The sequence below is a fragment of the Tauraco erythrolophus genome, chromosome 5 (genome assembly GCF_009769465.1).
Source record: "Tauraco erythrolophus isolate bTauEry1 chromosome 5, bTauEry1.pri, whole genome shotgun sequence".
NCBI lineage: Eukaryota > Metazoa > Chordata > Aves > Musophagiformes > Musophagidae > Tauraco > Tauraco erythrolophus.
In genome coordinates, this window is record NC_141469.1 from 9,270,523 (window position 1) to 9,341,993 (window position 71,471).

At 40.9% G+C, this 71,471-nt stretch overlaps 2 protein-coding genes across 5 annotated transcripts; one reads left to right on the forward strand and one right to left on the reverse strand.

Annotated features, from left to right (window-relative positions):
• Window positions 1-3,987: 3,987 nt before the first annotated feature.
• Window positions 3,988-39,281, forward strand: LARP1B (La ribonucleoprotein 1B). 4 transcript variants are annotated; one of them, XM_086611353.1, is made up of 19 exons: window positions 3,988-4,270; window positions 12,071-12,132; window positions 13,224-13,283; window positions 16,988-17,156; window positions 18,575-18,718; window positions 21,178-21,333; window positions 21,574-21,742; window positions 25,511-25,655; window positions 25,877-26,051; window positions 26,864-27,036; window positions 27,559-27,930; window positions 29,664-29,787; window positions 30,664-30,875; window positions 31,261-31,367; window positions 31,897-32,057; window positions 32,312-32,456; window positions 33,721-33,830; window positions 34,051-34,178; window positions 34,958-39,281. In XM_086611353.1, exons 1-19 carry the CDS (start codon window positions 3,988-3,990, stop codon window positions 35,189-35,191), a joined length of 3,129 nt encoding a protein of 1,042 aa, XP_086467479.1. In that variant the 3' UTR covers window positions 35,192-39,281. The 4 variants fall into 4 exon arrangements, with proteins under 4 accessions (XP_086467479.1, XP_086467478.1, XP_086467480.1 ...); XM_086611352.1 differs by having other exon boundaries at window positions 21,178-21,321; XM_086611354.1 differs by having other exon boundaries at window positions 21,178-21,321; window positions 30,670-30,875.
• Window positions 39,282-40,853: 1,572 nt separating this feature from the next.
• Window positions 40,854-54,795, reverse strand: PGRMC2 (progesterone receptor membrane component 2). The gene is made up of 3 exons (XM_086611357.1): window positions 54,426-54,795; window positions 44,145-44,300; window positions 40,854-43,388 (listed from the first exon to the last, which is right to left on the reverse strand). The coding sequence occupies exons 1-3, from the start codon at window positions 54,793-54,795 to the stop codon at window positions 43,291-43,293; spliced, it is 624 nt and encodes a 207-aa protein (XP_086467483.1). The 3' UTR covers window positions 40,854-43,290.
• Between the last annotated feature and the right edge of the window lie 16,676 nt (window positions 54,796-71,471).

Here is a 71,471-nt window from a genome sequence, read left to right on the forward strand (position 1 = left end):
CAAGACACAATCAGTTATATTTTGGTGCTCAGTTACGCTGTTTGAAAAGGGAAGGCTGTAGTAACACCTCTGCGTAGTAATACCAAGAGTGACACAAGATGAGGAGGACAAATGGACAAATGGAGAGGGTAGTGGGTTTTGTCTGCATTTGAAAGGGAAGGGGTTTTTAGTATTTTATTTACATCTTTCTCTCCTGGTGCCTAAGCACTGATCTAGAGCAGAACTCATCTAATCATTGTCAAAGGGAGCTTTCTGTGATATTTTGTTTTTTTTCCCCAAGTTTGAAAACCACCCTCCTCAAAAGTGACTGCTCAGCAATTTTTTTAAGCAAGGATAGATCACTTGTGTCGTATTACTCCAGAAAGACTGCAAAAGGTACCATTATATGAAGAAATGGAGTCTTGTTGCTTTTTCTTACTGGAATGTCATATGCACATATATAGATGCTCTTTAAACAGCAGATTAGAAAGTGAAAATCCCTGGATCCTCAAAATGTTGTTTTTGCTTGGTAGCTGCTAACGTTTTGAGACAGCTGTTTTTTTTTTTATTTTATCTTACTTGTTTCTGTCTTGTGTCACTTTTTAAAAAATGTTGATCTTAATTACGGTTGGTTGGGCAGGGAAGTTTCTTTATCTTAAACTGTCAGGTTCTCTGTCAGCTCGGCTGTAACGATAAGTTACACAGTATTGAAAGGAGGTGCGTATAGTCTGTAGGCATGTAATTCCCTCTGCAAAACTATTACATGAGTAAAATGCTAACGTATTATGCAATCCTATAATTTGCAGTGTTCCCTGGTACATTTGGATGCTTCCACACAAACATAAGCTTTAAAATGTAAAGTAGCTTGTAATGATTGCTATTCTCGAGGTTTCAGTAGTATAAATCAGCTTCTTTTTCAAATACAAATATTTTAAATAGTCTTAAAGGAAAAAAGAGTGAGATTTGCCAAGGAAGTCTGCCCTGCCCTGCTAGAAAGTAACGAGGGATGTTACAAAGGGGACAAAGAGTTAAGGATGAGTCTTACTCTAAAAGCTTTTTATATACTCTTCAGGCCCGTTAGAAGGTACACAGTGAGACTTCTACTACCACCACGCAGTTAGCAAAACAGGTATGTACAAAAACTTCTCAAGCTGCCACGTTAATGGTCATCTTCACTTTTTTGCCTCCACATGGCTAACTCTTAATCAGTTTCCTGCTTTTTTTCCTGGTCTGTTCAGGTTCCTGCACTGCAGTATTGCAGTGTTCCTGAAGTCCTGGCTCGCCTACACATCTGCTTCCTTATCTTCTAACACTTGGACGAGAAAAAGAGGAAACAGGAGGTTAATCCCCTTCTTACCAGTGACTTAGGTAGGGCCTCTTTACTTTCATAGCACTCGAACCTCTGCTTAACTTCTGAGTTCAGGAAACCAAATAAAAGATTTGAAAATTGTTTTGAACAGGCAGTGTGACTGATACTCCTGTTTTCAGGAATGTAGATGTAAACATACACAGATATTGGCTTTCCCAGTCAAAATTATTCACTAAGAATGCTTTCCTCCATTTCAAATAAATTCGTCACTGCAATATGCAATTGGCACGTCCTTGATAAGTAAATTTATTGCATCCAAAAAAATAAAGTTCTTAGTTGCAAAGAAAAATGCTTCTAAGAGTTTGAAGATTTGCTTTAATTTTCATCATTCTGCCTTTTTTCTCGACATAAATTTAAAAGGAAGAAAGAACACCTGTCACGTTTTGTACAAAAGTGCTTAGAAGCAATAGTAATTTCTTTTTCTATTTATGAAAACAGAGACTCCTCCCTTATTACCAATGTTTGGAGCTTTAATCTGCAGTTACAGAAACATACGTTGCAGTATCTGTGTGGTTTGCTTATAGTAGCACACAAATTAAGGTAGATGTTTTCATTTCACGCCTTTACCACAAAAGGTCATTAATTTCCTAACATCTTCAACAAAGCAGCAAGCACCTGGAGTTTTCTTCTTTGAGGTAGACCTGGGCCTCCACCAGCTGATCTGATCTCATCACACCTGATGATGACTAAATGACTCTTGGCTTGGGAAGGAGATTTCCGTGAGCCACTTCTGCTCCTAGGGACAGTCGAAGTGCTTGGTGTGGCAGAAGATGGCCTCTGTTCTTTGGAGCTGCTAATGTACCCACAGTTCCAGAACAGTGCTAAAAATGTCTCAGTGCCTGAGGAAGTGTGAGCTGTGGTGGGGTTTTGTGGAGTTTTTGGTGGATTTGTGGGTTTTTTCTGATGAAGATAAAGCTGCGTACAATCTCATTAAAGCAGAGGATAACGTTACCCCAGATAGAACTTACTTTGCTGCTGCAAAACCCTGGAAATTTAGTTACTTGTGACACTACTTCAAAAATATTTGACTGGCTTTATAAAAGCCTATTTAAGAATTTGATTAGTTCATTAAAGAGATGTTGGCATGTTTTGGGAAGACCTTATATAAGAAAGGGAGTAAAACAGGGCCAAGAGACTGAATGCAAGAAATGGGAGAGGAACGGGTGTCTTAAGGTGTAACCAAGAAGAATTATGGGCGCACTGGGAGATTGCAAAGCGGGAAAGGGGTGATTAATTCCATGCTGCAGTGGCTTTCCTCATTCTGTGACCACAGTGCTTCTGGGACAACGCAGTGGCAGAAGTGTGGGTACAACCTCATGAATCCAGCCAGCATGGCACGAGTACACGCGTGCTATCGCAAGATGATTTCTGGGGGATTTTTGGCCGAAGGTGGAGGAGACATTATGTGATAGCAAATGTCCCTCTGCTGCAGTGCTTAAATGGAGCGTGATTCCGTCGCTACCTGGACCTAGGTATGTTCTCCCGTGCCCGTTGAACGTGTTCTCCAGGCTGTGCTACTGGAAGTGCTGAACCGCCCAAGTCCACTTTGCTCCAGCGAAACGGGTTCATGGTCCTACTGCATTCTGAGACGCCCGTGGTACTGTACAAGTATGGAAAAGGCCTGGGAAGCCCATGTGTCCGGAAAGTGTTTCCCGAGAGCTTCAGCCATCTTTAGCGGAGCGTGTCTGTAACGGAGCAGGATCGCAGCAGCCGCTGCACCTGGAGCCGCCGTGTTGGCGTTGCTGCCGCGCGCTCCGGTGCTTCGCTTCGGCCGCCGCCGAGCAGCGTTTCGAAGTAGGCTCGGTACTAAAAACCGAAAAAAAAGGCCACTGATTCCAGCGAGGTTTTCCAAAGCGAGTCCTGCCCCCGCTTTGAAGCAGCTGTTGGCTCATTTATTTGTTGTGTTTTTTGGCAGCCGCGAGGAGCGCCGCGTTGCTCCGTTTGTGTTTCGGGGGGTGGGGAGCGCGCGCCGGCTCGGCTCGGGGCGCCGCGAGGACACCGAAGAGAACTTTTCATTTTCTGTAATTAATGCGCGCTCATTAGCGCGGTACGTCACTGACGAAGGCGCTTACACACCTCAAATCAACTACCAAGTTTTTAGCAGGGCACGCCCGCGGCCGCGCGCGGAGCACCGCTCACGCCGCCGCTTCCGCGAGCGCGGGCGGGGCTGGCGCCGCCGTGACGTCATAACGCACAGCAGTGCCCCTCGCGCGCCGCTCCTCCTCTCCCCTCCGCCTGCTCGCTGCGGCCGCCGCCGCCCGCGCACCCCTCCCCTCTGAGCGGGCAGGGCCGGGCAGGCCGAGCCGAGCCGGGGCGGCCGGGGCGCAGCGAGGCCGGGAGCGCCCTCCCGTCCCTCCGGAGGCGGCGTCGGGTCGGGTCGTCCTCCCTCCTTCGCTTCTCCCGTCACCCCTCGCGTCAGCCTGAGGAAGGGGTCGCGCTGTGGGAGGCGCTCGCTGAATGAGCGGCTGAGGGGAAGGAGGGAGCGAGCGGCGTTCCGGCCCGGCCGGGGCAGCCGACGGGGGATCTCCCGGACCCCCGGCCGGCGGGGCGGGGCGGCGGCGCGGGGAGGAGGCGGGTTCCCCGCCTTGGCTGCCCCGCGGCCGCCCCGGCTGGCGGCCCCTCGCGGCGGGCGGCGGGGCATGTCCGCGGCGCAGGTGGCGGCGGCGCCCGCCGAGCGGCGAGGCTGGGGCGCTGAGGGCGAAGGCGGCGGCCCGGCGGTCGGACGGCCCCAGGAGTCGGAGGAGCCCCGGCAACCGGAGCCCGGCTCGCCCCGCGGGGAGGAGGCCGCGGAGGAGGGCGGCCGGCGGCGGCCGGCCTTGGAAGCGCCGCCGCCCAAGGAGAACCCGTGGACGAGGCGCAGGCCCGCGTGGGACAGCCCTTCCCCACCCGCGGCGGACGGGCAGCTGGTCGCGCAGGACGCAGGTGCGGCGGCCCGGCTGGGACCGGGGCCGGTGGGGGGTGGCGGTGGGCCGAGTGCTGGCTGGCACGTGGTGGTGGCGTTCTGGGTTTGGTTTGGTTCGGGTTGGGTTTTTTTGTTTGTTTATTTAGAATAGAAACGCGCGTGTTTCTCCCCAGTCGGCGGGCGGGCAGCGCGCCGCCGGAGCGGGGCCCGGGTGCGGGTCGGCCGGCGGTGCAGCTCCCGGAGAGCCGGGCCGGGCGCTCTGGCTTTTGACATACATGGGCAGAGAGGGAAGCGAGCGAGGGGAGGTGGGGTCCGGCCGCCGCCTTCGCCCGGCCCGGCTTGGGTGGAGGGGGGGGTGGGACGGACGGGGCGGTCGACGTGGTGTGGGGCACAACGATGGGATTGGGGTGGGCGAGCCGCTGTGCCGGCTGCGGGCTCCCGGGGACTGCGAATGGTCACCCCTGGCCTGGGGGTGTGTGGCCTCCGGCGAGCCCCGCATGGCGCTAGGCTCTGGTTCTGGCAAACAGGGCTGGTAAGCGGCTTGTTTCGCTTTGCTTTTCTTTCGAAATATTGGTACATCCCGTTTGCTTTACCGCAGGTCTTTTTTGTCTAATTATATAGTAAGGGCCTCTGTACGATCCGTTACTTGGTTTTGCTTTCCAGAAGACTTATTTGGATTGCGGAGGCTTTAAATGTTAACAAAAGTAGTCAGTTGGCTTGCTTTCAGGGTTCACACTGTTTATGTGGAAAGAGCTGGAGTGAGAGTAGCCATGGTAGAATTTTCTGGCCTTTAATCACTACACGTGAGATAAAACTACTTTATAGGCTCCCTGCCGACTAGAGAGGCAGATGGCTTTGCAAGGTTGGGCACTGAAGACCTGGCTTGAAATTGCCAGGCTTTAAGCTTAGGCTAGCAAAGCATTTTAGAAGTTAGCAGCTTCTTGAAGTGTTATTCTTGACTGGAAGTAAACTGCTGATCTCAAAATATGTATTTCTTTCTGTTTCCTGAGAATTTCAATCTCAACACTTGCTCCTGAAGGCACCTGACAAACCTTTTTGTGATCTGATAGTCACTTTTATGCTTGAATTAAATACGTACTTCCTTCACAAAGAGAAGTATATAATTTATGGTTTCAAGTATACAGGTCATGCAGGCAGAGGAAAGAGTTCTCCAGACCACAAAATCTCTACTTAGCTGACGATCAAACCTTTTGGCAACGTATATAGTCATCTTTATCATCTCGGCTGTTTCGTTTGTGTGTACTGACGCGCTTATAAATACCTATTTATGCATAGCTTCTACAATCCGGCTTGCTGGGCAGCAGCTTGTGGTCTTGTCCGTACATGAAAGAGAACTTGTCACTCGTTTGGCTTGCTGTGGCAATCATAATAATGGCACATCAGAAGCATTAAGAAAACTTCTTTTGTTGCATTAGCACCTTGTGCTTCACCCTCTGTGAAGTTTACTTTTCCACTTAAGATAAAACACACAAATAGCTGTTGAAGGAAGAAGAAAGGAGGCAGTGAGTTCATACGCTGTGCGCATTATGTGCTTAATTTGATGATTTCAGAGAACTTTATTTTTCTTCTGTATAAAAGTTATGCTTACCCTTTATCAAACTAACATTAAACTGAGGAGTTGCACTGGCACATCTGTATATCGTTTATATACAAGTGTATAATTTAGCAAATGTGGCAGTCAGTGTTGCTGGTGGCACTGGTGAAGAACACATACCAGGGTGCGTGTTTTGGTTTGGCCACCACCGAAAGCACTGTGAAGAAGCCACTGCTCTTTCCGCTGTAAAAGACAAAGCAGCTGATTTTTCCTGATTGTTTGAAGGAAGAAATTGTCATGTGCCTCCATCTGCAACAAGGGATGTATTTTAGAGTAACTAACTGCATGTTGACAAAGCAAAATCAAGTCACACTAGGCCCTTATGAATGTAGTAGTATGGAAATTAGTCATGTGAAATAATAAGTAGATGAGCAGAAATACTACTGGGATGGAATGTATCTGTAAAGAGGATAATAAAACGTAAAAGAATCTCACATCAAAGTAGTGACTGAATCCTGTTCAACTTGTTGATCCTGGCTTAATTTGTTGAAAGTTTCCCGAGACATGCAAGCATGGTATGTTCAGTGATAGTTACACACTTGAGAAAATTGACCCCAGTCTGTAATCTTTTGACTTTCAAATTAGCGTGGTGTTAGTGTGTAATAGAGGTAAACCTGACTTTTGTTGCTGAAATACATTAACATCACCTGACATTAGAAGGAAAAAAAGTAATGTAAAAGGCTTGAGATTCTTGGCCAAAGAATCCAGTCAAAGCGTTGTTACCATGACCTATTATATTTTTGTCTCAGATACGTTAGTAGGTTTTAATCATGTTATAGTAAACCAAACACCTAGTGTAAACATATTTGAATTTTTCATAGTGTGTTTGCTACCACAGTTTAGTGTTTCTGACTAAGCCTTTTATTAAACTTCTCTTTTAAACAGAATAATGTAAGAATTACACTGCTACTTTCACATCCTAATCTGCTTTTAACTCATGGAGAAGGACTTGTAGCAGTACAAAATTACTGGTGAATTTAATAGGCTTCTGTCCAATCCCAGTGATGGTGAACACGGAGGTCGCTTTAACATAGGCTGTCAAGTGATGAAGGCTGCTTCTGTGGTGTGTCTTCCTCCCTTCGTAGTGTCCAGCCAGTACATTGCAGTAATTCTTCAGTTCTTCGAGTTGGAGCTGTATGAGTAAGAGGAGAGGAACGGTTGCAAGGAATAAGTCCTATATAATCTTGTAGATAATTTTTTTATGAGGTAACAAGGGAAGGTTTTTTTTAAATTGAGCCAACAAGTTGTGTCTGTACAGAAGCTACAGACCAACCCAGCACTAGTCCTGTATTCTTTGTTGTTCCTCCGAGTGTTGCTTTTCCTCAGCTACCCCTCAGAGCTGAGCTTTCATAGAATAGGCTATTTACCTTGCCTTCTTATAAATAATTTGCCCAGGAAAGAGGAGTTGAAATAATTTTATTACTAAAGTTCTCCCACCTCTTTATTTGATGAAACCTAAAGTGCTGCCCTTTTTGTAAGCTTGCAAAAGGGAATCTGAATGGCAAGTTCTTTAGTCTTCATGTGATTTGTATAGCTGATGAGGGTCTCTAATGATTCATTAGATAATTATTGAAAAATTGTTCATGGAATTTGTGGAAGTATTAATTGAAGCAAAATACCTGTGCTGCTCTAGGATATTGAAGTGGGTTTGCTTCCTAGTGTGCTTGAATCATGTAGTTAATTAAAATAACTGCACACTTCACTCTTTTGTATTGTGCTCAGTTTGTCTTTCTTCATTATGTTTATTTCTGGGCATCAGAGAACACCTTTTATCTGATTGATATTTTGGTAGCAGAACCAGTTCACTGTAGTGCTATTGTATAAATTAATTTGCTTTAGTCTGTTAGCAAAGCAGGTTGTAAAAGTACAGTTTAGTAAAGGTATACTGTGTTGCTAGGAATAGCAAGCTTTTGATAAGTGAATTTGTAAATGATCTAATTATCTTTTTTTATGTGTTTATCTAAAGCAAATACTATCTTTAGTTCTTATGAATTCACTGAGTGTTTAATAGTAGCTTTTAAACATTATTTTAAGAATTATCAGAAGGTACAACATTGACAATTACCCCAACCCTGAGATTAAAAACATTATCTTACAAATCTGCTGTCTGTATTTTAGTTGTATATAACAGCATATGTAATTTTTTATGGTACTTTTTTTGTTGTTTCAAAACGGGAGATCTGGTACAGAGAGAAATCCATCCTGTCGCCTTGAGTGTAAGACACAGTGCTGGCTCGCTGTGCTCTGGCACGTGCTCCCTTCAGAACCATGAAAGCTTTCGTAGAAATTTGAGTCAGAGGTTGCAGCTTTCTATGAAGAAGCTGAGAAAGATACAAAATGAGAAATGAAACACAAGGAAAATCGTATCATGATTAATCAAATCATGTATTGGAGTTTTTTTTTCTCTGTTGCTTGTTGTATTGAAATACTGACTGTTTTTTAATGTAAATAGGTGGAAGGATGCAGGTGTCACAACACACTGCCTTGGTTAGTTGTTCACAGTGTGAAGAAGGTCTATCCAATGTTGTTTTGCTATAAAATGTTAGAACTATTGTAGGAAAGGGTGTTAGTGTAGTTTCTGGTTTGGGTTTGGTTTTTTTTTTTTAATTTCCCAGAGTCTTGGATCTAAATCCACGCTCTAGATTTACATTTTGATATACTCCAAGGGATTGTTTGGTCACATTTGCAAGACTTTCACATTTATCTGTTAAAACAATAGGTTTAAGTATGGCTTACCTTGTTTAAAAATGGATTACTCTGTGAAATTTCAAACTGAGTATTGAAAGGAAAATGTTGTCCAAGTTCAACAAACGTGTTCCACTGAAGTTTTGAAGAGCTGTTCTGCTGGGTGATTTCAGCCACCTCCTGAAGTACTCCTGGTATTTATGGGATGTTGCTCGTTCACTGAAGGAAATACATATCCAGTCCAAGTGAAAATGAAACTGGAGTATTGCCTAGAAATCCTTACAGCATAAACTGTGTTTGTGTCAAAAATGGAATGTGTTCCACCTTTTGTTAGTAGACTTTGCTTTCAGAAGAAATTGGCAATGTCATCCCTCCCATGCTATCAGAAGAAATTACTTTGAGTAGTTATTTGCAGAACCTCAAACCATCCATTCTGAAGTACTACTACTAAAAACATTTTTCTTGTAATCAATGGTACTTTGGTGATACATCTTTATGTGCAAATTTTGCTTCTCTTAATCTCGGCACAGCATCCAGTCTGCTTTTGCTTTTCTGATGCCGTTGTCCCAGATAGTAGCCGCTGCTTTAGTGGTTCCAAAATTCATCTTTCATTTTTCAGAACTATCAACCCATGTATTTTGACATAGGGCACTTGGCATGTTTGCACATTCACGTCTTTCGCAGAAAGTATCTTGTGTTAGGATGTGATGTGTTAAGAGATTAGGAAGAACCATAATAAAAATGGCTTTGAAGGCTGATCACTATTTTCATGTGGATGACATCTTTACTGGATGGAGTTCAGTGATTGAAAGATGATCATTGGCAGTTAAACTTCCCCATCCTTGATTTTGTTTTTTTTTTTTTCCCCTACCATCTCAAAACTCAGCTGAAACCCAGCAAGTAAAGTAATTGAAGATAACTGAGTTCTTCTATCAATGCAGTATGCCTTTACTAAACAGTTTCCCTTGTAGCACATGACCAAATAAACCATTTTAATACAGTTAGGTTGAAATTAACAGTAAGTGAAATAATTTATCTGCAAGGGCTGGTTGGGTTCTGCTGGAGCAATATAGTAGAACAGATGTGACCTGTGTAAAACTTTTAAGTGATCTGATGTTTTGTTGTTTTGTTCTTTTACTCTCCCATCCTCTTTTTTTTTTCTTTTCTTCCCCTTTATTTTCCCTTTCATGCTTCACACTGAAAATCCGACTCTCACATGATAAGCCCCAGAAAGCTGGTCAGGACAGATCAGTTAAATTTGGTTTTGAGCATGACTCTCTTGGGAGGGCCGGAAACTCCATGGAGGTGTTTTCAGGTAGCTAAGTAGGGAGCACAGAGAGATCTCAGGCCTTTGAGTTCAGAAAGGGCATCATCAACTAGGCGGTGCGTTGCTTAATATTAATTTTATTTCGTGTGCAAATGCATCTTCCAAGTCTTGGATTACTACATACAGATAAGAGAGATTGTGTAAAACGAGTTGGGTCTCATTCTGCTCGATTCAGATAGCCTCTCCTGCCGCCTGGAATAATGTCCCATGACTAAGTGCAGCGACATTGAGTCTTTTATTTTTGAATCCCTTGCTACGCCCTGGTGACACACGGAGTAGAAGTTCTGGCAGAGCAGTCCTGCAGCAGCAATTTAAGTAAAAGTGCTGTGAGGTGGAAAAAGGACTTCAGTAAGGTAATTGAACAGCTAGAGAGAGAGGGGTTTTTACAGACTACTGGAGGACAAAGCTGTGGCCAGTTTACCTTTACAGATAATTGACGGTTTTGTTGGAGAAAATTACTAATTTGTTTGCTGCTCCACCTCTACAGCTGTTTGTCTTGTTTCGTAAAGTGCAATTAGTTTGCTGTTGAATGACAAGTGAAAATTAGGATTACACAGTCACTGTGTGTGTGTTTCCGAAAGCTCTCAGTCTGAAGTTAATTGAGGCTGAATAACAAGAAAGAGACGGTTTGGAGGGGAGTGTGTTTTGCCTTTGTTTTAAAAAGCAGATCTGTCGGAGAGGGGAAAAAACCTCCTGGGAAATGGTGTGTCAAAAGTCACAGGCTGATCAGGATTCATGTCTTGTGTGATGTGCAAGTTGTATGTAGCAGTATGAACATAATTGACGGTGGAATATGGACTAAACATTAGTTTGTTCTTCTAGCGTTCAGAGTGCATTCCGGGAAGCAGACAGAGAGTTTTGGGAGTCACTGGGGCATGAGGGTGGGGCTCCCAGTGTGAAGCTGCGATAAGAAAGATTAGTCACTGGATGTGAAAGAGATAAGGGTTGAGGAGGTGATGTTATCCCTGTGTGAAATAATAATCCACTAGTGATTTCAGTCGTGTTCAATGTTTGAAGCTCGTCTTACAATAAAATGCTGAAAGAGAAGTTTCAAGGAAAGGTTGTGACCACTTCTCTATGGGAAGATACACATTGGCAGAACAGAACCAGGGCTTAACAGAAGTTAAGAGGTAATTTCCTCTGTCTCAATTCTAATCTCCAAGAAAAATTGCCCAGTACTAGTGTTTTTTTTTCCCCCTGGATTCCCAGTGCAAGAAGTAGAACACAATTGAGATCGGTATGGAAAAATGGCACAGAATAAGAAAATGGAATTCATCTACAGAAGAGTAATGGCATGTGCATTAGAAGACGTTGTGAGCTTAAATAGACTTTTTTTTTAATGCAGGTTATTGATCCTAGATTGTTAGGCCCAATAATGTTGCCATATATGAGACAGTGAGCTGTTTTCCAAGCATTATATTCATTCCTGGGAAATATTACTAGTAGAATAATAATGGACTCTTGCTCAGGAGATCAGATGGGATCGTTATTATAAAATTTAGGTCTTGACTCAGAATGGTTCTGAAAATGCACAAGTGTCAGCTTTGTTGCAGGTGCTCGTATTTATCATACTCATTGGCGAATTTGGACATTAAAATTTATTAATCTTAATGTAGTTTTTATAGTTATTTTCTCTTTTCACCTTTGCTTTTTTTTATTGTTTTGGCTTGATTATGAGCATTATGGCTAAATTTTATTTGGCATTTGAGTAACTGTGTATAAAAGACAGTTACTAGGAATTTGCGAATATGTAATTGCTTCTATGTTTTTTTCATGCTTGCATAATGATAGATTTCTTAAATTAATTCTGTCTTATAAATATACCTTCTAATAGGATAACTTTTTAAATGTGGTTCAGGGGCTCATTTTCTTAACTAGTTCTCAGGTTAAAGTAGCAGTGTTTTGAGATAGTCTTGACCTTATAGCTGAGCAAAAGCCTAAATACTGTGTTATATGGTATCCTGTACACCTGGTTTTCAAGATTATTTGCACTCATTATGAGTGTGATTTTTTTCATTGTCATGTACCATTAGTTACTTTACAGAAATGTTCATTGACTTTGATACTAAGGCCTCAAAAAAAAATTTGGTGTAGTATGATAGGCAGTTTAACAGAGTTGTTGAAGTATAGCTTCCTTACACATTTAAAGTGCAGTCTAATTCTTCACTTGAAAATATTTTTCTTCCATTTCAGAACTACAGAATTCCACTAAAGTTATAAAAGCAGCGAAACCCAGGACAAGGAAATGCAGCAAGGTTTGTATTTTCCGGAAGGACATTTAGCTATGAGTTACTGGACTGATTGTGTTAGAAGTCCTGGTTAATCTAACCTGTTAATCTGAACTGGCATTTAGCTCAGCTGATAATATGGAAGGAAAATGAAATAATTTCAAGGGAGTATTCCTGGCTGTAAATATTCGATATGGTAAATAGCTGATATTACTAAAACGGAAAGGTAGCAAGATATTTTTAAGTTAGAACCAGAAATGTTATGTTCTGCCTTAGTAATGGTTAATTTTGCAGATAGAAAAGTAAAAATGGAAGGGAAATTTAAAATTAGAAGGGATGCTAAAGTGGTGTATGTGTGAGGGATAAGGAAAGGCACTTTTATATAATCGCATTGTATTTTTTAAACAAAACTGTGCTCGAGTGGTGTTTCTTTGCAGACCCTTCACAAGTGGTACTATATTGGTTTTGGAAATCCTTTTTGCATGTTATGTGATGTGTGTGCTTTAATAATTTATTGTCATAAAATTATCATTATGACAATAGGAGACACTGAATCCTTTTATTGAAAAATTAAGTTTCTAAAATTTTGTATAGCCACTCCTTTTCGGGTTGAATAATACCTGTGCTCAAAGGTCTTTCCAAAAGCTAAAAGACCCCTAAGCAGTAGATACCTTTAAATCACATGGGAAGCTATGTATAAGACACCATTTAATCTGACAGTTCTTTTAGGTGTGCTCGAAAGTCGTAAGCCCTCCTAGTTTGCTTTATAATAGAATGCAGAAAGTTTTGCTTTCTCACTATCTTTTTTTTGGCTGTGCCCACTTAAAATATTCTTTGTGAAAGCATTCTTTAGACAGTTCTACTAATGACAAGCTAAGGTGTATTGGACATTGATTTGGATGTAACTGCAATGAATAGTTTTTTCTACAATCGATCATATTTCGTTTTCAAAGGTTGCGTGTTTGTTTTCTGTTGTATTTCTCAGATTTTAACAATTGCTACTTCTAACAGTTCTGCTTAAAGGGGTAGCCTGGCCATCTGAGTCACGACTGACATCTTCCATATATTAAAAAGGACTAAATCTAGGAAGTAATATAGACTGTTTGTCGTCTTTGCAGGCTGGTGATTTTGGTGATATCACAAACTGGCCGACACCAAGCGAAATAGCAAACAATGAAGTAAGTATCCTTTGTTATCCTCAGTGTTATTTTTTAAAAAAAAAAGACATGTTGACTGCTTAATACCACTGCCCCTGGAATGCGCTTTGAGTGTGGTAGGGTTTCAGCAGAAATTTTGTCAATAATTCAGGATACGGGTCTGTGCTTGACTGTCCGCACTAGTACTGGAATTTCTGAACCCTTCACAAGCCCACACACATACGCTCCGTTTATCATTAGTCTTGTGCCATGGAGATATGTAGGTAAAACTGTGCCATGTTTACTCCGTGATTTTAAAACTTGTATTTCCCTTTTCTACTCATTGGGAAGTTTAGGCACAGATGAGAACGCCTTTCGGGTTGTGAACATGCTGCCCTCCCTTGTGGCTCAGAATGCTTTGTGCAGGTTGCCTTAGGATGACTTGCTTATCCTTGCCCTTTTCTTCTAATATATTTTCAGCATCTTTAGTTAAAATCTGTTCCATCGAATTATCTTCCTTTTGCTTTGTCTCAAGTGATAAGTGCATAATGTATCTTACAACTCTTTTACGTTAGTTAAAACAAGAACAGAGCACAGATTATTGCAAGATATGAGGTGCCATTTCACTCTTTGCTGTAGTTCTGTAGCACCTCAGTGATGCTTTTAATGTTTTCTTGATGAGGGAAACCAGCAGATTTGGGTTCAACAGTGTGCACTGTATAATTGAGTGTCCAAATGAAAACTGAAAAAAAATCAAGGTAGTTTGGCATGAATCGTTTCTCTTGCGGGCTCAAGCTCTAACACCCTCCTTTCTCCCTCAACCGATTGTCTCCCTCAACCTTTGTTGGTCTACATAGCAACAAAACATTTTTGGGTGTCTAACTAGGCTTTTAGCATTGTAGGTCAAAATTACAGATGACTGTAGATTTGACACAACATTATGTTTACTGCTAGATAGAATTTGCCTTCTCTGGTAGCTTGTTCTACAGGATCTCAAAGGAAGTATTTGGGATTGATAGAAGAATCTTTAAAACCTGGATAGATTATGTTTCAGTAGATTAATGCTTGTTCAGTTGCTCACATACCAGTTAGAGTACTTTAGTGTGTACATTCATCCCGTCATGGTTTAGGATTTATACAAGGTCCTTGATTTGACTTTTTTTAAAAAAAACACATTTAGAAGCTTCTCCTTCATCAGTATTCCTGTCAGTCACTGAGATGTTGTGAACGGAAGAGACTACCACTTCAGGAGGAGACAGTAATGATACGTTTAATGATATCATGAAGGATGCATGACTTGCATCCTAAAGCTCCCGATTTATCTGGTGGTGTTAGAGTTCTATAACTCTCAGCTGTGCATCAGACTCCTTCCTTAGTTACTCATAAGATTAGAAATCGTTTCACCTGTTCTTTTTGTACCTCAGATGCACAGCCTCTTCCTTTGCTACTCTCTAATAAAATGCTGTTCTTGAAGATTGTGTAGTCAGTTCCGCTATGTGATATTTTTTGTTCCTAACTTTTCAGAGACTACTATTTTAACACATGAGATATAGTGCAGAGAAACTCTGTAACTGTGTCCAAAAATAATGATATTTTTCTATCATGTTCTGGTGCTCAGAAAGGAGAGGGTCTGCTGAGCTTAGACCAGAGAGATGGAATAGTATTGAAAGAATTAAATTTTATATACCTTAAATAATATTTGTAAATGCTAATGTTGATTTGTGACGAGGTCTAGAATATAATATTTTAGCATCTTTTTTTGGGGTTTTTTTGAAATACTGATTTTTAGTGGCTTAAGAAAACATGCACCCTTATCTTTTGCATTCTGTTTAGTACTGCAGGTCTTTAGTATCTGCCTGGTTATTATGTCAAGTTTCGACATGCTTCATAATGTCTGTGCAGTACTAATCAGAATGGCTGAGAGATATATATGTAGTGTTTCATAAGAATACATACATTTGGTGTTTTCTGTATGAAATAGTCTGCGTTAAGAGTATTTTTTAAAAGATTTTTTTGTTTACCAAATGGTCTAAATTGTATTGCACAGATGTTAGTTAACATTTTGCTGATTTAAGTATGTGAGAATTTTAGTACACAAATTCACTTAGTGTCTGTTAAACCAAATAACGTTTAGCTTGTATTTAATCTCAATTGATTTGTCTAAGGGAAGGATTTGTATTTGAATTAATTACAGGGTAGTACTGCAGTATCTACTGTAGGTACTCCAGCAGGTTCAAAGCTGTCTCGACAACATAGGAGTATTCTTTCTGTTTGGCAGAAATGTCTACGAAGCTTAATTTTGCAGGTGGATATTATATCTGATGATAGAATGGTTTGGGTTGGAAGAGACCTTTAAAGATCATCTAGTCCAACCCCCCTGCAATGAGAAGAGACATCTTGAACTACATCAGGTTGCTCAGAGCCCCATCCGGCTTGACCTTCAGTGTTTCCAGGGATGGAGTGTCTACCACCTCTCTGGGCAACCTGTTCCAGTGTTTTGTCACCCTCATAGTGAAAAATTTCTTCCTTATATCTAGTCTAAATCTACCCTCTTTTATTTTAAAACCATTGCCCCTTGTCCTGTTGCAACAGGCCCTGCTAAAAAGCCTGTCCCCGTCTTTCTTATAAGCCCCCTTTAAGTATTGAAAGGCTGCAGTAAGGTCTCCCCGGAGCCTTCTCTTCTCTGGGCTGAACAACCCCAACTCTATCAGCCTGTCTTCATAGCAGAGGTGCTCCAGCCCTTGGATCATCTTCGTGGCCCTTCTCTGGACCTGCTCCAACAGCTCCATGTCCTTCTTGTGTTGGGGACTCCAGAGCTGAACGCAGTATTCCAGGTGGGGTCTCACGAGAGCAGAGTGGAGCAGCAGAATCACTTCCCTCGACCTGCTGGACACCCTTCTTGTGCAGCCCAGGATACAGTTGACTTTCTGGGCTGTGAGTGCACATTGTTGGCTCATGTCGAGCTTTTTGTCCACAAGTATCCCCAAGTTCTTTTCCTCACGGCTGCTCGCAATCCCTACATCCCTCAGCCTATATTGGTACCGGGGAAAAAAAATGAAGCCTTTCACTACTAGCTAAAATGCTGTTCATTTTGCCTTCTTCGAAACCTGTTATTCGGTGGGTTTTCCAAGAAGTGATGATCTGCAGGATGCTGGCACTACTCAAAGTTCCCAGTAAATGCCATATTCGAACGTGGGAAAAAATAAATCTGTAATCATACACCTCCGCATCCGCTGATCTTTGGTTCATGTTCTGATTTAGTGGAACAGAATTGCCAGAGTTAAGACCTGTGGCTCCTTATGATTTACATGAACATTTGGCATGATGTTGAGACTGTACAGCATCATGGGAGTTTCTGATTTTTTTTCACTATTCGGTAAGCACAGCTTTTTAAAGATAATCAGTCTGAACAGTAAGTACTGGTGAGTGATATTTCTTTCTTTTGTATAAAGTAAATTTCAGTTCAGAAGTACTGAAACATGATGGTTGTGCATTTTGCAACCCTACGTTTTCAGTTAAACAAACCAAACTTTTTTAGTCTAAAAATTCCTTTTATAGTCTTGCCAAGTTAGCAGAAAATAGAACTATTTGGAATGAGACTTTAAAAAAAACCAGTTCTTAAAACTCACCCTACTAAAGAGATTGAGAACAGGTAATAATAAAGGAATTTTATTAGGTAAAGGAAATTTATACCTTTTGCTATCAGCAGCTGTACTGTCAGAAATAATTACCGGTATCTCTTGCAGTGTAAGACTGTAAGTCACAGTAAGAAGCCAACAAACAGGAGAGAAAAGGAGGAGAAATCTGATCAAAAAAGCAATAATGGAATCAAGGACAACCCGGAGGCGAAGCCAGATGGTCCAGGAGATAATATTAGTGAAGACGAAGCTCAAACTAATAACCAAAGGAAAAAAGGTCAGTCTAGACACTATGTATAACGCAGTAAGTCACCATTGATCCAGCTACATCAATTCCAGTTGTATGACTTGATGAAACTTTTTGTCTTGCATTTTCTTGGTGCTAACAGGATATATTACTTTCTGCTAGGGAGCTTAAAACAGGCTTCCTTTCTCAGGTTTTGGAGTGTTCTGTTTAATCAAATAGGAGTTCTGGGGAAAAAGCAGCTTGTGTCCTACTGATGGTCTGTGGAGCTCTGACAATTTCTGGAAAATTTTGGCATGGCTATACAAACCATTACTGTCTCTCATATGTTTTTTTCCCTAAATAGGTAGCACTGTGTTAATTTGACTTCATGTATATGTGTGTGTGTGTCACTATATATACCAACACTTTAATTGTAATATTTTACTATTGCCTTATACCTTGAAGTGATCACTTGAAAACTAAACCAGGCTATTCATTTCCTTTTGGTCCGATCTGTTACCTTAAAAATGAGAAGCAAATCTGTATCTCAGTCTGTGGACTAGAGTAGGCTGGAGAAACAGCTGAGAGAGTCTTAAGATACTGCTGCTTTTTTTTTTTCCCTTGCTTCCCTGCTGGTTGTACTTCAGATTCTAAACACCTTTGTTGTTTAGATTCGTTAATCTTCCTATGTGTATTTTAAAAACCAAATCCTGTATTGCTTTTAATTTTTTCGGTCTAAGTGAAAATCTAGAGCAAAGCATTCTGCAGGTACAATCTTTTTTCCCCCCCTCCACAGTGTGGATAACGCATTTTATGTATTTGTGTTATTTACGCATTCTTGGCTAGAAAGGTATGAAACCCACAATACCAATCAATTACAGAACAGCAAATATTATACTTAAATAAATGGTTAGTGGATATTTTAGGCCAGCCTACAAGAAAATGCAGTTTTACTAATAATTTTTGATGCACATGAACGAACTTAATCTGACTATCTCAAGGTAAAAATACAATACCACAACTAAATTCTCAGGAAAATGTTTTTGGTTTGTGATTGAAATCTTTATTTTAGCGCTTAGCTTGGTATGTTGTTTTTTTACCTTCAGTTTTCATAGTTTTCAAGTTGTGAAATTATATAGTAATGAATTTACTGTATATATTTAACTCTTACGTAGCTATAAATGCTTGGTAATGGAGCTTACATCTGAAAATTAATTAATTAAAAAAGCTCACCTTCATTTCATATATTTAAAGCTTAGGTAAAGTTACCTTTCAGTTTGAGAAATTCCTGTTTACTGCATTTATTGTTTAGTCATTTGTCGTATCTTAAAATTTCAATGTTAAGCTGCTGTTTTTTAAACTTTGAAATTAACTGTTACTAGTTCTACAAGAAAAATTCTATAGAATCTTGAGGTTCCAGCTCCTGAAAAGTAGTGCTGTAATCAAGAGTAATATATTAACTTTCCAAGGCAACAAGCAGAAATGGGTGCCGCTCCACTTGGATGACGTACGGTCAGACAGTCAAGACAGACCAGGCTCTCGAACTAGCTCGAGGTTTCTGCTGGAAACAAACAAGTTAATACCTCATAACAACAGACGGAATGAGACAAGACGTAAGTAGTTTTCAATCTCTTGGTCTTTCTATTTGTGGCAAATAAAGTGTAATACCACGTGAGCAGGCATTAGATTGGCAGTTTATGTTGAAACTTGACTTCGCCTATTCAAAGTAAAACCTAGTGTTAATATTTGCCAATAACTAGCAAAAAAAAAAAAATTGTACTGTAGTTTAATTCTGAATTGGAAAGTTCTGTTTGAAAGCTTACTGTCAGATTTATTTTCTTTTAACCTCTTCACAAATTGATCAGAGTTGTAATGTCTCAGTCGCTGACTCTGCTGAGTAGCTGAATTTGGAAACAGTCTATTTTTACAGCGTGTGCTGGTGCTCTGAATCGGAGCAGCCTATGTTTTTTTTCTTCACGGCTCCCTACAGAGTTTTTTGGACCACAGCTTTACGATGCGGGAAGTTTGGAAATAGTCTTATAAGGTGGCTGCTCTGTCCTGCTCTACTGCTATTCCCACAACTTGTTGCTACCAGAGCAATTGCTTGTGGACCTACACTTTGAACTCTGCTTTGGCAATTTGACTGATGTTGTGTTTTCCTTTTAAGTTGGATCAATTCCCTCAGTTCCCTGACCTATTTCTCAACATGGCTGTGCAAAAAGTTGTACTAGCACAACAGAGAGAGAAATGCATCACAGCTGGTACTGCTTCTGGTCCCCAGGTGTTCTGAATACAGCTTGTCAGACAGCAGAAATCTCAAGGCTGAGATTTATGTGTTTGTGTTTAAGTTTTAAAATTGCAGTATTCATTAACAATTTATATGTTGACTCATTATAATAAGTGCTGAGTGCTACTGAGATGGGATTTATTTATGAAGTCATTTTAGGGACATGAATGTAAGGGTTTGATCTGGATGCCTGAGGGATGGAGGGGGGGCAGGGGGAGGATTTTTACTTAGGGTGTCACTTGCTTCAGCAATTATTCCTTATGATGGTCAAATGACCAGAAACTTGTGGCATGAACTCTACCTCAAGGCTCTGCTGATTCAAGACCAGTTTCAGTGTGAGAGAACATAAAACATCTCTTGCTCTTCAGGAGCATTGGCTGTTTAAAGTAAGCTTGAAACAAGTTTTTTTTAGTACAACAGTAGCTCATGAAGGTGTTACATGTAGGATTTTTGCATGTGTCTGAGCCACATATATTCTCAGAGTGCAAAAATGAAAATGATTTGGGGAAATAGTTCACATAGTGTGTACGCATTTAGAATCGCTAAGGTTGAGAGTAGTAAGTGTGAAGGCTAAGATCCAAATTCCCAGTGGGACACACGCATACAGATGGATATTCATAAACTCAGAGTCTTATTTGACAGAAAATAAAGAACAGGAACTTGAATGTATGAGCATACATATTTTGTTGTGGAGTTCATTAAAAATAGTTGCTTGTAAAACAAGATTTCTAATACGAACAAAGAATAATATGTTTAGTCAGACCTTAGTTAAATTTGGCAGCTCTTAATTTGGCTAAGTAGGGGCTGTGTCCCCCAGGTACTCCTCTGACAAAGAGGTCCCCTGGCATCTGAAGACTATCTAATTACAACTTAAGCTTTAAGCAAGGGTGACTGACTGAAGATGAGAATCTCCGAAAGTATTAGGAAAAGAGAAAGAAACGGTGTGTGAGAGAGGGCTTCATTTTCTGTCACGAGTAAAGTGAGATTTACACCTGTGCTTTAAGTTTTGTGGTGAGTGGAGCCAATGTCTCTGGGGTCTGGTTTGGACCTGCTTGCTTTCCTTTCTTCTGCTTCTCTCTTGCTCTCTTTTGTTGTGTGCGGAGCCCATATTTATGTGAAAACCTTACATAGATTCTTACAGAGTTGTTTTTGATTTCAATGTGTTAGCGAAAAGAGATTCTTACCTTAAAAGCTCAGTTTGGGTCACGACCTGCAGAGAATAAAGGATTGCTGTTAAATGGGCAGAGTCAGGGGAGCAGCAGACTGCTGCTTCTGGGAACAAAAGGGAGGCTTCAGAGAGCCATTGCTGTGAAAATCCCACCCCAAGCAGGATCATCAAGAGCTAGCAGCTCTTCATAGCTCTCTCTAGGTGCTGGGAGTCCTCCACAGAAGGAGACTGTATTATGCCTGGAGGGAGAATTGCATGATCGTTCCTTCCTGTCTGTCCTGGTTTCGGCTGGGACAGAATTAGTGTTCAGATACCATGATCCCTGAGCTGGCACCAGAGTGTCCAGTTGCTTCAGAAGCATTTGAGATTGACTGCCAGTCAAGCCCATTGACTCTTCTTTATTGCTAACAGCTTCTGCCCGACACCCTCTCAGGCATGACTGGGCAAACTGTACTGTATCACTCCTGCAGCTTCAGATCTGACCTTCTGCTTCAGCCAGCATGGCTGAGTCAGTGGATTGCCTGGGCACAAGCTGAGAACTCTTCTGGTGCAGGGGACTTTTTGGCACTGTGGTATTTAATTATGAGTGCAAGTATTATGCTTTTTTTCTCTTAAAGATTGGCGTCGTGATAGAGAAAAGAGAGATGATCATGATGAAGTGTGCAGCGTGAGAAGTGAGGGTGGCAGTGTTCGCGGATTCTCCAGAGGCAGAGGACGAGGACGAGGCAGAGGAAGAGGACGAGGCAGAGGAAACCCCAGAAGTATGCAAAGAAGTAGCTGCGTAGCAGAAATTTTAAAACTATGCTTACAATGTTGTTGTTTGTGCATGAAGTAGGAGTTGTCTCAAAAAACATATCCTGTAACTTAATACAATGAAGTAGCTTGAGTCTTTTTAAAATCAAGTGCTAAAAACCTACAGTAAAAATAGCAGTGTGCATCATGCCTTTAAGTATTTGTGTGCCGAACTTAAAATTTTTTGTCATTTTTCTTTTATGTTCTCGTTTATTTTGAAGTGAACTTTGAATATTCAGTTGGTTATCAAGAACTGTATGGTGAAGGAACTGACCAAATATTTCAACCTGAGCTTAATGCTAGTGTGATGTATTACTATGGTGATGCAACAGGAGTGCAGATGTATTCTGTGGATGAAGCACTTCTCAAAGAATATATAAAACATCAAATGTAAGTAGATTGTTTAATGTACACATATTTTTAGAGATCTAGTTAAGATAAAATAACCCATTTAAACAGTGTTTAATCCTTATTATCCATATAAAGATGGAAATTAAGGCATTTGAATTTAACTTTTTGATTTGACGGTTACCAGTGTCAGTTTGAACTTATTCACTAGTGGGGTGGGAAAACTTGAGTGATGGGGAGGAATTTTAAGGCAGCTGTTGTGCATCTTGTGCTGTAGTCTGGCTCTAACTTGTATACCTGCTGTATTTATGGTACATAGCCCTCTTCATGTTGTCATGTAACTGGGATATGGATGTCTCTGAGCTTGTGCTTTGAGTACTGTTGGTCTGTTTGCCTATAAAGCTCTTCTTGGGTGATGTAGCTAGATGTTTCCCTTATTTGCTCTCAATTTCCCTTTGAGAAGTCTTGTTAGTTTTATGTTTTCATAGTGTTTCACCTGAAACATTTAACTGAAAGAGTAGTTTTGCAATGATACTTGATTTTTCAATAATCTGAAATGTTTACTTTCTCGTGTATGCCATTAGGCAGTGAGAAACCATCTGGAAGACTGATTATCACCAGGAGGCAAGTCAAAAAGGGCCTGGAAACCACTAGTTCATTTTAAAGAGACAGTTTCCACCACTGGCAGATATTTCATCTTCTGTACTTGAAACAGCGTTTCTCAGCGATGCCTTTGTGGTGGTTTTTGATTGCCCTTGTATTCCATAAAGCAACTTGCTTATTTTATTCTTGCTTCTTTTGTTACAGTTGACGCAAAAAAGGAAGAAAAAAGCCTCTTTAAGGGCAGAAAGTATCTGGCATGTGGCTATCAACTTCAAAACTTCTATTGCAGTCTTTTTTGTTACTCTTGCTGCCAGGCCCCTATGAGACCTGACAGTGGACATGTACCCCCATGTCAGGATAATCGGCCTGCACTGTCCTCAGACAAGTGAGGGAGGAGCACAGACACTCCACTGTTGGCCAGATTTCTGGGCATGCAGTGTAGAATCCAGACCTTCTAAGGTAGGACATGATGATGTCCCCCTCTGCTGAGAAAAATGTCAGTTACAGCATTGGTCACATCTGACTTCTGGTTATATTTGTATTTTATTTTAGTGATGAGAGGCTGGCAGGTGTCAGTAGAAGACTTGACATGGCTGGCTAACCAGAGCCATTGGTTGCTGGTCTGATATGAACTCCGAAGGCAGTTTGATTGTGGAGTTTGCTTTCCACGAGAGAGAGAGAGATTCTTGAGCAGGGCTAGAATATAACTTCACTACTTTTATGCTCCTTAAAAAAAAAAAAAGGTGGTTTTGTTATCTAGACACTTCTTTTATCACATTAAAAACAATGGGAAACAGACTTTGTTCATCAATTGCCTATTGTTAGCTTCTAAATGGGATGTTTTTTCCTACCTTTCATGATTTAGTTATACAATATTAAAGTGGCTATGCCAAAGTAGGAAGTATATGCAGAATAAAGCTGCACAAAACTGTTAGATCTCAGAGTTCCTTATGGAGTCCAAGATGAATCAGAATATGTTAGAGAAGAAAGATTGGTTTGAATCGTAGTGAATCGATAAATTTTAAAATTTTTCCCTGCTTAATAGGGAAAAATGTTAGAGGCTGTGTCCAACTGAGTTGATGTGTAATTACAGTAAGAAATAAACTACTGTCAAGCAGTTTATGCTTGTCCCAAGAACCAGCTTGATGTACAAGAGAGAGTAATACTTGTATTACGTGCAAAAATCTTTAATGCGTTTAATTACAGGCTGCAGTCATCAGCCTGAAAAGTTTGTGCTTAGCAACTCCTCAATTTGCAACATGCACTAGAACTCTAAAGTCCTCTTTCTTTAAAAAAAAACCCAAAAAATTAACAGTTCAGACATGTGCCCAAGTCTGCATCAATTCAAGAATAAGCAGGGGAATTCCAAGGAAATTGGAAGAGAAGAGAAAAGCTGGAGGGGGTGCGTGTGTTTAGGTTTGTCCCTCTACTTGGAGCAAACTTGTGCGGTGTCTTATCATTAACGGTCTTTCACGTTCCTTTTTCTAGAGTGATGGACATCAAGTGAGGCAGTTTGAGTCAAGTTCAGTCATTGTCCATTTCTGCTTGTGGAATTTTTAACTAGGTGAAGCGTTACAAGATTTTACCTTTACTGTATGACTGTAAAGGTAACACTAGTGAAATGTTGCTGTACGGCTGTTGTGCTTGCTGATCTTCTAGACTGGGAAGGGAAAAGAAATGCAGCAATTCAGGACAGTAGATAGGATATTCTTGGAAGAAACTTTCTCTTTGTGCACAGCTGCTTCACTGATCAGTTTACTTAGCTCTGAGTAAGAGCTTAATTCTCCAAAAGCCTTATTCTCTTTTCTGTTTGCTCAGATTTAATGGCAGTGTTTTCATTTGTCATATGTCTTATTGTCCAACTTCGAGACTATATTCATTCTGTCTGGGAGCTGAGTGTTTCATATAGAGAGCTTTTGCTTCAAATTTCTTTAGCTGACAAAAATTAGAGGTGAATTGGTATCAAGCTTCTCCTTGGGTCAATGATGGCATCAAAGTCCTCTCCTCTTGGTAACTTTGGCCTTGATCCCAACTTCAGTGGAGACACTTAGTGTTTTATACTTGAAATGAGAATTAACTTTATTTACATTTGCATGTACTTTTCTTTTCCTCAGCATTTTAATGCTCGCTTTTTTTGTTTTTGCACTACGTCTATTTGTGTGTCGCAGAATTTAAATTGCTCTCCATTAAATATTTCACTAGCTACATTTTCCCGAACCTGACGAGGAGTAGTATTCCTTCGACGTAATATGCAAAAGCATGGTATGATGTGTAAACTCTGTGAAAGGCCAAGCTTTTAGTCATCATGATTAAATTGGGTTTTTTCCCATTCTTTTTCATAGGATGTTTTCTTGTTCCTTTGCCTTGTGTGACGGATCATGATTTGAATTCCTTACTTTCTCTTCACTAAGTATAAAAACGTCTTGACACCTTGATCGTTTCATACAGCAGCTCCATTGTTTAAGATGATTTATTTTTCTGCTATTTCTTTGTCCCTCGTCTCTTTTGTGCTGTGGTATTGTCAGATTCCTGAAATGGTCTTTGTCCCTCTTCATTCACTAAACATCATCTCTTCTTCCAGACTTTATATTTCTCCATGAACTGTTGTGCCTTTTGGTACAGTTTCATGACAAATACAACATGACTGTTTTTATTTTCTCGTCTTCCCACAAGCATGCTTGAAGTAATGATTCAGAGTGTGTATATATATATATGTGTCTCGACACTCAGATAGGATACTTAAACCTTCTAATGATCTGGAAACTGGGAAAAGAAAAGATACAGTTCAGGATGAAGGTGCACTGATACTGCTGTGTGGGAAGTAACTTAAGCCCTGACTGTAAGCAGTAATTGTCCTTCATCTGTGTGGAGGTTGAGAGAATGTTGTTTCCTTCTGTTCATGTAAGTAATAAGGGAGGGGATGGGTGAAATTGAAATTGAGCGTAGTTTTTCCTTGTGCAGTTTATATATGCAGACGTGGCGAGGCTTTGGTTTATACCCCTGTGCACGGTACTGGATCACAAGTCTTGCTTAACGTGTCGAGAGTTCGTGCCGTTCTGCAAGTGTTGCTTACAACGATACGCCTGTTGAAAGAATGATTTTGCTGATGACAAGTTATGCTCTGTTTTAATGACGAGTCTCTAAGTTGCTATTTTAGGATTTTCTTTAACCTATGATAGGCTCATATTTGTATGTTTCTTTCTGCAGTGAGTACTATTTCAGCACAGAAAATCTGGAAAGAGACTTCTTTCTGAGGAGAAAGATGGACCAACAAGGATTTCTGCCTGTTTCATTGATTGCTAGCTTCCGTCGGATGCAAGCTCTGACTACAAATGCTGCGCTCATCTTGGAGGTAAAATAATTCAGACGTATGTATGTAGAAAGCTGCTTGGTTAATTTCGTACTGCTGTTTAAAGTCCGTGTTACGAAGTGAAGAAAGGTTTCTGTGTGGAATGACAAGGATTTTATAAAGAGGCTATAAATGACAAAGCTTGTGTTTGGGTGTGTTTTTTCTTTATTTGGATGGTGTTGGATATGTAAAGTTTTTGAAGTTACAATATGCTTGTCACACAGGCCCTAAAGGACAGTACAGAAGTTGAAACTGTGGATCAGAGGATAAGAAAAAGGGTGGATCCAGAAAAGTGGCCAATTCCAGGTCCTCCTCCGTGCAGCCTGCCACCGACTGACTTCTCTCAGCTCATTGATTGTCCAGAATTCGTACCAGGCCAAATTTTTGGCTCACATACTGGTAAAGGATTTATTTTCTAATAACATAAGTTTAGGACTGTCTATCTAGCTTAGGAAATTTGCCTCTTGATAGTGATTTCATAATACAAGTTGTACGTTTGGTCACTGTTTATTCAGCTGATAGGCCAGTCAGCCTTGCAGTTGCCAAGTCACGTGGCTGACATGGCTGATGTGAAGTAGATAAAAAAATGTCTCTTCTGTGTTATGGCTGTGACCATTCTCCAGAGTATAGTATGATGGGCTGCAGTCCTTTAGTAGTAGAAGTAGTAACAATAATCTTGAGTCAGTCATAAAATCTGTTTCGTTTTGGTAACAGCTGAAAGTTAACACTTTATTTGGTGCATCCTGGTTTTGGATGGGGATCTCATTCACGTTATTAATAGGGAAATGGTTTTGTTCGCTGATAACCCTTGGTAAGGAAATCTTTTGCGAAAACGTTGGCTGGAAGTAAATGAGAAAAGTGAAGACTGAGTTAGGCACCTGTCCATAGGGCTAGAGCATGGTGTGGAGAAAACGTGTCCCTAGTGATGCTGCTCTTGTTTTCTGAATAACACATCATTTCTCTCAGTCTGTTAGATACTTTCCATGTAAATAAGTTGCTAAAATTCATCTTTTTCTAAAATGTTGAGTGAACTGTAAAAAGTTGTCTCCTAAAAACAAAAAGAAATTTTGCTGCTCAGTGTTAAATTTAACCATAGAGGTAGAAAAATGGTAGCTGCAGTTAAAAGAAAGACTAGTGAAACAATTGAAAACCAAAAATTCAAAACCAAAACAACCCTCAACAGGAACTGAACTACTGTTTTCCAATGCTAGAGTCTGCACCCAGTTCTCCAAGAATGGGAAGCCCACTGAGTCCAAAGGAAAACACTGAAACGAGCAATTTTCAGACAATGTCTAAAGGATTGTCTACAAGTTTGCCCGATTTGGACTCTGAACCTTGGATAGAAGTGAAGAAGAGGCATCGTGCATCCACAGTCAAACTAAAGGTAAAATAAAAACCTTTTAAGTATGTTTATTTAAACAAATGCAAAACCTGCCAACTTCCAGAGGATACTGTAGAACAAGATTTTTCATGTCTTCATGTAGGTGATGATTGATAATGCAGTACAGTTAGCATGCGTACTTCTCGCTCAACCAGACATAGTGAGTGCTTTTAAAGTCCCGATTCAAAGCTCACTAAAATGAAAAGGAAATACTGGGTTTTTTTCTGCTGAGGGACAGTTTTACCTCATGTAAACTGTCAATCAATAATACTGTGTTAGGTTTTTCAACAATCAACAATACTGTTGATTATTGAAAAACGTAATGTGCATTGAGAACTGTTCTAAAAGCTTGTGGCAGAATTATTTAGAACAATAATTTACTTAATAAACATCTGAACGTGGCTGTATTGTTTGTAATTGTTGTACATTTGTTTATTGAAAATGTTCTGTGATGTTGTATTTGTATCCCACTTGGATAATCGCTATCCAATTCAAATATAAAATGCATCACTTTTTCCAACTTAGGAAAGTGTTCCTATACCTGATCAAACATCAGATCAACAACAGCCACCTCCACCTCCAGAGGAACAAGAACAAGAAGAACTCGATTTTTTGTTTGATGAAGAGATGGAACAAATTCAAGGTCGGAAGAATAAATTTACTGATTGGTCAGACAGCGATTCCGATTATGAAATTGATGATCAGGACGTAAACAAGATTTTGATTGTAACACAGACACCACCATATATGAGAAGACATCCTGGTGGAGATCGTACTGGCAACCATGTATGCCGTGCAAAAATTACATCAGAACTTGCTAAAGTTATTAATGATGGCTTATACTATTATGAGCAGGATTTGTGGATGGAGCAGTGTGAAAATGACACTAGGATGAAGGTAACTCTCCTAATTTTTGACCTGAAAACCATGCCTGTCCAAAAATTAACTTTAGCCATCTGCTACATAATTGTAAAATGCTACACTTTTTTGAAAGAAAAGTGACAGTAGTTGAATTTACAGATCTATTGAATTCTCTTTATTTTGATCATGTTGCGAACAGCTGAAAGCAAAACCAGCAAGTTTTTCTTGTCGTAGATTTGACCAAAAACATTGAATGAATTAATTTTTTTTTTAGAAATACTTTTAACGTTTTGGAGATGGTTCAGCTTTTCCAGTATTTTCGTGTTCTATGAATAGCTTGTTCTGTAATGTTTGCAAACCCCTACCAGAGGGGAAGGGGCACGTTTCTGAGACGAGATAATACGAGAGGAAGGTTTTACACTCATTTTAAAGTAGGTTTTTTTATTAAGGTTCTGTTTGCCCTGTAGCCCGTTAGAATGGTAGCTCTGTAAGCAAATGAAACTTGGGATTGTGCACCTTATTGTATTAGAGAAACCCTTTTATTTCCTAGCCTGTACATGGGCCCCTGTCTTAGAAGCTTTCAAAACTTTGCAAGGAGATTGTCAGTTTTGCGATAATTTTTTTTAATTATTATTTTTTGAAATATACTAAGCAGCTGTAAAACTAAAGATGAGTTGAACTCCAGCACTGCATAGGCAGAGGTCAATGTGGTACGCTGCAGTCTTGTCACTTACTGCTCTTGGTTTACTAAGAAACCCCTTCGTTTGTGTGAGGGAGCCCCACGAGTGGCATGTCTGTAGGCAATCCCACTGTATCAGCAGCAGACACCATGTGTACGGAACTAGAAAGTTACCTGAACACTAAGTGGTGAGGGGAAGGAGTTTCATCTGTGCACAGGGGCAAAGGTGGGTTGGGGGTAAAGGGAGGGGGAGAGTAGCTTAAAGGCCAAATGGGGCATGTGGGGTACAAAAAAGAGCTGACAGAAATGACTGTTGAGAATAAGAGCAAGAAATAAAGGTAGAATTCAGAATATGGAGTTTTTATTACAAAGGAAACAGACACAGAAAGCCACCAAACTGGAAGAGGGCAGTGAGAAATAGCACACAGCAAGATAAAATATTTTCTTTTTCCTTATTATGTTCTTGACAATGATATAAGACAGATTTTTCACACACAGCATGCACACATGTCCCACCTCACCTTCAGCTGAGTAGGGGTATGAGTGATTTGAGATGCTGCTACACATCTTGGAAAATCCGGTCCTTTTGCACTTTGAGCTACCAAATTGAAAAAAAAAAAAAAAAGCAAAGCTGCACACTAGATTTTCTTTAGATGTAGCCGAAAGAAGGGAGCAGGGCCTCTTCTGTTCCCCTAAATTGCTAGGGTCTTCCTTGGCATGCTTACTGCAGAAGGAAAATGGCTTTGGGTTTGGAAAAGGGCAGGATCTCAGTCATTTCTACATCTTATTTGTCTGTGAAAATTCACATGTAGGTGACCTTAACCTGTCTCTGCCCATTTGCTGGCGTAACTGTTTCTTTCAGTGAGCGCCATGTGAGCTGCATGAGGTTACATACAGTGTTCACAGCAGCTTTTGTACAACGTGTGCTGGGGACTCCTTCCATCTTCCTTAAAACAAATCGGTCCTGGCTGTGCAGGGGTAGTTGTGCATCAATTCTGGCTTGCTTATTTTCTCTTGTGAGATTCAGCTGTTTCTCAGGATGATATCCATTATCGTGCTCTGCATTTATAATTTGCTTTCTCTAATTCAGCAAGAGATTGAGAACTTTAAGAAGCTAAATCTCATTAGTAAGGAAGAATTTGATAGCCTTGCACCAGAACCAATTGCTGATCTGACCCAAGAAGTTCCTCCAGGACCTCCAGGGTTACGGAAAGGTAAGTGATGCGTATTTGTTCTTTGACTCTCTGTAATAAGGAACAATTCTGTAGGTGTTTTAACTCTTTCTGCCTGTGTTATGTTTTGATTTTGGTTCTTTCAGTAGTCTGAGGGGCTTTTTGTTTGCTAATTTTTCAAGTTGTCAGCTGTTCATCAGTAGCGTGGTTTCCTTTGAAGCAGAAGCAGCTGGTACTAGTACTTTTCAGGATATATATGAGCATCAAAAGGCAGTGTTCTATTTTGTTGTCACCATATACCAACATCAAGTTCTTTCTGTGTAACTTGGCATTTACAACGTGTGAAGTAATAGCTAGTGATGTTGTGAAACTTTCTAGAAACCAGTATTTTTATGGGAGGCAAGGATAGAACAATGTGAGGTTAGACGAATTTTCCACTTGTATCGTAACCTTACTGAGCAGTCACAATGTCTAAATCTTTTGAGGTGTTTCGGATATAGTAGTAATATTAATGTTTACTAGGATATATGCTAATAGCATCTTTAAAGTAGTTGAAGAAAACCACCTCACTGAACCCACCACTTCACTAAACCCACCAGCTCACCAAAAAGTAGAACATGGTTACACTTTCACCGGTGGTTTTTTTGCATTACTTTACTAGTGTAGATACAAGAGAACAAGCAGGTAAGAAAGAAGTGGGTTTAAATTTTCTAGCAAAGACATGCTTGAAACATTATTCCTTGGTTTTGAGCAGTTTGTACTGCTGCTACACCAAGTGCTTTGGTTAATTTGATTATCGTTTGGGGATGATGTCGTTCACTTGAAATGAAACAGGCCTTTAAGATACTAGGGGGGAGCCTGGGATTTGAAATCCTGAGTCTCTTTTGCAAACAAATGTTTTCTCCTGCCTGTCTACAGATTTAGCAGAGGAACTGGCTTGTAATTTGTTAAGTATTGAAGTACCTCCAGCAGCAGCAATAGCTCGATCACTGCCAACAGCAGTTCCAGATTCCCCCTGTGTTCACCCTGGCTTTGCCCCACGAACACCTCGCACCCCGAGGCTACAGGATCCCAACAAAACACCCAGATTCTACCCTGTTGTTAAAGAAGCACGATCCATTGATGTAAAGGTAAATGGAAAGACGTATTATTTTTTTAAAACCAGAAAAAACCTGTATGACTTATGTCTGTGCATATATTTAACAAGAATGAAAAGACAAAAAATGAAACGCTTGTACTTTTTTGTTTATCTTCAAAATATTTCCTATATTAATTCCTTTTTATTTCTACAAAATGGTTTCCGAGTTTTCTCTGTAAAATTTCTCAAAAGTCCTTGCTGGAAAAGTGTAATGTGTAAAGATTTTTAGTTTGTTACTTAAGACTAATCTTCAGGTTATGAAACTGCAGTGTTGTGACTTCATGTGTTAGCTAGAATATAAAACTTTTAGAACTTTGTTTAAAGAGAGAGAATGAATGAAATCAAAGTGGGGAAATAAATACTGTTTTCCCTCTTAGACTCCAAGAAAAAGAAAAACACGACACAGTACAAATCCTCCCTTAGAATGCCATGTTGGTTGGGTGATGGATTCCAGAGACCACAGGCCAAGAGCTTCATCTGTGAGGTAAATTGTGTGTTTTTTTGGTCATAGAAAAGTTGTTTGCAACGTCATTAATTCTCACTGCTAATGGAGAAATAAGCTGCTGTAAAAGACAATTTATAGATACAATGGCAGCAAGAAAAAAGTGAGCAAGAAAGAAAAACCATACCATACAAGGCTGTCTGGAAGTAAGCTAGCTAGACTGTGTTCACAATGTTGATCCATGATCTAGTAGCAGTAATATTACTCGAAGTACTGGCGTTCAGTGATTTTTTTTTTGCCTTTAAGTGGTCATTTCAAATCAGGCATTACAGTAATGTTTAATTATCATCATCCAAAACTGCCCATTTTTGGACATATTAGCACAGAATTTGATGTTCTTGAGGTGCACCCAAACCCAGGTGACTGGGGCCCCAGGCGTGCACTGTAGTGGTCACCAGGTGACTGTACTGTTCTGACAGCTCTCGCGTCCATCAGAATGGTTGAAAACTGATTGCGTAGCAAAGCACCGTTTATAGGACAGAAATAAGTTTGGCTTTTTTTTTTTCTTCAGTAGTTCCAATGCTTCACCTTCAGAAGGAGCTCCACTAGCAGGAAGTTACGGCTGTACCCCAAATTCTCTTCCAAAATTTCAGCATCCTTCTCATGAACTGTTAAAAGAGAATGGCTTTACTCAACAGGTGTACCACAAATATCGTCGAAGGTGTCTAATGGGTAAGCTGCTAAATGCACTTCTAAAATATTAGTTAATTTTTCCTGGGAAAGAAAAGCAAAATAGGATGCTTCTATTTTAGGAACTCTACTTTCCATTTAACTTTACATTCCCTGACAAAAACATTACCCTCAAATTTAAACTTAAGTTACTGGAAGATCTTGTGTGTGTATTACTAATGGAAAAGCACTTGAAAATATTCTGCTGAAAAATTTTAAGTGTTTTTTTTCTTTTTTTTTTTCCTTTTTTCTTCCAGAGAGGAAACGGTTGGGAATTGGCCAGTCCCAAGAAATGAACACGCTTTTTCGTTTCTGGTCCTTTTTTCTGAGAGATCACTTTAACAAGAAAATGTATGAGGAATTCAAACAACTTGCTCTAGATGATGCAAAAGAACACTACAGGTATTTGCTTTTTCCTGGAAGTTCAAAACTGTTGAGTTCTTAGGATTAATTTTAATGACTGTGAAGTTGATGTATATCTGAAGTGAACGTTTTTAGTATTGGCTTTGACTCTTTGTGAATTCTAAAAATAGCAGTCTGTATAGGTTATTTTAATACCAAAAATCTGTTTGTATGTATTTGTGCTTTGCAGACCAACAGCTGAACGTGCAACATTTCCTGACTTGTACTCGGTCCTGAATTCTACAAAATCTTGTAACTTGTGGACCATGACAAGTCAGCTCTATACTTGCTAACACTCATGATTCTTCTTTCCATAGGTGAAGACATTCTTAACCTCATTCAACTTGTTTGAGCTGTTTCTTGCCTTCCAAAAATACCAGAAAAATGACCACTACCCCTTTAGCTCTTTGATATGATTCCCTTCCTTTCACCCAGTTCCCCCTGCCTCTGTTTCTCTGAGCCAGAGAGACAAACAAGGTAGCCCAGTGTTTTGAATGCCAAGTGAGGAAGTACTGGCTATGGAAATCCTGAAGTTTGGATATGTTGTCCGAGACTGTAGAGCGATAGTGCCTAGGGTGCAAAGGTGGCTTTAATAATACTGCATGTCTCTGCTGTGAGCTTTCTTTGATCTCTGTGATTATCCAGGGATACATTTACCAGGAGAAACTTCAGGAGGCTTTTAAGGGGACTAAGGTGGCAGCAGATGAATGCAGAACCAGGAGGAGGTCCCAGCTATCCAGAGGCCCCGGGCAGCTCTGGCGATGCTGTGGCAGCCAAAGTCAGAGAGCTACTAAATCCTGGGGCAGAAACCCTGGCACGGGGGTGTGCAGGAGCTGAAAGGACACTGAGTCCTGCCCTACACATCGGGTTTTGCACTGATGGTGGGTCAGTCTGATGATGGTGGGTCAGTCTGACTTTTGGTCCAACCCTCTGTAGCTGGTTTTATGTTGAAGCTGTGCATACAAACATACTGGAAACATGAAAGCAATTGTCTTTGTTTCATATGCGTGTATAGTGTCTGTAGTTCCCAAGTGGAAACTGTGGGACAAACCTGACTTTCCTAAGTCTGTTTTGATTATTTGTGAAGATGCTTCAGAACAAGAGGTTGATTCAAAATTGATGTGAAAAGGAGGTATTTTTTATGAAAAGGGTAAAATGAGACTTTTCTGCTTACTTAAATGCAAAGAAAGACTGAAGACTTGTATCCTTCTGATAAATGAGGAGTGTATGTATAAGGTTCTCATACCTCTTGATTCTGTTACAGGTATGGATTGGAATGCTTGTTCAGATTTTACAGCTATGGCCTAGAAAAGAAATTCAGGCAAGAAATATTCAAGGATTTCCAAGAAGAAACAAAGAGAGACTATGAAGCTGGTAATTATCATAGGCCGGTCACTGCTCACACCAGGGTAACTTCAGCTGGGAGATAATCCCAGTTCCTTGGTGCTGACTTGTTAACTAACCTAAAAGCGACTTTGGTTCATGTTCCTTTTATTTTACAGTTCTCTTAAACATATAGTTACTAGTGAAAAATTAAGGTTTTAATTAAATCTGACCTTTGTAAATTGGTAAAATTACCTTTTTCCATTATTAGGTCAGCTATATGGACTGGAAAAATTTTGGGCTTACCTAAAATACTCTCAGCACAAGACTCCAGCCATTGACCCCAAACTGCAAGAATACCTTAGTAAATTTAAGAGACTGGAGGACTTCAGAGTGGATGTAAGTTTCAATTCCTATTTTAAATAAATATTTGGTGTAGGAATATTATTACTGCAAGGTACTTAATTTCACTAAAAGGCAGCTTTACAAATCCTGTCAATGACTAGAAAAAGCACCATTAAAAAAATTAAATGAAAAATGCAGTTTTATGCTGGACAATCTTTTCTGAACCAAAGTACGGTGCTGGGATGTGGTGGCTAAAATGTAAGAAGTGTTGATCTGTTTTCATTGTGTAATGAAATAAATAGGAAAAACCAGCTTGTTTGTCATCTCGTAGAGCCTGATGACTTCTATACCATTGAAGAATTTGGCAGATGAATTAATGCCCAGCTGACATTTCTTAATGAACTGACAGGCATTGTCCTTGCTGAGACTTTATGTGCCAAATTCCATGTATGCTTCCTGTAGAACGCTGAGTTCTTAAACCATGTGGTTCCAGAGTGCAGTGCTGCCATGCTTCTCATAACTGGGCTATGGTGCACTACGTTACCATCATCCTCTGTTTTCTAAAAGTTGTGGCAAAGCTTTGGGCAGTGATGATGAAATAATGCTGTAAGATTGTTTAACAAAGTCCTTAATGTGTCGTGCACTTGCACTTGTAGCTAAAAACAGCCAGGAAAGCTTTAGAGTATCGTCAGTGACTTGTGAATAACTAAGATTATGAGGCCTAACTAATTATGGAACCCTTCGTCTTAAATTTTGATTCTTTGAGTATATGAGAAGGCAAATACTCGGCCTTGCAGAAGAACATTTAACAGGTGGCCCATGTTTATTTTCAGCCTCCTATCAGTGAAGAATCTGGCAGAAAAAGACCGGTTGCTGCAACAGGTGAGGATTCAGGTCATCGCAGACATCAGTCTCATTCTTCTAAAACACTTCTTGCCACTAAACCCACGGCTGCCTGTCAGCCCCAGGCACTGGGAAACATGACCAGTGGGAATACTGTGCAAGCGTCCATAGGCCATGACAACGCTGCCACAAAATCTATAGAAAGTGATGTACCAGAAAAATAGACTGTAAGATGAGCTTGTGCCCTTGGGAATCAACTTCTACATCGCTCTTTTAATTTGGAGATCTTCAAGGCGAGCCAATCTAATACATGATTAAAAATGCATGGGAAGACAAGGGATTGGATTCTTTTTCACAGGATTTAGTTCCAAAACACTTACCCTAGGAGAGTTGCTCTTGGTTTTGGGATCATCGGAAGCATCCTAGGGAAGATTCTTTGGCTTCAGTGTTGCTTTCCTCAAGCTTTTGTTTACAAAGAACTGCATTCCTCGCATATGCAAAAAATACTTTGGGGATGCCTTACATTTCAGCTCATATTGCTTAAAAAGGTATGATACACCCATGTTATTTACTGCGCTTTCTTTACCAGGCTTTCCCATTATTTGTATTTTACCAAAGCAAAAATATTACGTTATCTGTAGAATTTTAAATGTAAAGGGAAGGATCTATGTGATTGGTTTGCTCTTGAATTTCACTATTAAAAAGTATGTTTTTGTGCAAAAGCACACTTGAACGTGCAGCTCTATATGAAACTGCATTTCTGGATTCTATTTAAAGACATAGTCTATTTTTTTCAGGGTCTCCATAGTTAGTGTTTTATGAAGTATGGAGTTCGAGTGGACATAACTGGGATAGTTTTACAGATATTTCCTTCAGTACTGGTTCTTAGTAACTCAAACAACAGGAAAACACAGGGGAAAAAGGATCTGTTGATTTCATAGGGTCTTAAATTAACATACAGTACAGTTTGTGCAGGTAGGTAAAATAGCAAACTATTGAAATTATTCTCGGCTTTAGAGGTATCTTCATTTGAATTCTCTTATGAAGTACTCGTAACAGGAGAGGCGTAATTTTAATTTTTTTTTCTCCATATTTCAAGTAATAAAAATGAGTTCGGAGGGAAACAAAGTATTCCTTGTAAATGTTGTTTGTTTTTTTTTCTTTATTTTGCAGTATCTGAATGAAGTTCTGCTGCATTTGTGCTAGCTAAGCCTAAATAATTTCAAACAGGTCTAAATACAATTTCACTGAATGTAAGTTATTCAAATACAAATCAATTTCTGCAGCTGAAAGATGGAGATGTTTATATCCTCTAATTTCTTACTAACTTCATTACTTTGTTTTTAAAGACTCAAAAAGAACTGAGTAACTTACCTCTTCCGAGGGTAGGTAAGAAAAGAATTTCAGCTTTTTGTTAGTTAACTGCAGAAAAGACTTCTGTTAACTTTTAAGATTTAAAAAGTTATGTCTAGCCTAAATGCCTTAATCCGTGAAGGTGTCCCAAGTGACTGCGCCAGCCATGTGTGGAGTTTTAAACTTGTATCAGATCTCAGAGGTTATAACAAATCCATTAATTTTTCATTGTCTTGTGAATCTCAATGAAACAAATTCTGAAAAGTTTGCACTGTAAAGGAGTGGATGTTAGCAGTGGCCTTCCCAACAGTTAATGCAATTCCAGTATACAATTGAGCCTTCTGGAAGTGGCCTGCGCTAAAGGAATTTAAACGAACACATACCCGTATTTTAAGTAATATCTTGTAACTATGCTGAAGTGACACATCTCAGTCCTGTGTTTGATCCATGCCTTTTGCTATCCAAGAAAATGATGCGAATGTAAATTTGGATTGAAATTGTATATACAAGTAATAGATTTAAAATATTTCACTTTTTCATTGGAAAATGTGCAGATTAAGCTTTTAGTGTGTGTAATTTTGTGATATCTTGACAAATTTTATAAAAACAACAACAAAAAAAACTCTAACGGTGTTGTATATCAACTTTTTTTTCCCCAAAGTGTGAAGAAAAACAACTTGAAAGAGTGTAAGGCTGTAGATTTGCATGTGAGTTTGTCGCCTCTGGTGCGCTACGGTATTGGGGAAACCCAGCCTGTTAAGGGCCGAAGTGCTGCTTAGAATGTAAGCCAGTTTTCTTCAAGTTCAATATTGATGCTTTTTTTTCATATCAATGTGTATTTGTCCAAGAAAAATGACAGACGAATGATAAATATGGCTGAAAGTGAGGAGAGTGAATACTTTACCTGCTGTCTGTCCTGCTGGCCTCTACACGGCCAGTTGCTTAGGTAGTGTCCCTTTCATTAAGGTGGACACAAAACCACCCAAGGCCGTCCACAGCTCTGGCTACCCTCTCAGGAATGCTCCCTTTCACTTCCCACAGGCTTTAGTCTTCCCTCTCTCCCCTGGCAGACGGGTGGAAAAAGTGATACTTGCATTACTGCTGTTTGCACACTGAGCTGAGAACAAAACCACTGAATTTTAGAATAAACCCCAAAGACTCTTCTAGCTAAGCAGCAGGTTTCTCTACATGGCTTGAAGTGGTTACCACCTTTCCATAACCGGCATACCTGTTGCAGAACCATAATTTTGAACACGCATGTGCATGTCCAACGTCCTTTCCGATATCTTTTAGCTCCATTTAAGCCAACTTTCAATTTGTCTTTTTTAAGACTGGCTGTATTCTATCAGTTGTCTATTCGTAAACACTTAGCAAGTCTTGGATCTTTCCTTGTCCAAAAATTCCCCCATGTGCTTATTAAAGAATTTTGTTTAGGTTTGCCTTCATTTCTTCTGTTGAGAAATGACTGCACAAGTATTTCAAAACCCTACCCTGCCTAAACTTGGTAAGATTTTTCTTTTGTCATGCTCTAAATACTGGATTCTAAAGACTTTTTAAAGGTAAGGAAGGGAAGACTCGGGATGGCTCTTGTTCCTGATGGAGACCACATAATGTTTTCCTGTAAGGAGCAGCAGTAGCCTGTCTGCATGACTGATGCTCCTGGAGTTTAACAGGAATTTGGGTTTCCGTGGGAGATAAAGCATGAGAATGAACAGAAACCAGTTTGTATTCATAGCAGCCTCTACCCTCCAGACTTTGCTTGGAGGCATTGCTGCTGTACTGAGGTGACAAACGACACTCCCTGGGTTCCAGATGGAGGAAGAGACTAAGTGTTAGCTGATGTTCTTTTACTGACGAATCCCACAGCTATGCTGGGCTGTGCTTGTAATCCTGAAAGCTTCCTTCTCTGCTGCCTTCAGCCTAGAGCTTGAGTTTTGTTTTGTTGTTCTTTTTTGTGGGGGGAGGAACGCAGTTCCCTTTGCAACTCCACTTCCCCAGACTCCACTAGGAAAATGGAGCAAATGGACCAACCCCGTAATGGACTTGCAGCTTTGAACTTGTCTGAGGTACCATTGTTTTATGACCTAAGTAACGAGAAGCTTCAGAGTACAACTTAAATGGCACCGTTAAAACATTTTAAACAAGTTTAATAACCTCAGCTAGCAGTACTGAAGTAGTGCCTTGGTGAGGATCTTCAAAGCTGGTTCATTGAGCGACAAAAAGAATAAATCATGCCTTAGGTATGGAAAAGCAAAGGACAGTGACTTCACTCCTGCAAAATGGGGGCTGGAGTCAATCAAGAGAAAAGGAGTTTGTAACATAAACAGTAATGGAATGCTTGTGGTCAAGTGACAAATGCAGGCTTGCCACTGGAGCCTAACACCTCTAAAAGGCTTTATTCTGAGGTGCTTACAGAGTGAACACTTGCAGGCTTTGCCCAGTTACTTAGAAAAGATGACAGGTTTGTAACCAGAATGGGGATAATTTGATTGGTTCATGAATTTTGTGGGAAGGTTGTAGTGCCAGACTAGACCTCTATGAAACACATTAAAGTTGCTGGAAAAAATACACAAATTCCCAAAGAGAAGGGGCAAGGAACACTTCAGGTGGGTGGCTTGGTTGGTTGATTTTAACTCTTCAGGTAAACAGCCCTTGACCTGCATTTGAAGGAACCTTGGCAGCTGTGTTCTATCAAATGCAAGCTTAAAACCCAATCTGTAAACACCTGTTAGTAGACATTCACTGTTACCATAAATTAGAAGCCAGTGGAAGGGTTTGCCAGGAACATTCCTACTTAATTATTTCTTTGGCTTCCATATTTAAGTAAGCCTTCAAGGCCAGAGTTACATTGTTACTAGTGTTAAGTAGGAAAAGTTGTAAATAGCCAAATCTACGGTGGCAATTGCAACATTCCATTGGTGCCTGAAAGAGCAGTCAGAGGACAGGGATGGCAGGATCTTCCCCACAGCAACACTGAAATGGGAGAGAACCAAGAGTGCAAGAAGGCCTCTAAGGCCACAGGGCTTCATCACAAACACTCTGAGCTTAATATATGAACATCAGTACTTAGTTGTTGAATTAGATGGAGTTATGCTCCATGAAAAACCACACAGCTTTGTCCTACTGAAAAAAAACACAAAGAAGACCCTGGAAGACCACTGCATTCAAAGTGCTAGGTCCTTATCAGTATTTTGTACTATTCTACACAATGTGTATTCTACAACAATGTGTGTATTTCCTCCAGGAAATAAAATCCCACAAACTCCTACTGTAGAGAAGGCAATGATCGAAGAGACAAACCAAGCATAAGTAAGGTTTAACTAGTCCTTGACCCCTACAATGAAGATAGTAAAATCAAACTGATTTGCAGGAAGAAAAAAATTCCTTAGAAAAGAGCTTGGAACTAAGATATTTGAAGTGAAACAAGATCAGAAGCAGAGTGCCAGTCTGCTTTCACATAGAAAATTTAAACCTTGGCCAAGAAAAAGCAGATCTAGCTCAGTAAAAAGATACAAACAAGTATGATCACGTGAAAGGATAATTCTGTAGTCCTTAGTCGACATTCAAGATGTTCAGATCAAGTAACAACATGGTACTCTTTTTTTAAAAAAAAAAAATAAAAAAAATTAAGGTTTAAAAATAGATTTTGTGCCATAACAAAGCATTTTGGGAAGCAGTGTACAAATGAGGCAGAAGTGTCAAAACAAACGATTACTCAAACTAGTTTAACACTAATTCTAGCCGAAGAAAACAAGTAGTATAGTAAACTGGAAATGTATTTTGTTTCTGAAGATGATGAGAAATACTCTCTTCTAGTCCCTTATGTTGCTTAAACAAAATTTATCACACTGTCAGTATGAATGTGCCTGTCATTGTAGTGACTTTTGACCAAGTGATTGACACAAACGTTGCAAGGATGAATGTCTCCATAAAATGATTGTATTAATTGCACTTAAGTTTTGATGGGTCTGGTGTTACTCTAAATTATTCTTTGTATGTGTCAACTTTTTCTAAAAATGAAAGCTGCACTGTGCTTTAAAGGACTTTTTTTCAGGTTGTCAGCTTCCAATCACTAGTGACTTTGTACCCAAGATGAATGAGATCCACTAGACATCAAAATACAGGATTAAGTCTATGCAGCATACTGCTGCCACAGGATGACCGTTTTGTGTTCTTCACAGTTACCATTAAAGTTGCTTCAAAGTAAAACTCATCCTTCACCTGTTTGATCGCTGTGCTGCTCAACCACTCCTAAATCACGGAAGTAAAAATTTGAGCACTGTTCTTAAAACCAACCAACAAAACTGCATGTGACTTCACTGTGATTAAGCTTCACTGCACTTGGGTTAGGAAAACATGGCATATGAAAACTACCCTGCTTTCTCCAGTAGGAGGTTTCTACATAAAACAGCTACAAGCATGATAAACAGCTAACGCTACAGCTGTGCCAGATGTAGCAATACTAATAGCTGCAGTGAGTGAAGAGCAGAGTAACCCACAGGAAGTGTTATGAACCTCCAGCGATGACTTTGTACAGTAGAAGCTGGAACACACAGTATGTGTGTTTTTATGTGGAAGCTTATAAAAAATTTATCTGATAGCTGGGTAAGCTGCCTTTTCCTGCTCCACAGCTCCACGCGTCCTGGTGCCATGATGAGGCGCAAGAGCTGGCACAAAAGCTAAAAATGAAGGGCATGCTGTCAGTGAAGCTTAGTGTAAAACTTATAGAGATTTAGTTAAAAAAATAAAATTAAAAAATTCCCTAGTGAAGCATCCAGTTAAAGAACTGGTGCTTAAGTACTCTGAGCTCCTGTCCTATGCAAGAAAGCTTTTCTTTATCCCCTGGTAGCTTCCATTGTTCCATCTAAAAGATGTGTTTTTGTGGTTAGTAACACCAGCATGCCCAGCGTTTCTGCAGCCTTAGAGGATTTGCAGACACTTACTACAGTACTACCACGCAAACCGAAGTCTGGACGCTGCACCGGTGCTCAGCTTATACGGATGTGACCTTAGCAGAAGCCAGTGCTTTACGGAATCACAGTCAGCAGCCAAATGCCGCACTGGATTGTTCAGCCTGCACAGGAACCTGCACGTGTAACCTAACTTCTGCCAAGAAATGGCTCCAGTTCTCGTACTCTTCTCTGATAAAGCTGTTCTGTTCCAAGTTTGGATACGCAAGGAAGAGAATTCAACCTGCCTTCTAGGACACGTGAGTTACACATGATTCAACAGAGGATTTTTGTTTATTTGTTTCATTTACATCAATATAAATCTTTTTCAGTCAAATAGTAATAAAAACGAAGTAGTTCCTGGAATTTCATAGTTTACAGTTCAACAGAAGGTACATATAGAAATCTGTTACTGTGTATTTATCACAGGTGAAATCTGCAGACAGAGGTACAGCTGTAAGCCACAAAGCTGCAAGTCATGAACTCAGTTGTGTCAGTTTTGACTTCAGCAGAACGGACAGTGACGTTTCTACAATACGTCGAGTGATACCCATGTATACGTCTCCAGCGTTCTCATCCTATTAGTGCTGCGAGACATGTTCCTTCTTCTGTATGTTACAGGATTTCCTAAAATGCTTCTCCTTTGTTTACATCACGTATTTTTTTTCCAGCATAAATGCATTGGCATAGGTTTATTCTCTTAAGTACAGCTTACCTGAGTAAGTCTTCAAGATTCTTCAAAAGCTGGGACTTGAAAGGAAAAATAACACCACAAGGACAAGGAACAGTATTAACAGCTGTGGATGTTTCATATCCAAGACTTCTTCCACTTCCTTTGTACTCCCATCACATTCCAGCTCTGCTGAACAGCTTCCACATAAAGTCTGACAGCACATTTGGTATTGTACATGCTTTATTAAAATGGTACTCGTATTTACAATATCTGCAGAACCAATCCCTCCCAAGTCTTGCATTCAGACAGACACGCACACATACACACGCGCGCACGCCCCTTCACTCTACAGGGGTGTGAAGGCTATGCTCCCAAAAGTTAGGCAGCTTCTGGAAGAGGAGGAAGGGTGACTTTTGTGTGTGTTTGTAATTACTTAAAAAGAAGCACAGGAGTATGCATTTGGCCATCACAATGCTAATTTAAGTATATGTAGTATTAACATATGGCAGTAACACTGAGTATTCCTCTTTTACATTCTATACACAGAATGACATCAAGGTTTTCCAGTCAACAGAACATTCTAGCTTCAGTCTCAATGCTGCTTGTAGTGACTATGAAACCACAAGTTTGGGGCTGTCCCTTAAAACAATTCAAGTCTATGTAAGCGAAATAAGGCACAATTAATATTTGATTTGATTCGATTTAGAGGGTGGGAAAAGGGGGAAGAGGCAGGCTTCAGCTAATAGTTGTTGCAGAGGAAACAGTTTTACCCAATCCTTTTGAGAAAAGGATGAATTTTACTCCCATCCTAATCTACACAGACTTTCTCCTAGAGAACTGAAGTATTCTGCCAGGGCTACTAACACCCACAAACAAAACAAAATTGGAAATTCACATTTGAACACCAGTTTCAGTAGTCTAACCTACTGATGCTGATGTACACGAGTACGTCTTTCTTTAATGCTGAAGGAGAAGACACACATGAAACAAGATTCAAACCTTCCACTGAGCCTGAAGACTCACGTCTTTCAGAGAGCTTCTGATATATACTATTTGAAGGCTTCACCTTACTGATAAAAAGGAATAGCGTTTTTGCCTTGAAATCCCTGGCCCCTCTTCACTACCGAAGCCTAACCAGACATTACAAATAAACTGCAACGAAAAGTTTGGCAGCACAAATAATGTCTAGTATTCAAATCTTCATTTGTGAGTATATTATTTTCCTTGTACAAAACCTGTTGAATGTTTTTCGCAGCAGATGAACTGTACCCAAAGATGCAGGACATTCTGTGATGGGGAATAAGAGGTTGCAGTTCCGAAGGCCCCTGACTTTGGTTGTTTACAAAGTTCATTCCTGTTTAGTGTGATCCTTGGTATCTTCCTCATCTGTGTATTCTGATGGTTCTTCCCCTGGTTTTAGGAGTCTACCTACGTAGTCGTATTTGTCTGAAAAAGATTTACGATTCCATTACAATCAAATACAGCTGCATTTGCTAGTTAGCCTGTACTGCTGCTAATTCACTTCTCCTACACACTAAGGTTCTGAACCTGACTCACTGAAACTGATGGCAGTTTTATCAGCAAGCTCAGCCTCCTAAAACAATCTTGCTACCTTTGCTGATCATTACTTGCTCTACTCTGAGTACCTTGTTTCCGTTCTCCCGCAGCTAATCAGGCAAGCTTTATCACACAGTGGCTGAAAACACTGCTATTAAAACTGGCATAAATTCCCTTAGCCTGTTTTGATTTTAGTTACTGTGAAAAATGACTCCCCCTCCCTCCAGAGGCATACTTCCATACTTTTGAGAAATTATTTCAAGACAAACTTGTTCAACCCTGCATGCCAAAACAACTCTTAGTTCTAATCATAATTCCATGGCATCAAAAGCCAACAACCTGTGAGCAGGAATTCCATCAGCTAAGCTACACTGAGATTCCAGAGTGAAATTCGGCACTGAAGAGCTGAGAACAGAACAGCTTTCTTGTATAAAACTAAAAGGCTGAAAAAGTTATAGTGGGATATAATGGAATCCCCTCTATGGAAAAAAGGCCTGAAATCCTTGGTCTATTCCTAAGAAAGTTACATTGCATTATTAGTGTTACTGTCGACATCTCTTTAAAAGCTGCCCCAAGCCCAAATTAGTCATTTTTATTAAAAGCATTTCCTTAAGCTGAAGATGTGCTGCTAATTTGAGAATTTACCTTTAAATTGCATTTCCCACTCTCTTACACTTTCCATCTGTACAGCATTTAAGTCCGATAGGTCATCATATTCATCTCTGAGTGCATCTTTATCTAGACAGAAAGTTGCTAGTCCCCTGGAGGCATCTCTGCCAGCAAATATTCCATATGGACCCTCTGAAAACAAAAAGACAAAATCGATACCTTCAGGTCTTTGTTTATGGTGACCAGTCTCAGTTCTTTACATAGTCTGCCGAAGCCATACATTAAATTTCTGCAGTGATGGGAACAGCAGTAGTTTCAACACAATGGCTGTTCGACATTGAACAGCACTACGATTCAGTCGTAAGTATCACTAGGAGATAAAGTCTGCTGAGAGAAGCAGAACCAGGAAAATAGCTTTGAAGAAATAATCTGGAAACCCTCTGTCATTTGCTGCAAGTCAGTTGATGTAAATTCCAAAGGGACTGGAGGCTGGAATTCAAAAGAAACGCACTTCTATTAAGCAAAACATAGAACGTGTACAAGCCAAGCATGAATAGAAGCTAATTGCATAGACATCTTAATTAGAAATCCATTGAATTTTATCAATAAATAGAACTTAAAAGCACTAATTAATAATTTCACTTCACTTATAAAACCACCACAGCTTTCTACATATTTGACAGACAGTGCATCTTTTGACACATTTCTTACTTCTTGAGGAAATAACCTCACTGATGTTTTGGGCAGCAGATCACCTGTACACCTATCCTGTATTTTTCTTGAAAACTGTACAAATCTTCACGTTAAGAACGTAAAGTGACTATTTCCTTTGTGCTTTTTGACTGATGCAAAGCAGCACAAATATGCTAACAAAATGTTGAGCAATGACTGTCAAATAAATATTACTACAAAGAGAACTGCATGATTTGCAAACCAACACCTTTCAGGATGAGGTTAGTTAACTAGCTTTCCCAAATTTTAATTAAAGAACTTCAAGCATATTGTTATCTTAGATTTTCTTGACCTAAAAACAAAGACCTTAATTCAGTTCAATTCAAAACAAAACAAAACAAAACACTTCAAAATTTTCTGCACTAACTGCAGCAGCCAAGCAACAGGGAAGCACCCAAGGCATTATAAAGGGTGGTCACTACTGGAAGATGAATACGCCAGAACCCCTCTGGCTTACCTCTCGGAAGACGACAGTGGCCATCAGCCTGAAGAAAAGGCAGCACCCATGAGCAAGAGTGAACACAAGCAAGTGGCAACACACTGTCCTTCACCCCCTCTATTGCCTGCCGTAGCACCTCAGACCTCTTCTGCACCAGGACGAGCCACAGGAAATCATTCCGAGAGGCTGGTTTCCTCCCAGGCTGCTTGCTCCAGCCACCACACCTATCTGCTCTTGCTGGGCATCGGCTTCAGGGTTGAGACAGAGGCTGAACGCAGCAAGAAGTCCTGAGGCAGGGAACCTGAGTACCATATAGATTAGAAGAAACTACGTCCTCACCAGAACTGGTGTCATCTCTCCACCCCGGAGCACTGGCACTGTAAATTGCTTACAGTCAAACCTGAGAACAGCAGGGTGTCTTGTATGTCAAAGACAATTCCCCTGCCTCTCTGGAAATAAACCGACTGCTTTAAAGGCAAAATTTCACAAGAAGTACACATCAGAGAAAGACCTGTCAACTGGAAGCTTGCACTGTGCGCATCTGGCCGTGTGTAAGAGACAACCATAATGATTAACAGCATCTCGATGCTCGTCCTGTCAGATATTTAGCTCCAGGAATGGCATTCCTGTAACCGCCTCTGGGACCAGCGACTACATTTATGCTACTTAAGAGAAACAAAGACGAGAGGGCTTATGAACTCTATTTTTCCTATTTGTATCCTGAATTAGATATTTATTTGAAGAACGGGGTTCAGAGACTGAAATCAATCCTATACTTTACCCGTTTTGCAGGCTCAGTCACTTCCCATGAAACAGTGTGAGAGAAAGTGATGGCCATCATTTGCAATGTAACTTAGAGCTTCTTCCAAGAAAAAAGTCTTGCTTCACTCCAAAATAGCTATCATTCAAATGATTAGTTTTTGATGTGCTGAATAAAGAACACAGGAGCTATAAACAGCTCTTACAGAGGCCACACACAATTTGTAAATCCTTACAAGCAACTATAAATTGCTACTTAACCTCCCCACCAACAGTATTTTGTCCCCAGCTTTTCCTTTCTCTTAAGTGCTTAAAAACAAGTATTTCCATAAACCCTACAAGCTATTTGCAAAATGCATTTTCACATTCTGGCTAATCAGAGTTAGAGAAGCACACTGTTCCCCTTCCCTTCCACCCTGCATGTAGTGGTTCATGGAGTTCTACAGCACTTGCCGAGTTGCCACCTCTTGGTCCACCAGCTTGATTCCAATCTTATCTATTAGAGAGAGAATTACACTACGTTTATCAGTACCAAGCCCTGAACGCCGTTACATCTCAATAATATGCTTAGCTGTAAGCATGAATGCTTTTATAATGTATCCGTTTGCATTAAGATTAATGGATGCAGAATTTCTGCAAATATATTGTAAGGTCAGATGCTATTGCACCAGTATGTTGTTTTTCTTTTCTAAAATTGAATTTAAATGTTAACATTCCAGCATGTTTACTACAGAAGCATTCAGGAGTCACAGAGACACGATCAAGCCAAGTCTAAGCACTCAACAGAATGCTAATTAGTAAAAACAGCCTTTGGACTTGGTGGACAGCACCTCAAATTCCAGCTCTGCAAACCTAACTTAGAAATGTGTCCCGTTCTTTAATGCTTTTACTAAAGACAAATATTGAATTATGATTATTTTTTAAAAAGTGCAAGCCTGGCTTCACCTTAGTTGCAGGATTGCAAAAGCAGAAGTTCAGAGATCCTAGTGTGAGCAATCTACTTCAATATTTAAAGCTTCCATTCAGATACTTTTGCACAGAGATTAAGTGCAGTATTTTATATTAACACAGAATATACAGGTCTGGGCTTTTGCTCTAAGCCCTAGTCTGTTATTCACTTAGATAAAAATACTGGTGCAACAGTCTTAAAAAGGTAGTTTGCCTATCAGATTTTGCTGCACTTGGAGCAGGATCCAGGAAGGTGCCAGCATAGAGAACCCCAGGGAGAAACATGCTTCAGGAGCATGAATCTGAGGCAGAGACACGAGTGCAATCCTAGACATACTCCCACAGAGTTCTTTCATGACCAGATGCAGTTTACTCTGCAAGCCCTCCCCACAGCCCTTCTTTTCTTTCCTTTTGTCTGCCTACCTATTTAGACTGGCTCCTGCTCTAAATAATTCATTGCACCACGACATGATATACATGCTGAAGAGAGTGCAAAAAGAGATGCTATTAGCATAGGTATGGATACAAACTGATTTTTCAAAACCCTATCACAAAATTTCAGTGGTTGTCTTTTGCTGTACCTCCAAATTAGCTATTTCATAGTCAAATATTTCTTTAAAAAATTCTCCTCCCACGCCTGTTTGGCACCTCGCAACAACAAAAGGAAAGTCAGGGAAGTGTCAAGCCCCATTAAAACACGTCTGCTCCATCACTTGGCTACATGTAGCTACGGGCCGCACACAAAAGCAAACTCTGTTCCTTGAAGAATGCTTTTCTTCCCGTAATCGCTTTCCCATATTAAACCACTTTGTTTTAGTGCTGAGACCAAACAGGTACCAAGCCTACATATTTGCCTACATATCTCCACATCTTTATACTGCCTTGTTCCCCCCTGTAAATTCCACATGTACTTACGACTCTACCTTGCACAAAGCAGGCCCTTCTCTAAGCTACCACGCATGCAAAACGTTGCTATCCACCACCTGCAGATCCTCACTTCCTTTCGGAATCCAGTTAAAAATCTGGCCACCTTGATGGATTTGACATCTTGTTCCAGCCTGACATTCATCTTTATTCACAAATGAACTGGGTAGCTTGAGAGTTGGCAAAATCAAAGTCACCTTTCCAAGTCCTGCACTCAGGATTTCTGCATCTCCTAGCCCTGTTTTGGTTCTCAAATGAAGACTTAATTTCTCTTTGCAGGCATCCTAAAACAACAGCAGGCAAGGAAAAATAAATTTAACATTAAAGCTTTGTCTTTAAAAATTTGAGATATGAAGCTGTCCAAGCTGAAGTTTTTATCGGGAAACACAGCTTCTGGTCACTTGCTCCAAAACAGGTTAAACTGGATCTTGGAAAAGTACGTGGTTCAATTTTCAACCTGTTTGGCCAGTAGTTCCCCCCGTAAAATGTTTGCTGGTGTTACAACTTTTGAGTAGATACTCTTGGTTTACCGAAGAGGCTATCTGACCATCTCAGCTTTATACTAGTTTTGCAGAACATCCCAGACTATTGCTCCAAGACAAGTAACGAAGGTGAACACTGTACCCTGAACTTTGGATTGCTCATCTGTCAGCACAGGGACTGCACCACAGATAGCTGCATGTGGACTTTATATCTAATTAAGAGATTTGTAATCTAAGAATTGTATTCATTCTCAGAAGGCCCATACCAGTTCTCTGAAGAAGCCACACTGATTAACAAGGTTCAGTTTAAAACCAGCTTTGGTTTCTTCAGGTAGTCAAAAAGCACTTCCAAGCAATCAACAAATATGCAAAGCATACCAGATGTTCCTTGCATCTGCGGGGCTCCATGCAGCCACTGGAAATAAAACTCAGTTTTGTCTGAAGCTTAGAAGTCTGTGGACAATATTACTTCAAACTGCAGACAAAAATAAAGATTATTCTCTCCTTTAATGTAAGTTAAAGGAACAAAAGGAGACAGACCACAAAATTATTGTCAGCTGCACTATTTTACCACTTTGTCTACCTTATCCACTCCAAATCAAAGTGAAATCTCCACTACCTCTTTGAAATTTTCCATCTGAATCCTGACGTGTGTTTGTTCAGTGTTGCATCTTTTATAAGGGAATGAAAAAGCTACAAATCAGACAAAGCCATTTTGAGCTGCAGCTTGAAAGCAGCAGCTTTCTAATAACATTTATCCCTGGGAAATCAAGGTGACATAATTTTAACTTTACCGCTCCAGATTCACATGGAAGGAAAGATGTGGGTCAATTTTAAGTTACAACTTGCATGGAAAGTAAATGTTCTTAGGAGAACGATCCACAAAGTCTACATGCTACGACGGGAACTGCTTAGAAAGAGGGGTCTAAACCTGACTTTGTAGGCACAAGACCAGAGGGCTTCACTCTTTCTTTCACTTGCTTCCTTTTTAACTCTGTTAAAACTCGGGGAAAAAAAAAGTGCAAGAATCAATGACCCAATTTCAACTAACGGAGGAGACAATGAGCACTGCTAGGAGAGCCTGTAGTTCAGTAGTCAGGAGATTCCTGGAAGACAGCTCCATACTTGAGAAGATCTAGATCCTTCACCTTGCTTTAGTGAGAAATGCTCCAGCCACTAGTTTATTTTGTAACAAGGCAAGCGATGCTGGGCAGGGTTTTGGATGAAATGGGAGAGCTACACTGCTATGTACTGGATTTAACACCTCTATGTCATTAACAATGATGCTACTATCACATCCTAACGTGTCTTGCTTTGAGCTACCTGCTTGGTCAGGCCCCCCAAACCTCAGGTGACTGGAACCTGAATGGTTTAAATAGGAACCAGGGGTTTACGGAGACCTTTTATCAAACAGCGTTTTTCAAGTTTTAAGGAATATAATCGGGTTACTAAAAAAAGAAAAACAAACCACCACAAAGAGAGAGCTGACAGACACACAAAGCAGAGGCAGTGATGCATCTCCCTGCACAAAACTGCTTTACTGGCCCCCCATGAACACGGACTGAGAGCTTGGAACAACCCCTTCATCTTGGTTGTTCTTCTCCCTTTAATCAGAAGTATGGGAACGATCTCTCGCCAACACGCACGTATACACCTTTTGTAGTTTAACTGCTTCTGATAGGAACTTGGTCTTCATCCAGAAACACTGCTTCCTTGAAAAGCTGAGTCCAGGGGTGAGATACCTGTGTTATACAGACACCAAAGAGCTGATGAACATCAAAAACACAGAGGAGATACACGCCTTACAGGACGCACTTCTTCCCCCCACTCTTATCCTCTGCACTTATCTGTAAACCCTCAGCCTTTTGTGTTCTAAAGATAGGGCCACCCTTAATAGAATTCTCCAGACACAACGTATATGATGTCCCTCCTGCAACATTTCACTCTAACCATACCCTTGTAAAGGATGTATGAAAAGCATCAGTGCCATCTTTTAAACAGAGACACACTGAAGTTTACAGCACTCGGTTCCAAAGGAAGTCTAACAGCATCAGATTATTTTTTTACAAAAGATGGGGAAAAACGACAGCTGTTCAGTATAGAATTTTTTGAAGTATTTAACATCAGAAATCACAGTTCTTAACTGGATTTGCAACATGAAATAAAGGTAATTTTCCCCTCATGAAAAGTGAACTATGATGGAAATTTTCATGGAAGGAACTACTACTACCTAATCTATTCCTCTTGGCAAACTGGAAATCATGACACTTTGTAAAACAAGAGTGGGATGAGAAATGAGTTGACAGTGACAATGTCTTGCAGCAAAGGAAAGTCAGGAAATTGATTTTTTTAAAAATCATGAAACATTAAGAACCAGAAGTGACGCGGAACACTTGTGTACACTGGACTACATATAATCTTGCTTTGTCATGCTCAAAGCCAGGTATTTTTTGTAACTACACAAAGTATTTGATAAGTTGATCAAAACCCATTTACAGCATTACCTCGGCATGCCAATTTAAATGTTAAATGTTAAGATTTGCTAACATTACTTTTAACTCTTACTATGCCCTTCTATTGACCAATATACTACCAGGAATCTTGATACAAACAAACATGAAATTAAACGTTCCAATAAATGAAACAGTAAAAACTGTCTCTCATTATAAGGATATAAAACCAACACAGCACACACTAAAGTTATTAACGATTAGACTCTAAATCATGAGATGTGCCTACAGATGGGGAAATCACCCTGAAACAGCTTCTTGGAAATTCTGGTTACATTGTATTTTTAATAGTGAGCCACTACTTGTTTACTTTATTTCTTTTAGAAAAGGATAAAGGAAAAGGTAATGAATTAAAATCAACAACCAGGCAAAGCACTCTGAGACACTCCTTTCGGCACAAATAGTGCTGAAATACTACTACAGTAGTATAAATACTACTACACTATAAATACTACTACAGCTAAAAGTGAAGTGCTGAAACAAAGGGTCTATTTGCAGGACAGAGCACTATCTCAGGAAGCAGCATTTTGGAAAAGAACTTGGCCAGTAAAGTTTTAAATTAAGAGTTCAATGTAAGTGAAGGGATTTTTGGAGGCACAGACAGTTAAATTTGTGATATGACCTTCTCTTGCTCTTAGCTAAAATGTATTAGACATACTGGAAACTAACAGGATACCAAAGACTTACATTGTGGAAGGCTTAAAGAAGGCAACATGAGAAAAATCAAAAAATTTGGAAAACATTTTGATTAAATGTTCAAGAAACTCAAGTTTTCAATCACGGCCGTTTGAAAGGAAGACTTCAACAATCTATCAATTTTTAAAAATATCTTAACTGTACGTATTTAAAGGGTTCTTCAATGAAACAGGCCAAAGTATAACAGGATTCAGTGGATGGAAACTTACATATAGGAGAGCTTCTAATAAAATCAGAAGCTTGGTGGGAGCTTTAATGGAATCTCCACTGCTGGACAAAAATCTGGACTAGATGATAATTCTGTGCATTTTTAGCTTTCCGCTGTAAGTGAAAAAATAAGGAACACCTTTGCATCCCAACTACACTGAAGGAAAGAAAAAAAAAGACCAGACCTTAATTTCAAGCCATCAGAAGCCTTCTGAGACAGCCACGTTATTCAACGGTAACCCAGCGGTCAAGACATACTTCCGATGTGAGTGAGCCCTCAGCCAATGCCTTCTGCTGCCTCCAAAGCTGAAGCACGACTGGCCATGGCTTTGTTGGTATGCTTTGCACCTCTCCTGCTACACTCCAGCTATGAAGCATAAAATTACCAGGAGAACTGCTGTGGACATCTGGATACTCAGACTGAAGTCTTTCTGAAAAGCTCTCAACCAGCTGCAGAAGACACTTCTACCTAACTCTTCTCAGATCTTTTAAGGCCTGCAAAAAACCTACCAGCTTTACTTTTCAGCCACAAAACAGCTGCAAGAAAATATTCCCTGACGTGCATCCGTACAGGGAAACCACGTCAGCACGATTCAAAAATCAACACGTTTGGCAGAAAACACACAGCTGATGATGCACAGGCTGAGCATCACTATCCTAATGTGCATGGTCCCAAGTAACAGAGATCTGATAGACAAAGATGACATCAGTTCTGTTCTATAAAAGCAATCCTTCACTACGGGAGGTGGGGGAAGCCTTTGTCCCTCTCCATGAAAAGCTGGAAGCACTGCTTTGGGGAAATCAGCTGCTGCCAGTTAGCAAAAAAGCAGACTGATGCCCTAGAACATAAAGCTTTAGCTTCCTCACAGTGATAGACCTCCAGAGGTTCACAGTGTGAACCAGTGATGATTCTCTGTGCACATGACTGTACAGTGGAGAGTCTAAAATGGAATTTATACTTGATATACAAAAGAGAGTGAATGTTTAGATTAGGGGTCAGTAGTACTTCATAGAGTAATTTATGAAGCAAGCTGACGTCTTACTGGTGTTTTCGGTTTCATGTGGCATATGTTATGACCTGCATTTTATATCAGGACACAGGTCTCAGTTTAAAAACCCCTAAAGCGAGAGGGACAAAACAACTAGCCCGATTAAATGTCATGAAAGCTGTGGCACACCAGACTGCATCTTCTCAGCTTTACTGGTCAACAAACAAAACAATGCATGGCAAGGTAGTTTAGATTCCATTGTTAACTTTCACAGCAACCAGTCAGAAAAGCGTTTTGATTCAATTGCGAGAGTTTCAATTTCTGCAACTGGTAGTGGAGCTGGTGTCACAAACTTGAGGGTAACAAGAGTTACAAAACACTAGTCCAGTTCAACTGTACAGCTGCTTTTCACTTCCCTAGTAAGAACCAAAGACTTGTAACATACCCGCTCTGTGTTTTTCTTTTTGTAACCTAAGATTATTAAATAATAATAACAATAACAACAACTACTTAACTTGAACTATTTCCTGGGGGAGGGGAAAAAAAAGTATCCTCTCTCTCTCCTCTACCCCTCATACAAGGACACTTGCCATACTTAACGATAAAAACTCCTGCATCATTTGATTAGATCAAGTTCTCCAAACCACCATTGTTCAAGAAAGAAAATTATCAGCAGTCATAACCTTCATTTCCTTTGGCATGAGATGTGAACACAGTGCTACTAGTGAGTTTATCTACCTCATTATTAAGAACACTGTTTATTACAAGAAAATATGCTGCAGTTTCACAATCCACAGTATGAATACAAAAAACATAACATTGCCTTTGAAGTGTACTTTTCTGAACCTTTGAAGCACACATTTCCGCTCCAAAGAACGGTATTGTCTGGCTCTCTGTTTAAGAGATGGGGTTGATTTCTGCACTCTTCTCAAAGGCAGCAACACATCTGTCCCCGAGCTCTCCCTACTTTCCTCTATCCTGATTAAAATTCATACCCGATATGGCATTTGCACCTAAATCAGTAACCAGCTGTTTTTTTTCTTTCCTGAACCATAAGAGCTAAAACGAAGGATCAGTTGCACTTGGGAAACCTACTAGAAAATACAGAAGGGAAAAAAAAAATTAAGCATTGCACATCCACATCTAAGCAACTGGAAAACCGGGTGCGTGACGGCAGCCTGAGCAGAACCCAGACCCGTTTCGCACCACTACGTTTAGAACCACCGGCCGCCCGGGGAAGGGGCTGCGGACCGGGGCCGGGCGGCGGCTGGCGCGGCTGTTCCCCGCCTGACACCGGCCCGGCGGCCCTACCGCGCGGGCGAGCGGCGCGCACGGGGCTGGCCGCCCGAGATAAACCCGCGGCCCGAGCGAGGCCTCCCGGGGCCCCACCGCCCCCCAGGCGAGGGGCGAGGCCCGGGCGCCGCCAGCACGGAGCCCCGGCGGCGCGGCATGGCACGGCACGGCCCGGCCGCCGCAGCGGATCCCCGCCGTCCTCCCCGGCGCCGCCCCCGCGTCCCGCCAGCGCCGCCCGAAACGCGGCGGGCAGCCGAGGGCCGGCGCGGGGCCGCTGCTCGGCACGGCAGGAGGGCGGCTTCCGCCGGGGGACCCCCCCTGCCCGCCGGGGGTCTCACCGGGCCCGTAGAACTTGCTGCCTTTGGTCACGTCGAAGACTTTGCCGTTGACAGCCAGCAGGATGCGGGGGTTGCGGGCCCCGTCGAACTCGCGCAGCTGCTCCAGGGAGAAATCGCGCCGCTTCATGCGCGGCAGCGCGGCGGCCTGGCTCTGCCGGGCCGCGCCCCCCGGCCCGCTCCGCGTCCCCCAGCGCAGGTACAGCCGGTAGGCCGCCAGCAGCGCCAGCGCCAGCAGCCCCACGTTCAGCAGCATCTCGCCGCCCACCGCCGCCGCCGCCGCGCCGGCCGGCGGCTCCCCCGCGCCCCCGCCCCCCGGGCCGCCGTCGCTGCTCCCCTCAGTCCTCAGCCTCCCCTCCCCATCGTCCGCCATCACTGCCAGGCCCGCGCCCGCGGCTCCGCCCCGCTCGCCCTCACGGACGCGAGGAGGAGGAGGAGGAGGAGGAGGAGGAGGAGGAGGAGGAGGCGGCCGCCGCGCCGCGCCGCGCCCCGCCCCCGCCCGCCGCTCGCCCGCTTCCCATTGGCGGGCGGGAGAGCGGGCACCGCCCCCGCCGGGCTCGCGCCCCGCCGGTCGCGCGGCTCTGCGCTCGCGAGAGGCGCCGGTGGCTCCAGCGCGCCTGCGCGGCGCGCGCGCCCCGTCGCCCACGCGGCCGGGTGGCGTTGGCGGGAGTTTGAGGAGGAGCGAGACGGTCTCGCGCGGTGCTGTCGCCTCAGCCGCCGCCCCGCGTCCCCTGGCCGTGTGGTGTGCGGGCGCTGAGGGCGGCGCCGCAGGTCCTCGGGGTGCGTCCTGGGACACGCGTGTCTTCGCCGCCGGGGAAGGGTCGAGGCCGGCGGCGTTGGCCGCCGCGGTGCAGCCACGTCGCGCAGCGCCCTTTCGGCGGCGGCTGAGTAAGCGACACGTCTGCCCGGAGCTCCGGGGCGGAGGCGGTTCTGTCCGCTTGGGTGAGCGCGGGCGCGCCCCTGAGGTGGCACATCAGCCAGACTTGGAGCGAAGCCTTTGGAGATAGCTCAAGGGACTGCCTGGTGCGCTCCGCCGCTTAGGGTAAATACGCCCTTCCGTTTTTTCCTGTCAGGAAACGGGGTGGCTACTAACAGGAGGCTGGCCGATCCACCAGAATGACTCCTTGTGCTGTGAAATGTTGCACTGGCAGCACGTAGGTTGTTTCAGTGTATCTCGTTAAGTACAGCCCGTGCGCGGGAGTGGCTTTGCTCAGTCATACGAGGAGAAAGGCTTAGAGCTTTTACTTTCAAGCAGAGAGTGGATGCACATACGTTGTCTCAGTAGGGCGAAGCTTCTCTGCAGAGAAGACAAAGACCTGGGCAGAATTTAGCCCTTCTGTTTCTCTCATCTTGTCAACGTGTTCCCAAGCAAAATGGGCTATCTCATCAGATGACACTGAAGAGCCGCTCCACAAGTGTGTAACTGCACCTGGGGAGCGTAGGCCAGGCTCGGCCGCTCTCCCTGCGGTTGGAATGTGATACAAGGAGTACTTTGGACTTGAGAAACGTCTCTATTCCACATGACTGTGGTGCTGAAGCATCCCTGCCTAATAACATCAGCCTTAAGAATAATTCACAGTTACGTAACACAGTCGCAAAAGTTGGAAAGCTCAAATGTTTTCACAAAGGCTGGCAGACAGTGCGAGAGACTCAACCCAGTGGCAAATAACATTAATGATACTTAGCATTCACATAACGCTCTGTGTTTTTAACACTCTGGTTAATGATTAGGTGTTTAATCTTCTGCCCTCTGAGCCAGTTCAGTAATGACTACCTCTGTGAGAAAACAGGATAAAGATTTTTGTCAGTTAAAAGACCTACAATTAAAATACTACTACTATTCGCTTAACCAAGCAGGCTCTATTTAATATATGTATAAGTAAACACCATTAAGAAAGTCCTTTTATCTCAACAAGTCACAGCTTGGTTGTGGTTAACAACAGTTTTTATCGCAGAATCGTAATATGTTTGGATTGTCTGGGCACAGATATGATGCAGGTCAGAAAACTATGGAGTTGCACTCTTACCTCCGGATTTCCTTCCCTCATGAGTTTAATTTAGATTTTCCACAACATCTTGCTATGTTCTCTTAACTTCCTTTTGTATTTTAAAGATGGCTTCAGAAAACAAAAACAAGTAGTAAGAGATGTGGGGTGCTTTTACCCATCTTCCTACTGAGATCTTATCTCTAAATTCATATGGACTGGCTAAATAATTCTAGATATTTCTGTGAAAGCGCATGGTTTTCCACTGTGTGAACGTGGTGGTCTGCTATGTTCTGGAAGGAATACTTTCAGAAATCAGTATGGCTACCGTAGGCATTCTAGTCTCCATTTGTCTGTTCCGGGTGCCTTCTTAAGAGATTATGCTGCTTGGCTAGGATACCTCAGTTACTTCTGTGAGCCTTGGATCTAGCGCAGCAAAATGGTGGCTATTTTTGATCCCCAGATAAGAGCTGGAAACCAAGAGGAGTTCCAGAAACCTGCCCCAAGGAAATGAAATAGTTTGAAAGACTGAGTTTAGAAGAATTTGTCTTGAAAGAGTTTGAACACTAGAAAATAGCCAAATACATTAAAAATAGTATAATATAAATACTGAATCTACTAAGTATACTTGGATTAGAACATTTCCAAACCTAGCAGATAAAAACTACTGAAAATGTGTAGGTGAAGTGTCCTCAAAAGTCTCTTAGTGTTACTGTGTTGCTTCCGCTGTTCGTTATGTGCACTTCTTGGTGGTTCTTTGGTGTGAACAAATCTTATTTTGATCTAATTGGCAGTTGGACTTGATGATCTTAGAAGTCCTTTCCAACCTTAATGATTCTGTGATTCTGTGGTAATTGACAGCCAGCTTTCATCATTCCTGATCCATGATTGGGGAGCCCAGGTATTGCTAATGTATATAATTGTGAATGTCAGTGGAGTAATTACAGCAATATGATGAGAGGAGTGAAAGGAAAATTGTGCGTTCTGGGTTACCTGTGGGAGTAAACCTCAGAATTTTCCAAATTCTGAAATTAATGCATTAATTAATTTCTACAGATTTGATCTGAAGAGCAAAGTAGTAATACTTGCATATCACAGTTTCCCGTAAAGGGCTTAGTGAGCCCTGAAAAAACATATATGAAAGAATATTACCAACTTTCTAATTACGTATCTTACAGCTTTTGTTGGTTTTAAGTAATTTTTTAATTTTATAGGGTTTTTTTTAACCTAATAAAGTTTGAAGAATACCTAGAAAATGAAAAATTTGTCGCTATATTCTTATGCAATCTCATCAATTACTTGTTTATCCTCTTGTTCTTGGAGGTTAATAGCCATTAACTTTCATAACAGTCTCTGTGCCATATGTGACATCAGTTGTTCTTGCAACAAGGGAAAAACAGAGGTATCTTTTAAAGTTATTTGCTCACTGGTGTTAGACGTTCAGCATTTTTCTACATCAGTAAATGTTTTCTTCTTCAGAATAGAGCCTTCTGTGTTATAATGTGTCAGATATACTACGACTGACTATTGAAAATCTTAGGACAAAGGTGCACAGATAGTTGCCATCTACTTTGTTTGTTCCACATATGAAATAATTATCTAACTTTTCGTTTTGAGAGAGAAGCAGGTAGGATGCTTCTGGATGACTTTTCCATTAGGAGGCGAATGCCTCCACTCAGTTATGTTCTTCACTTCTTTTCAAACACTGCTTATTACTGTCTCTGGAAAGAAGGCAGAACTCAGTAAAATGCACATTGAGAACACAACTTTACAAAGAGAAATTGAACTCTGATGCAAGCCACTCTCATGGCTGAAGTTTATTTTCCATTGATTTTGAAGCTGAAGAAGCATCTTTTAAAATGCAAAGACAGGCTACATTCAGGACGGATGAGGAGGTGAACTGTATGTGAAGAAATGTAGGGATGTCTCAGTAAATTCAGAATAATAGAACAATCAATCAGCCTCATTGATTTTGGATATTTTTAAACCCAGCTTAATGTATGAGATGCACTGATGATTTTTTTTTTTAAGCTGATACAGCTTGGAAATGCTTACTGTTGAGGTCAATGCAATGCTTGATGTCTTATTTCAAAATAGTATCTGCTTACATTCCTTAACACATCTTTATTTCATGTCTATTTTAAGTAAGTGCTACATGTAGACCTATCTGAAATTTTTTAATATCGTGTCACAGGGTCTTTTAATGAAGGGATGCCAAAAGCATACAAGTTATTCAGAAATTTCTTTCAAAAATTTGAAAATATAGTGTGAAAAGCCATATAGCAAAATTGATATCAACCCATTGTGCTGCTTTGGGCTAAGACAGAGTTAATATTCTTCATAGTTGCTAGTATGGGGCTCAATTTTTCATGGGTAAAAAGGCTACTGTTATTTCCTAGTCTTTGTAAACGGTGTGATATCTGAAGTGCCTGGTCATAGTATCACAGAAGTAGATTAACTTAATTTCTAACAAACCAGTTTGATTTTGTTCATCCATTTATAATAACAGTTACTCTGTTTAATGGTGTGCTTCACAGAAAAGTCTTTGTAATAGTCCTGACTGGGACCAACAGAAACCGGTAAGCACCAGCAGTTGAGTAACTGGGGGTGCCTTGCTACAGAGCCAGAGGTGGGTTTGCTGGATTGGAGCCCACCTTGGTGTAGGCTGAGAGCAGCTTTCCTTCAGAGATGGAAAGCTGGAGTTACTCTGGTTCTCAGCTCTTGGTCGCACAGTGCCTCTGGCATATATTATTCCAAATCTGGTCAAGTAAATTACTGACTTGTATACTAGAGATATTTTTTCAAAAAACATATGCCAATACATTTGCAAGGGCAGGTTTTTAACAAAACGACTTATTTGGGATATTTGCAACTGTATGTGTGCGGCTGTCTTTTCAAATGGTCATTTCAGAGCTCCAATAATTAAGCTGTAGTGAAACAGCAGAGAAAGTGCCCAGGCAGGCCTTTGGGCACAGCTGTCTGTAAGGAAGGAGGCAGATTTTCTACATAAACAGGGCACATTCCTGCACTAAGTAACTGTGTTTTCATATTTAACTCGATAATTATGGGGCAGATAGTGAACGCCCAGGCCTGTCATTAGGTTATATAGCCTCAGTGTGTTATGGGATGGATCCACAGAAAGTGAGGACACTACCTAAGAGCTGCAGAAGAATATTCTGCAGTAGAGGTCCATAACGGAACACAAAGAAGACAAAAATAGCAAGACATGGAGTGTAACAAGGAGACTGGGAGTAAGACCTGTGTAGAGGGTTGGGAGGTAGGCTAATGGTACATTGCAGCGCGTGAGCTCAGCTGTGGGTGTTCTTGCCTTAGCACTGGTACTGTAGGGCACTATAGATAATGAAATTGTGCACGTAAATGTAGAATTCAAGTCAGAAAATAATTCAAACTCCTTAAAGCAACTGCAAATAACTTTAGTATTTCCATTCTTCCAGCTCAGTTCTTGACTGTACAGGTATGGCCTTTGGCATACTGGGCAGAATTCTACCGTGCATAAACTGGCTTAAGTAACCAAATTATGTTTATCTGTGCAGTGATGTAGTTAAATCCCATGAAGTCAATGACAGGTTTTCCAGTGGCTTTAATTTCACAAACTTAGTATTAGTAACCTTGTCTCGGTTTTAAAAAGAGCAGGCTTGGTTTGTTTATTTGTTTGCTTCCCCTATAGGAAACACCACTAACTAGATGCTTTTAATTCACTTTTAAAACTAATACTGATTTAGCTCAATGTCAGTTGATGGTTTGTTTTTTTTTTTCATTTCAACTCTGTTTTGGAAATGTCTTTGTAAGATACTGCTGTGTTTACATGTACATTTTGTTCTGTAGCATGATATCACTTACATTAAAAATTCCTGTGGTAATTTCCTTGGTTCCCCACAATCCTCATCCGCTAGGCTGCCCACATGTGTCCACCTCAGCTGCTGATCATTCTGTGCTACTGTTGATACACAGCGCTGCTGGCTGCGAGTTAAAGATCAGAAACAGAAGTAGGCCGCTACTGGCATTCCTCCTGTCCTACATTCTTGTATCTCTTTGTCCTGCTTACCTGCCTTTCCGTCTCACTTCCATTGAGTCTTCGAGGCGTTTTATATTCTACTCAGTCTTCAATCACAATTTTTTTACGGACTATTCCAGGCTGCTGTTCAGAGAGACAGCTAACGAAGCCCGGTTTTGACAAGCCAGTGCTTCATAGTAGCTGACCATAGAAGCAGACTCATGTTCAATATGTAGTGGTGGGAAATAGACCACACAGCCCAGTTTTGGGTTCATTGCAGAAATAGTTGCTAGCTATCCTAGGAGATTTCAGCAATGAATTCACAGGTGCCCCCCACGGGATCAAAGTGAAGGAAATAATGTTTCAAGCTAATATACGTTTTTTAGCCATATCTGTTAGAGTGTTGGTCTTCCTAGAGAGGTTGACTTCTGTTAAGGGCAAAAGCCGTTTAAGCAGCTTACACAGGAGTTTATTGCCTCTCTTCCATCCCAAAGTCCACGTCATTATTGGAGGGGGAAAATAGTAAATAAACAACCAAGTGTAAATGTGTCATAGTAGCGACTTAATGATTTTTAATAGGCATATGTGACCATTCATACGATTAGATGCTTTTTCTTTAGCGTGTTGTCGTAATCTATAGAACTACATAATTCACACAGAATGGGAAGCTGGCATAAAGTTAAATCATAACTTAGGCTAGTGATAATAGACCTCTTAATTGGAGAAAATATGTCAAGGTTCAAAGTCACCGAAAATCAGTCTGTCCTCGTACGTAGTTGTTTTTTCTGAAGAAAAAACATGTGTGAAAACTGTGCACACATACAGCTAGGCAGCTCCTGTTCTTTGGCAAGCATTCATAGTGAGGAGTAAATTGCTGATGTCCTCTGTGGCAAAGTCCATGTTTTTCAGGTTTTGCCCTTTCTTTTCCTATTTTTCTATTTTTGATGAGGAAAGAGGAGGAAGTTGCAGAATACAGCCTGATTATACTTATCAGATAACAGCAATTACATCAGCAACTCATTAGTAGTCTTTACCACTTTCTAATAAATAATACTTAGAAACTTATTGTGCAGCCAGAATTTTGGTCAATTTGTTTAGTTGATAGGATGAATTTTGCTGGGTCACTTCTGTTATTAAAACTCACATATCCTGTTTTGTGGTATTGTCACCAGGGTCTACAAAATCTTCTTTTCATTGGCTGAAGAAATTCCACTACTGGAACAGAATACCACCTTCTTGTTTAGAAAGGCAGCATAGCCATTGTGTTAAAATTTGTGAACTGAGGCCTTTATCAAAAAGAAGCTAGGCAACATTTTTCTTTTGAGTTTCCGATTAATGACTTCTCTTTCTCTAATTATGCAGGTACCAGTTAGGAGACTGAGCAAAGCCGTTGCTACAGATAGCAAATGAGTGCATCTCAGTGCATTCCCAATGACATCGCTGTGGAGATGCAAAAGAGGAACACCAAATTCTGAGACTTGCTGCAGATATAACAGGAACAAGGGATAAGAAACTCTGACAACTTAATGGCAAGAGAGAAAATGAAGAAAGAACGCACTTGTTGGAAGGGTAATGAATAGTTTCCAGTATCTAAAGTTTATGTGCAGATATAGATTCTATAAAGACTAGCGATTTATAGAGAGAGATTTATAAAGAGACTAAAAAGTCTCTGAGCAATAGCCTGTATAGTATAGCACACAAAAATTAGGAGGGTACATTTATAGACTTTATTTTCACAGATTTCACATTAGCTTTATTTTGCACTAGGCATGCCGAACTGTACTAGGTAGGTAAAAAACATCTTTTTGTTAGCTGACAGAAGGTTTGATAGCATTGTTCTTAAACATTTCCTTTTATATGTTTCTAATATTAATGAAGTTGTTTGTTTATTTAGACACTGGTTGTCCACTTAGTCATAAAGAAATGGTCGTTATGCCAGAATGTCTTAAAGACGAGTAAAGCAACCAATCTGTAAGATCAGACACAGCAGCATCCTGTGCTCACAGAAAAGTACACACTGAGATTTAGGTTTGGGTTGGAAGAAACTTTAAAGATCATCTAGTTCCAACCCCTCTGCCATGGGCAGGAACACCTTCCACTAGATCAGGTTGCTCAAAGCCTCATCCAGCCTGGCCTTGAACACTTCCAGGGATGGGGCATCTACAACTTATCTGGGCAACCTGTTCCAGTGCCTCACCATCCTCAGAGGGAAGAATTTCTTCCTTAGATCTAATCTAAATCTGCCCTCTTTCAGTTTAAAGCCCTTGCCCCTTGTCCTATCACTACACGCACTTGTAAAAAGTCCCTCTCCAGCCTTCTTGTAGGCCCCCTTTAGGTACTGGAGTGCTGCTAGAAGCTCTCGCTGGAGCCTTCTCTTCTCCAGGCTGAACAACCCCAACTGTCTCAGTCTGTCTTCATAGCAGAGGTGTTCCAGTCCTTGGATCATCTTTGTGGCCCTCCTCTGGACCTAATCCAACAGGTCCATGTCCTTCTTGTGTTGGAGGCCCCAGAGCTGAAGGCAGTACTGCAGGTGGGGTCTCACCAGAGCAGAGGGGCAGAATCATCGACCTGCTGGCCACCCTTCTTGTGATGCAGCCCAGGGCACAGTTGGCTTTCTGGGCTGCCAGCGCATATTGCTGGCTCATGTTGAGCTTCTCATCAGCCAGCACCCCCAAGTCCTTTTCTTCCAGGCTGCTCTCAAGCCATTCTCTCCCCAGCTTGTTGTTTGTGCTTTGGATTGCCCCAACCCACGTAGGAAGTGTTGTCTTGCCATCCAAATGCATGTTCTACTTCAGCAGTGGCTACATAGCTGATTTTTCTGTGCCGGCCCCGCATTGTCTGAGACTTGCTCCTGAAGTAATGTCAGGAGAAGGTGAATGAGGTGTACCCAAGTATGTTAACAGCTTCTAACCCATTACAAGCAATGCCACTGATTCTGATTAAGATTCCAGTTTTTCTAGGATCTTGTCAGTGCCTGCCACTGTTGAGTAGTGTTTTTGACATAGGTGTGACCAAATTCCTCAAGACATTCAGATTTAGGGTTATATTTCTTCTGGTTAATGCAGGGGTTGAAGCTTCTGGGAGGACAAATTATGGGCCTAACTTTTTTAGTGGGGGAGTACTCCCTATGCCGGCTTACGAAGGCAAGCCTTACGTGAGAAGAGACAGCCATATCCTTTTGAAAGTAACCAAGATCCTGTGATGAGAGGAGTGTAAATATTATGCACACAGTAAATACGTTAAATGTTTACTAATTTGAAGGACTACTGAAAAGAAGAAGAATGTAATTTTTGTGTTACGATTCTGTTTTTTTGACCGTACACATCAGTCTGAAAGTATCTGAAGCTAGATTTACAGTTTCTACTTCACATAAAAAAGCAGCTGGAAACCTGTTAAGCTGGCAGGTTTAGTTGTTATTGAAGCACTCTAGAACAAGCAAACCTGATCCTTTATATTTTACAAGGAACATTTTCATGAAGGGTAATATTAACTAGTTCTTTCATTCCAATTAATCTTTTATTTATATATTATAAGGATGCGAACTTCTATACCGCCAGAAAAAGAGAAAGCACCAAACAACATGCTGTGTCAGCAAAGCAGTCCAGTCCATGTGTTTTACGCCCGTCCCCTTGGAAAAGACAGATACAGTGACCACCAAACATATGGTAGGTGGTGGTAACATCACTCACTCGGGGGTACGCTGAGATGACAGAACTGCTCAGGCACATGGTTGCTGCTGTGTCGTATGAGCACGATCATGCCTGACGAGCTCGCCTGAGCTAACCAGGAGAGGGAGGTTGAGTGGGAAGGGACTGAAGTCTTCTCAAGCTCACCCTGCTGTTAAATACACGCTTTCCTCCATACGTTCCTGGCAAATTTTTAGATACTGTAGCAGCAAGTGAGTTAGACTAGAATACCTTGCAAATCTTTTGTTATTAAAACCTCCTGAAAGTAGTGTATAATACTAGCAAATCAAAATAGGAGCCCTTGACCTGTGTTTTGCACACACCTAGCAGGGGTGTGTATGACTAAATAAAACGCAAGACACTGGAAAAGCAGGCTTCGTGTGTATGTATTCATATTTTATCACTTTGCACCCCTATCTCCTCCTTTTCATTTTGAATAATGAGCAGGGCTGGGCTGAATCTAAATGGGAGATCCACATTCCAAAGCAGCAATATAGTACTATAATTTAAAAATCAGTTTGTTAGATTTGGAAGCTGGAGGGACACTGGACATAAACAGCCTGGACAGTCAGAGAGAGAGGTTGTCTTTAACACAAGTAAGGATTTGGGAACTTTTCTGTTCCTGAACATCTGTGTTCAATGCAGTCTTGCAGAAGTAGTCTTTGGCAACAGCAACCATGTGCTTCTAGTAATTTGTGCTGAGTAGGGATTCAGCTCTGCAGACAGCGCAAGGTGCACGTGAGAGCTCGGATAGAGCATAAAGCTTGTGCAGGAATATTTTCTGTTGAAAGTCAGAGTAGCTGTTTTTCTCTGTTCCAGTGCTATTAGTGGCTGCAAAGAGGTGAAAAATAACACAAAAATTTCCACATTGTACATGAGTGTATCTCCAGTGGTGCAGATATACTGCCAGTCCAACATCTTTTTTACAGAGGGGTGTTACAGCCTCTTTTGCCTTGAGTAAATTCATTTTCGTTTAGACCATAAAGGTACGAAATGATGCATGCTGCTGTTACAAAGGGACTTTTGTGCTGTCTGGAGATCATGTCTGGAGACCATTGTGCTACAGTAGGCTCGCTCCACACAAGTATTTGTCAGGGAGATTTCAAACAGACCTGTGCTCATTATAGGTGCCCATAATAAAGTAATTCAAAAATCAATCAATATGCAGAAAAAATGAAGTAATAGAAGGCTGCGGTTCTGCATTAAGTGTATGAAATCTGTGCATGCTGGACTTCCTGGCTGTAAAAATTTGATCTGTATTGACGTGAGCACACAACTGCATTTTTATCGAATCAGCCAGAGCATATGTTGCAGTATTTATTCAGATTTTATGCCAGCTTTCTGTCGGTTGAGGTGGATAAATTATGCCCAATGCAACATAAAGTTAGAGTGCTACAAACAGACAATATCTCATCTGATAGGAGCTCTCCTGGGACAAAATTATTTCTTCAAGCTATTTACTATCTCACAGAATGATAGCCTACCACCCTAATATACTGTAAACCCTACATAGTCCTTAGACAAATCTTTTTCAAGTCAGAGCATGTTTGTATCTGGTTAGCTGTAAATAGACTGACAGTTTTTTCCTCAGAGGGAAAGAAGGGGAGAGTCACAAATTCAAATTACATTTTACACCTTAGGCAAACGCAGAAATGCTTTAGAATATGATTTGTATAGAACTCTCAAATGTACTCATGTATAAATGTAATTAATGAGATGAGAAAAAATGAGTTGTAATGATAATTAGGAACATAATTCTTGACATTATGGGGTTAGCTTTGGGCCCATTTTATGGAAGAAAAAGGACTTGATTTTGTGCTTCCCACTATGTTTCTTCTTTTACATATGCAGCTGCCGTGTCATATTATGGATCCCTGGCATTTCATTCTGAAGATGAATTGTCGTGACACCAGTTACTGGAAGTGCAGAGAGTAAACAAGAACTTTACAGCGTGAATCAGATGATTTTTGAGATTTCCTAAGTCAAAAGGCCGAATCTGTCCGTAGATGTATACAGGTTTTACTAACTTTGATATCAATTTTTTTAATTGCCATTTAAATTCCATTCCAATTTATGAATTTACTTCTGTCACTGCAGTATCGTCTGTCTTTGGCCAGGGATTATAGCTGACTGCAATTCCATATTCAGTGACAGTACTGCTTAACATTGTTCCAGCAACCCTGGCTACTCATTTCTGCACCTGCACTGCAGTCTTTACTAGGCTAGCACAGGGAATTTTTTGGGTGCAGAGTTGAATAGCCTGTGAAACTGATTTAACTGAAGAATAGTGGGGATTAGGAATGCTGGCACTGCTACTGATTTTTTTTTGTCTCTAAACTACATAGTGACTGAAAACAAATGGAACTGAGAATTTACGGCAGACCGGGCAAAAGGGTGTGGCGGTGTGAGATGAACTGAAAGAAGAATTGTTCCTGGCAAACTCAAGGTAATAGCATATCTGTACCTTCATTCCAGGGAATAAGTGAAAGCAGAAGAAAGTATCCTGGAGTAGGTGCAGTCACATGAATACAGAAATACTTTTGAAAAATATAGCATATACTGGGGGCTGTAAGTCAGCTTTGTTCTGATATGACTACACCTATACCAATTGTATCGGTATAACAAGGTTAAAAAAAATGTTCTCTTAACTGACAGAGTTATGCTGGTAAAACTTTTACAGGTACAAGACCTCTAAAAATTGGAATTGTTGATAAATAGCATACCCATCTAATGTAAACATTGCACACCTCGAATTCAGCAATAACTCCTGTTACACAGATCTTAGTTAAGAGCTTGTAGAACTGTAATTCTACTAAGCTGGCACTTTGGGAGAACACAGAAGTTCCTTTTTATAAGTTGAAGAACTGTTCCATTTCTTCTGATACATTTCAGTGAACTTTGCAAAATCATCCTTGGCACAGCTAAAGCATCCTTTAGCATTCTTCTACTACTATTTCTTCTACAACTACCACCTCTTAAAAGCTTTTGTTTGTTCTCAGAATGGGACCAGATTGTCCTGAGAGATTGGTATTTTCAATACAGTTTCCTGTGTAGGAACAGCCTAGACTCTTGGCAGCATACCACTATTCAATTCATGCAGAGCACTTGCATCGTTTACTCTAGACACAGGCTTGGGCTCATGACCGTTCTGGTGGCATCTGTACTAGCAGTGCTATTTTAACTACAGTCACGTTACACAGTGTGCAAGTACTCAGTGCTTAAATCTTCAGTTTAAACCATGTTGTCTTTTGCACTCAGAACCTCATCAGGGTCATGCATGTGGTGTTCCTTGGTCACAGAATTAGGGAACAATTTAGTTTGAAGGAATCCTGGAGGTTACTTGGTCCAACCTCAGTTCAGAGCAGGGCCGTTTGAGATGAGGTTGATCAGGGCCTTGTCCTGCCGAGTTCTGAATATCTCCAAAGACGGAGAGTCAATGGAACCTTTTGGACAACCTGCTCCAGTGTTTGACTACCCTTGTTATAATTTTTTTTTTCCCACAACATCTGTTCTATCTGTCCTACAATCTGTCTATCCTACTACTCGATCCATGACCAGGACCATTTTAGGAAGTAATTTTATGTCTTCTTCAGAATCTGCTGCTCTTGTCTCATCTTCCAGTCTTGGACTCTGATTTTAGGGAACACAAAGGGCAGGAAATTGCAAGTCAAGACACCATAGAATTTGTTTGGGAAGCCTTCTGGTTCTTACAGCCAGAGAGGACTTTGTGCAGTGCTTTGGACATGGTCTTAGCATAGCTCCCACTGAGGAACTAAGCTGAGGAGTATCTTTTGCTATAGTTAGTCAGGAGGGTCAAGGTTTGCATGTGAACTTCAGTGGAACCCAAATTTTATATATTTTACTTTTGTTTTCCCTTAGGCTGGTGATTTGCAATCAAGTGCTAAGAACATTGCTGTTTCTTCATTCTCTGCTCTGCTCCCAGAAAGGCAGGCAAATTCCCTCACAAACACTGGGAAAAGATTACTGCTGCCTCAACTTATTGCAGTACATAAAGTCATGGACCGTAGCCCTGGAACTGGCCAATGCACATGCAGGTACGCAGTGCCAAGACAGACACAGTAAAGGTATTGTTCCATGCTTTTCCCTGCAGCAGCCTGTTTTAAGACGTTCCCAGGACTCACCTCGACTGCGAGCTGCTTGTTCCTGACACCCTTTCAGCTGTGCCAATGTGGCTGTTTATGTGTATGTTTGGCAACTGAATCGTGAGATTAATTCAGGTTAAACTGCCTAACAATGCTTTTTTTTGGTAGAATATTTCTTTAATACCTGTTTAATTCCCTGGACCTGATTTGCAGTGTGGCCTTACAGACAGATGTGTTGATAAAAGTCATATGGCTGTCAAGAGAACAGGACAGGCAGGAAAGAGGGAAAAATTGTTGGAGGTACCTCAAGTCAATATTGCTGCCAAAGGTGACATATCTTCAAACTTAGAGCTTTGTGGTGTCGCTGCTGACAGCTGAGCTGAGCTATTGCTGTTGCTCAGAGTCCAGTGTCCAGCTTATAGTCAACCTCAGCAGCGCTGACATATCCATAGGCGTACTCGTATCAGTTTGCTCATCAGCAGTGGTAAGCTAAAGGTTAAATTAAAAGAACGTAGTTGCCAGCTCTGCACTATAGATACCTGCTAACTTGAGGGCTAATAGTCTTGCAACACCTTCTGTCAATTCTCATGGTCTCCACAGTTCAGTAGAAAATAGTTTCCAGAGTGGTGTTGAATGGGGTGCCGTTTACCATACGCTTGTTCCAGAGTAACAGTGGGCAGCCAGTGGAAGGAGCTGATTCTCCTCGTCCCCCGAAGTTGTGTACATCAAGTGCTGGCACCTCTTCTCTTGCACCAGATCAAACGGTCATGCAGTGCGAGAAGTCAGTTCCCTTTGAGAATCTAATGGATAACTAAAATTTGTTTTGGTGGGAACACTGGCCTAAATTGAAGAGATTAGGAAAAGCAGAGGTAATGAGCTAATTCTTCAGTGAGGACATAGCTACAGAAACACTTAGAAAAGGATCCCTCATAACCTTGTGAAGCTTTTAAAAAGTAATTCCTTGCTCTTTGCAAACCCAGTACTGTTGAACTTGCAAAGCAACACTCTTTGGACTTGTGGAATAGAATCTGAATTAACAGTGTATTTAAAACTGAAGTTCTTATGTTCTTTTTATGTTAATTTTAGTCTACTGCTGATGTCACACAAGTGTACAGCAGGAATCATTTTACTGAAATCACAGACACTGCTGTGCCCCTGTGAAGTAATTTCTACCTGTGTAAAATACGTATGAAATGTTACTAAATCAAGTCAGCATTTTATACCCACTTGACAGTCATATTGCAGCGATGTAAATTACTGCAATATGAGGCATCAGTGGATAAAATTACCCTAGAATAAAAGTCTTGTGTCAGAATCTGATCCCATATAAGTCTTTTGCACTGTTGTTTTAATGGAACATCACAAAATTGAAAAATCATTAGTAGTCCTGCCAACACTTTAGCATTTAAAAGGTCCTATTTTCCCTTTCCCCATAGTCCCTTTATGCTACTCCATTAGTTTAAAAAGGCCATAAAGAGAGCACATTTAGCCACTTGGGAATATTTTCATTTCTGTGTTGCTCTTGCCTTTGGCATAGCAGATATGTTAGGTTGTGGCTGAGGAGAAAGGGTCATGGCTGGCCCGCCTCTCTGTTCCAGCTATTCTTGGTTGCTGGAACAGCTCCTGGGGGCCCCAGGCTGCCAATTGTACTAAAATTGCTGGTAGCCTTAAGACTATTCAAGGAGTAATTAGCTACCAAATGTGGGTAATTGTGACAGAGTCTAGCTAATACTGCTTGTGTCTGAACAGACTAATTAAAGGCTGCACACATGAGAAGAAGAGAGAAAAGCCTCTTCTTTTGAGGAAAAGAATTATTAAAAGAGAAAATTTGATCTAGTGTTAAAAAAAAGTTCTGTTCCTTCTAGTAAGATCCTAGCAGTTTTTGATAATTAAACTTGGAAAATGAAGCACAACCAGCGTTTTTAAATTAAATACTTTTGCTGTGGGACCCTTCATCCTCTGCTTTTGATTTCGTGAAAGCCATTTTATATTTTTTACAAAAAGGTCGTTCAGTGCAAGAACATTTAAAAATTATTCTTGCCTGTGAAAATATCAGGAGTTCTATTTCTGCTATCAGAGACATTTCTAATTTAAAGAAGCCCAGTTGGAGATATACCATCATGGATACATAAGTTCTGTTTCTCCCTCTGTGCGAAATGAGATGGGCAGGGGGAATAATCTTCTGCTGGTCTGACAAAACTATAGTCCTCCATGCATGAGGATAGCTGTGTTTGTTGTAATTTGTACCTGTGGTCCTCCCTTCTGCTGCTCCTACAGTCAGCTGAGTAGTTCCATTCCATCCCATTTATGTAATGTGTATCTTCAGTGGTACTTAGATATGTGCTAATACGATCATAAAATCTCACATCTCAGCTAAATTTTCTATGCCTCTGGCTGTGCTGCAGGAAATAGCAGATTTCTTAACTGCAGGAGTCCCATGTATAGCTGATTACATTTAATTCTTTCTCTGGTCTGAAGTAGATCACAGTTAGAAGAGATCAACCAGAATGAGGCCCTCACAAGAGTGGTAGATTCAGAAGAAAACAGCTCCCTGTGTTTCCTCCTGCCCAGCTAAAACAGATTATTTTAGAAAACACTTCCTTGCATTCGAAGGTGCTGCAGTACCACTAATACCCTCTCGGCTGTTCTTAGGGTGCCATAGCACTTCCCAGTCCCCAGCCAGCCACCTGGCCACCCTCAGCAGTCTCTGTTTCTTTCTCAGACTTAGACCTGTAAAACATCTCTCAGATACGGCAAACAACTTGCAGTGTCCTGCCTTGTGCTTTAGCCATAGCTTCTAAATTTGGGGTGTTGCCTGTCTTTCTCCTCCAGTCTTGATGGATTGGCTGTAAACCTAAATTTTAGATGTAGTACTCTGACATACACAAATTATATCATTAAATACAGCAGAACTGCATCAGGCTTGGTGGCTGTTTATGGCTGTGATCTGTGACGAAATGTTGAATCCCAAGCTGTCCATTAATGCTAATTTTGCTGAAAAGATAGGTAGAAAAGCTGTACCTATTTAGAAATAAAGCCAGTTCCTCTTCTGACTGCAAAGGGGAACAAGCCATGCTGTCTTGGTCTGTCCAGAGAGCAAAGAACTGTGAACTGACCCACATATGCAAACACTCTGCAAAGTTCAAATCTGATTGCATTCCAGACATTTTACAGCCAGGAATACAGGTGTTACTTCATTATGGCAGCTGCAATTCCTTTTTTATAGACTGCTTCAAAGAACAGCTGATAAAGCCTAGTCT

Bases quoted from the DNA above. Each gene is read 5' to 3' on its own strand.
- LARP1B (XM_086611353.1), top strand. From the start codon at position 3,988: ATGTCCGCGGCGCAGGTGGCGGCGGCGCCCGCCGAGCGGCGAGGCTGG. The intron at 21,743-25,510 runs GTAAGTAGATTG...TTCTTTCTGCAG, and splicing joins GAATATATAAAACATCAAAT to TGAGTACTATTTCAGCACAG. The intron at 27,037-27,558 runs GTAAAATAAAAA...TTTCCAACTTAG, and splicing joins CATCCACAGTCAAACTAAAG to GAAAGTGTTCCTATACCTGA.
- PGRMC2 (XM_086611357.1), bottom strand. From the start codon at position 54,795: ATGGCGGACGATGGGGAGGGGAGGCTGAGGACTGAGGGGAGCAGCGAC. The intron at 44,301-54,425 runs GTGAGACCCCCG...TTTTGTTTTCAG, and splicing joins CAGCAAGTTCTACGGGCCCG to AGGGTCCATATGGAATATTT. The intron at 43,389-44,144 runs GTAAATTCTCAA...AATCTTTTTCAG, and splicing joins GTGGGAAATGCAATTTAAAG to ACAAATACGACTACGTAGGT.